The sequence below is a fragment of the Impatiens glandulifera genome, chromosome 3, assembly GCF_907164915.1.
Source record: "Impatiens glandulifera chromosome 3, dImpGla2.1, whole genome shotgun sequence".
Classification (NCBI taxonomy): Eukaryota; Viridiplantae; Streptophyta; class Magnoliopsida; order Ericales; family Balsaminaceae; genus Impatiens; species Impatiens glandulifera.
In genome coordinates, this window is record NC_061864.1 from 23,492,613 (window position 1) to 23,564,701 (window position 72,089).

The 72,089-nt window shown below is 29.0% G+C and overlaps 5 protein-coding genes across 5 annotated transcripts; 4 read left to right on the top strand and 1 right to left on the bottom strand.

The window, feature by feature from the left end:
• Positions 1 to 5,298: 5,298 nt before the first annotated feature.
• Positions 5,299 to 8,709, top strand: LOC124930968 (vacuolar protein-sorting-associated protein 37 homolog 1-like). The gene is made up of 7 exons (XM_047471346.1): positions 5,299 to 5,446; positions 5,865 to 6,086; positions 6,860 to 6,947; positions 7,708 to 7,747; positions 7,839 to 7,885; positions 8,144 to 8,264; positions 8,354 to 8,709. Exons 1-7 carry the CDS (start codon positions 5,430 to 5,432, stop codon positions 8,521 to 8,523), a joined length of 705 nt encoding a protein of 234 aa, XP_047327302.1. The 5' UTR covers positions 5,299 to 5,429; the 3' UTR covers positions 8,524 to 8,709.
• A 3,769-nt stretch (positions 8,710 to 12,478) lies between these two features.
• On the top strand, positions 12,479 to 15,843 carry LOC124930024 (probable glycosyltransferase At5g03795). The gene is made up of 4 exons (XM_047470395.1): positions 12,479 to 12,757; positions 14,343 to 14,557; positions 14,670 to 15,009; positions 15,170 to 15,843. The coding sequence occupies exons 1-4, from the start codon at positions 12,479 to 12,481 to the stop codon at positions 15,836 to 15,838; spliced, it is 1,503 nt and encodes a 500-aa protein (XP_047326351.1). The 3' UTR covers positions 15,839 to 15,843.
• A 5,574-nt stretch (positions 15,844 to 21,417) lies between these two features.
• On the bottom strand, positions 21,418 to 23,142 carry LOC124933035 (putative homeobox-leucine zipper protein ATHB-51). Its single transcript, XM_047473757.1, has 3 exons — positions 23,025 to 23,142; positions 22,409 to 22,785; positions 21,418 to 21,839 (listed from the first exon to the last, which is right to left on the bottom strand). The coding sequence occupies exons 1-3, from the start codon at positions 23,128 to 23,130 to the stop codon at positions 21,573 to 21,575; spliced, it is 750 nt and encodes a 249-aa protein (XP_047329713.1). The 5' UTR covers positions 23,131 to 23,142; the 3' UTR covers positions 21,418 to 21,572.
• A 45,261-nt stretch (positions 23,143 to 68,403) lies between these two features.
• Positions 68,404 to 69,393, top strand: LOC124930026 (iridoid oxidase-like). Its single transcript, XM_047470396.1, has one exon. The coding sequence runs from the start codon at positions 68,404 to 68,406 to the stop codon at positions 69,391 to 69,393; it is 990 nt and encodes a 329-aa protein (XP_047326352.1).
• A 62-nt stretch (positions 69,394 to 69,455) lies between these two features.
• On the top strand, positions 69,456 to 70,067 carry LOC124932913 (iridoid oxidase-like). The gene has a single exon (XM_047473622.1). It carries the CDS (start codon positions 69,459 to 69,461, stop codon positions 70,065 to 70,067), a length of 609 nt encoding a protein of 202 aa, XP_047329578.1. The 5' UTR covers positions 69,456 to 69,458.
• Positions 70,068 to 72,089: the final 2,022 nt, after the last annotated feature.

A 72,089-nucleotide genomic window follows, 5' to 3' on the forward strand; every position in this document is an offset into this window, starting at 1 on the left:
GGTTTACTAATAGAATATAATAATATAGATTGTCGGCCAAAGTTGTCAAAATCGCGAGTCAACTCGTAAACTCGTTCGAGTTTGCGAGTCGACGGAGCGAAAATGATTCAAGAGTCAAAGAAACTCGTTTCGAAACAAAATCGTAGTGAAATCGCGATTTAACTCGTTGAAATCGATAAACGCGAATAAAATAAGTGTTATTAGACGATTTTACCTTATAGATTCTTCCTAAATTTTTTCTCAATAAATCTATGAATGAGAGTAGATAGAGAGTGGGAAGAAAAAAATATTGTTTTAAATTTTAATATTTAATATTAATTAAATAAAAAATATTTATAAAAATCCGTATTCTAGAGTTAGAGTGTAATATTGATCAATTCTCCCCATCGAACACTACTTTGCAATAGTTCTCAATTAAGCATGATCAAGTCTTCAAATTAGTCTAGATACCCAATTTATAAATTTATAAATAATTATTTTATTGTTTTTAAATAAATAAAACAAAAATAATTAAAACCAAAGTCAAAGCCTAATTAAACAATTAATGGGATTAATTATTGTGATAATTTAATCCTAAATTAGTTAAGAATAATGACAAAGGAAATAAATAAAATAATTTGGGATAAATGTTTTACTCATTTTATCTCAAATTAATTTTAGTAAAATAAAGGAGATTAAAATAAATGTTGTATCCATTTTATCACAAATAAATTATTTATTTAACCTAAAATTATACAAAAATAAATAAAATAAATTGGCAAAATATATGTCATATTTATTTTAAATATTTTTTATATTTTATAAATATTTAAAAGGAAAGTCAAAAGGGTGGAAATAAAATCAATTTCAATAAAACCCTTAAGATTAAATAAAAAAAAATATATCAATAATCGGGTGTAGCCGAAATCCAGAAAGAAACACTGCTTTAGAAGCCACAATCTCCGAATAGGCGTTTAATCATCATCCAACGCATAGGAGTTGCCCGTGTCGCCCACTACAACGGAAGAAGATGCATACGTGAAGCAACGAATCACCAAATAATTCGTCTCTTCCAACGTGAACGGAACGCATACACGTTGATGTAACGCTTAGGGACCACACATGCATACAACAGTAATGTCATTTTGGCACTCCATCGACGCTCAAACGCGGAAGCCCACAACGACGTTGTTTCACCGTACGTCTTTGTCTTCCTCGCGACGCCGGACGAATAAGCATCCGCTGTCATCTTCGATTTATCAAAGATGGAATTTCGCGTTTCTTAACCTTTTGACTCTATTCAAAAGGTGAAATGATCACCTTATTTTTTTTTATCATTTCCCCTACATCTAGGCGCATCACCACGGCCTCTAGCAATGACTAACCGGAAAATAACCAAAACGATTATGGTTGTTTGACTCCAATGAAACCCACTTGCTTCTCAAACCGACTTTGAGAGGCTATAAATAGACTCATTGGATTGATCCGAAGCCATGAGATCAACTCTCAAGCCTCCAATTGAAAATTTTCAGAAATCCGCAATTAAAGCTTCAAGCTTTCTGGAATTTTGGAAATTTTGTGTAAGGCCCAAAGCTCGGATTCAGGCATCTCCAAAACTTCCCTAAGGTGTAAGGAGTATTCTTTAATCTTTGGTAAGCTTCCAATCATCCTTTAATTCAACCTTCCAATTTGAATTTTTTTTATATTTCAGTTTTCATAAGTTTGTATATTGTTTGATAGTTAAATTTGTGATTGAAAAACGATCCTAGAATCATTTACAAGCTTTATGTTGAAGTTAAAACCGATCAATCAATCTTAATCAAAAAATCCCAAATTTAAATTTTAAAAATGGGTTTTTTTTGGTGAGAAACCCATAAAGTTTCCCAACATGTTTCTAATGATGTTAGGAACCTACTTGAATCATGTTTAATTCATCCCGATCATAATTGATCAAAATCAAAATTTTCATAAAAAATAAAAATTTCAAGTTCTTGATTAGTCAAAACGAATAGGCAGTGTTCATATTTTAGTTACAATCAATCATATGAAATATAATAAAGTTATTGGTAAGCTCCTTACACTTTAGTAAAGCCAAAAAAACAAAAACCTGATTTTACATTAAGTTGTTTTGGTTGAATGGATCATCATTCCGATTGAATGACACGTCGGGATGATGCTCATAATGATCCTGGTAGCTTTGTGAATCTATTCAGGCCCCTGAATCAAAGAATTCAAGTCTCAATCAAAACTGCAAAACCTGTAGTTGATGTTCTTGAGAAATGAGAGGTTCGACCAATGAATTTCAATCAAGACAAAGAAGTCCGACCAAGGAATTTCGACCAGGACTAAAAGGTCGGACTGAGGAATTTTGACCAGGACCAAAAGGTCCGACCAAGAATTTTGACATCCGACCAAAGATTTTAACCTAGGACCGAGGAATCTTGCACCCGACCAAGAATTCACAAACCTAGGATCGATGAAGTTAGTCCCAGGCTAATCTAGGACCGGTGACTTCAACACCCCGGCCAAGGATCTCTAAACTGCGACAAGGGACTTCCAACCCCAATACTGAGGGTTTTAGCCCCGATCAATAAAAAGCGCACCTAGGACCGAGGACATAAGGTCTGTTTTGTTGCACTTTTAATTTCCAAAATTATTGTTGTAATTTTGAGACTCCGAACCATTTTCTAGAAATCCAGAAAATTAGAAAATTATTTCAAAATATTTTTAGAATATTTTCTTAAAAAAAATTATTTTGATAAACTCGTTTGGGATTCATTTTAAAAACCCCAATGCATTTAAAACTGATATTCTTCAAGTACATTCCTCTCTAGTCATCGTCAACAACACAGTACCAACATTTAAATATTGTTGTTACAATTTTAAATACATAAAAACATGTGCATGTCTATGATCGGAAGAATAATTGGTTAAAATAAAACATTATAAAACCAATTTCAAAATCAAAGATTTTATAAAGTAGATAACATTTTTAAAACGGATACAGAGGATGAAGCACGAAGCTTTTTCCCAAGTATCACCTAACTACGGACCAAACGAAACTCACTTGTGAAAAAAACGTTGGTGAATCTGTTTCAAATAAATAATCTCTTAAATTAATTATTTTTAATTAATTTAAATACAAATTTCTAAAAATTAAATTTTAATTTGATTATTTCAAATCTAAAATATTATTTTAACTTGAACTCAAATTAATTATTTTTATAATTATTTTCAAACGGTCAAGATTTGTTTTAATCTTTTAAAATAATATTTTATTTTAAAAAGATTCATAACACGCAAATTGAGGCTAAAATTTCTTGAACCTAGAGTTTTTTTTCGAGACAAGATTTTTCCGGGGGTTACAATTATATATTATCTGGCTCGAAAAAACTCAACAAGCCTCGAGCAAGCATTATATGAGCTCGAGTTCGGCTCGAATATTAAACGAGCCTCGAGCTCAGCTTGAACTCAGTCAAAGTCAAGTTCAAATCAAGTTTTGACCGAGTGGCTCGCGAACGGCTCACGAACGATTTGACTCATTTGTCGCCTGACGTATATCTATAGTGTTGAGCCTATGCAATTTGATGATTGAATATAGTTGGGCATATGCAATTTTAATATTTTACTTATTATTCTTAAATAATATAGATTAATAATATTTTGATATTAAAATTTAAAAAAAATAACTTAGATTCGTTGATTAAATATATTTTTTTATAAACTTAATTGGTTAGTTATATTTTTTCAAAGTTTAGTAATATAAGGGAAAAATTCAAATTTGGCAAGTGTTCTAAGTTTGTAGTTATGCTTAGTTGCTTAGCATGATTTAGAATATCTTTGTTTGATTACTTTCTTCATTAAAGATTCCTATTTATATGATAAAAATATAATATTAAAATATTGACAATTCCAAAGTAACATCAATTCTCTTATATTAGTTTCATAATTTTTCTAATGCTATATTTGTCATATAATGCAATATTACAATTTTCATAGAATTTAACATTATCAAATTATTTCTATATTAAAATAACTAGGATTATTTCTATGTGATGTAACGGATAAAATATAAACAAAATATATTCAATAAAAATAATTATAATAATATGTATTCAATGTTTAAAATTCTTAATAAATCATGAATAATATATTAAAATAAAAATAAAACACTCTCATTTCACATTTTATTCATTTCGGTAAAACAACTTATCTTCACACATATCTCATCACATATTTTTTTTCTCAATAAACCTCTCATCTCGTGACCTTACACTCTCACTTTAGTTAATCAAATATTTGATTCATAGCATTGTGACCTCACACTTTGGTTAATCAAATATTTGATTCATATTTTGTAACCACCTTCAATTGTTGTCGGCCTAATATTCATCGACAAACTACATTTCAATCACACTTGATTAAAGGTTGTACTTGTTTTGTTAGGTTGCAAGTTCGAAACATACCTATATTATTTTTAATTTTATTTTTAACCGTTTTAATTGTATGGGTGGGTTAACTTACGATCTGACTCAAGTATCCATTTACTCTCACATATACATTCAAACTAGCCACAACTCTCGACCCGACAATCCGAAATTAAGTATTATTATATATATATATATATTAATCTTTTCAACTCATTGATCTACCAAAAAAAAAATGAAAATGAAATCATGACTATATTATAAATCTACCAAGAGAATCTAGGAAGCTATATAGTATCTCAAAAGTAAAATAAAATGTAAAAATATTCTTAAATAGAAAATTAATAAATTTGGCAAGATATTCAAAGTGTTATATATAACATTACTTACCTGTGGAGAAAAATCTCGATCACTCAATAGAACTGAAAAAAAATATATAACACGAGAGAAATAAATTTGGCAAGATATTCAAAGTGCTATACATAACATTATTTACATGTGGAGAAAAGTCTCGATCACTCCATATAACTGAAAAAATATATAACACAATAGAGTTAAATTCACTTCATGTACTGTTTTTAATGTTATGATCTAATTCTTTCATTTAGTTGAAATTATTTTGGGACATTTGTAGTGAAAGAATGTAAGACAATTAAATTGAATTAAAGTGATATGATACAATTTGACTTTTCTATTTTCTTATGACATGGTGTCTATTTATTTGTATACCTGGTATAGTTTGATATATTAAGAGTTTATTTTTTTTTTGGTAAAAATATTTTTTTTATAAAATATAAAAATATTATTAATTATTTATTTTTATTAATGTATGGCAATATAAAATTAAAATAATGGAAAATGAACACCTGGAATTTAGTTTGTGTGTATTTTCTTTGTGTTTTGTTTCACAAAACCAAATGGTTGAAGGAAGGAAATAGAATATTGAAGAAAGTCGATTCAGAGATTTCTCCGATTTTTCACTTGACCGCCGGCCATCCATCATTTGGCTCAATTGTTATAATTATGTTTAAGTCCTTCTGGTAATCCTTCTTCTTCCCTTACTCAATCGATCGATGCTGAATTCCCTCTTTTAGGTTTTCTTTTTTCGCCAGAATTTATAAGATCGAAATCATTGACTTTCTTATGATCCTTCTACGGAAGTTTTCAACTTTGATTCTGCTTATTTAGTTAAGATCGTATTTTTATGAATCTGTTAGTTTTTGTTATTGATTTTGGACTGAATTCATGTGCAGATATTATAGTTAAGTGTATGCTTTTTAAGTTTTGATGATGAATAGACCTGTAAGGCTGTAATAAATGTTTATCCTTTATCAGTTTCTTTACTGGCATGGATTATTTGGTGTTGTTCACAACTTGTAGCCACCATAAACAATAAATCAAATTTCTTGTGATGGTGTGTTTGTTGGACATAAGAGAACTGTTTTTTTCTATTGGCAGGGGTTCTCAAGAGCAGCAGGATCAACCTCGCCCACAGGAGATCCCAACAAGCTCATGGTATCCACCATCTGTCTTCAGCTCTCCAAATTCATCTCGTCCAGTGACACCTACTGGAAGTTCCACCAGTGGATTCAGCATACATAGGCCTGCAGACCAGTCACAGTCGTCTTCTGTTTCACCTTCTGAGGCTGCAGGGATTGTTTCTCAATTAAAAGATAAAAGGTAAGCTTCAGTGACTCTCTATTCATAATTTGTAACTCAAAATATTTCTGGGTTGATGTTTTGATGACTATCATGAAATGTTAGCAGTATACTGTTTTGATTTTTTATTGCAATTAAGCGAATTTGCAGATCTTTTGCTTGTAGACATGAAGTAATATGATCCTCTTTGTATCTTATTCACAATTGAATACAAACACCTTTACATACTTTTCCATCCATGGGTTAGTTTTACAGTTTCTGGGTTGGTTACTTTTATGTTGTCCTTCACCAGCCCTGAACCTCCAGCTAGAAATCAGCTCCGCATAGCCTTTTATTTTGTAGACAAAGGTTTTTTTTTCCTTGGAAGAGGCTAGCATAGCATCCCGCCGCCATGACTCCCACTTCAATCAAGGTGTTTTCAGTTGGAATTGAACTTGAGACCCTCGATCTCTTAAGCTCAAGACTGATCTTCTATGAGTGGGTTCGATCCACAAAGCCTTAAGCCCTCTTTTTTCATGAATTGAGATAAAATTGTAGTCAGTTATTGACTTCTCAGGTTCTCAGAAATCTTCTGGGGGTTTTCAATTTAATTTTCTTTGGGGAAATTAAATATTATAAATGGTTCTCGAGTGTCAAACATACAAATTCAGAAGCCAAGTTATCAGTGCTGCTGACTTGGCTTCTGATTTGTATAGTTAACATCATGTTGTGTGCTTTCATCCCTTTTTATCTTGATTGTATTCTTTCCTTCTAAGGTTACATTATAAACCGATTGCTTTTATAATTTCTTTCAGCTTGGATGAATTGCGGAAGCTTTTGTCCGACAAAGATGCATACTATCAGTTCTTACTTTCACTTGAACAAGTCAAAACTCAAAATAGTGTAAGTAACTACATTTTTTAACACCAATATTTTTTTATTCTTTCAACTATATTTTCTTTGGCTTAATCTGGTGATGAATTATTAAACAACAAATGAAACCACCCCTTCCTATGGCAAGGTCTATGTAGCTCATGGTTTACCTGATGAACTCACAATTAAGAACGACTGTTACTTTTTTAAAACAAGACACCATTTTTAGCTTAGAGATTGTTTGTCAGCTTTTAATTGTATTAGGATTCTGAGTTTGGTATTAATATCCTTATTGATATGTTGGTCAAATTCAAGCATATTTACTGTCATTCTCTCTTGTTTCAGTTGTCAAGTCTTAAAAATGAGACTAGTTTAAAGTTAATATAGTATTCAGATGAGCCTATATGTTATCACATTTTATCATCTGGATAAATCTAGAATAATCTAGAAAATAATCTGGACAATGATCAGATAAATAATCTGGATCATTATACAAAAAATAATCTATATACCTAATAAATCCAAAATTCACACTAAAATCTGGATCATGTCCATAAAATAATTTGAATCTTAGAAAGCAATTCTATACCAAACAAAATATTCACTTTCAATTTTAATTTTGGCAATTTTTCAATGAGATTTTGACAAAATACCAGTTTTCAAATAGGTCAATATGTTTAATAACTTAGTTGCAGGTACGTAGGCTCTGAGTCTTGTGTGATTTGCTGTTAACTTGAGAATTTTCTCTCCAATAATGAGATTTCCTTTCTGGATTTTACATGATTGTCAGGTAAAAGATGAACTTCGAAAAGAGACCTTGCAGCTGGCTAGTGAGTTCTTCACCTTGTGCAATTTCCCTTTTTCTTTTCTTTCCAGCTAATTACTCGTTTTCAACCATAACCACACTTTACTTTTAACTAGGGGAAAATCTGGAGAAAGAACCACGGATAATGGAACTAAGGAATCAGGTGAGTAGTGTAATTGACATATTTTTCTTCTAATCTTAGATTTTAACCATCATTGAGCTGGAACAATCGCGATTTCATTTAAGTACAAGATTTGTTCTGATCATGATCATCATTATAGTGTGATTTATTTTACTTCATTTTGTATAAACACCAGTTTCTATTTCATGATAATTTTCTAGATCAATGTGTTTTTTTTTAACATAACAAATGTATATTTTTCCTTATCATGATATATGCTTTTTTTCTTACTTTATGCAGTGCAGGATTATTCGAACCACCGAATTGGCTACCGCTTTGGAGAAGCTAAGTGAGTTAGAGATGCAAAAACACAAGGTGCTAAACTTTTATTCGCCCGCCTCTCTGCTACATAGGCTTGAAGGTATCTTAATAATAATATATAGCATAATTTGTTCCAAGTTTGTTTTTCATTGTTTTGAAGTTGGACTAATATTAATTTGATCTTGTCAGATGCAATGAAGAAAAATGAGGAGGAATCAGAGAGATTGCATCAGCAGCTGTTGGATAAAGAGATTGAGATTGGAGCTTTTGTTCAGAAACACAAGAAGCTCCGAAACACATACCACAGGATCGCTCTTATTCATCTTGCCGCAAAGACAACTTTATCTCTTGGTCCTTGATCGAGGTATGTTGGAATCGTGACCGCTGGAAATATTGTAAATATGTTTAGTATTCGATTGCCAAACTTTTGTACTTTTGTTGCGTTTATGCGCAAACAAGCTCCCTATCTTTTGTACAATTATATTACCATTGTTTGGCCAACATTCTATATATATAGAATTTTATTAAGCTACTGTTATTTTGTTGCAATCTCTGAAAAATCAACAAAGTTTGTATAAGATTTTTCCATATGGTTTGAAATTTTTCTGACAGATTTGTTATATAATATTAATGTGTATTATGATTTTGGTTTAAGCCTTTTCAGTGTATTATATTTTTTACCTTTATTTTTTAGGGTGCCCCCGGAGATTATGCTGTGGCGGACCTTTATATGCATTAAAGAACCTTTGTTGGGTAGTTATATGTGAACTTGACATCTGGAGTCTAATTATATAATTTATAGTTCTAGATATTGGGTATTAAAGAGATTGATTATTTATTAGTAAATTTAATTTTAAAAAATTGTAAGAAAAGTAACCCTTTACTGGCTTTGTACGTTATGGGTTAAATGAATTAATCAGCTTGTTCATTAATCTATTGTTCATTTTTGTATATACAAGTTTATTTATTTAAACAAAAGACCTACTCAATTGACAAAACCAAATGAGAAACAAAATTTTAAATTGCAACAGACTCAAGCGTTGGCCGAACTGTTAATCCGACTCACTGATCACTGTTAATTTTTTTTTAAATGCAGGGCCGGCTGGGGTAAGTCCGGCAAGCCCTCGGGCTAGGACAGCCCATTCACTAAGGTAGCCCATTTATTAAAAATAGTAAGATTTTGATGAAATATATTGTAAAATTTGAACAAAAGATATTGTAGTCTAGTGGTTCTAGATAAAAAGTTAGAATTTTTAATTGGGTATGAGTTCAAACTTCACAAAAAAAACTATTTTTTTATTAAAATTTTTTAACTCGACTTAAGGTAACAAAAATATCGATTTTTTTTCTAACGGGGACTGGGGCATCCCCGAACTCGGGGCCGGCTCTGTTTAAATGTATAGTTATATTATAATAAATAAATAGTACATAAACATAATTAAGTAACAATTAAATAATAATAGTGAAGTCTTTCTTCTTCCTCTTTAAATGGTTTTTACCTTATATCAATTTATAGGCACTTTTTTTTAATGTTTTATTGCTATTTTATTTTTAAAACAAATTTTAAGTATATTGAAATAAGTATTTATCTTTATTTTATATACTAATGTGTTTTAATTATTAACACTTTTTATCTAGTTTGAAGTATTTTAAACCTGACTATATATATATATATATATATATATATATATATATATATATATATATATATATATATATATATATATATATATATATATATATATATATATATATATATATATATATATATATATATATATATATATATATATATATATATATATATATAATAAGAATTAATTCATATGTAAAGAGTACTCTTCATTTACTTATAAAGACTTATATTTAATTATGAATAATTAATTTCTAACATTATAATAATATAACATCTTCCTTCTTGAATTTTTCTTTTTATCTTTATTGTAATTTGTTCTTATTCTAGATTCAATCTTCAGCACTAAGATTTAACCTCTTATAAAATGTATTTTTGGGACGAATTAAATTGGTTGAAGCGGTCAAATGAAAAATAAATTGGAAACAATTTAAAGTTTTCTAAACCGACATTCACCATTTGAATTTAGTGTACAAATTGACTGAACCAAACTGATTATACTCTTAAATAATCCTATTGCTAAATAAATTACTATAGAGATTTTAAGTAAAATAATGTTATTATTTTCAAACAAAATATAATTATATTATTAAACAAAAAGTAAAAATTAAAATATTTTAAAAAAATTAGAAAACAAAATAATTATTGATATTTAAATTTAAAAAATAAATAAATAATATATTTAACTAACTTTGTTAACTTTTAAAGTTAATAATATATATCATATTATAAGAATCAAAATACACTATCTAGTATCTACTAATAAATAATTTGAAAATTCATACCAAATTTAATGAAAAAAATATTAATTACCCCTTAAACACATACAATTCTAAGTCACAAATGTTTGATGTAATATATTAATTTTTATATAGATATATGATCAAGAGATAATAATAATAATAATAATGAAATGGTTTGAATTCTATTTTAATTTGAACATGACATAAGATGTGACTCAATTCGGATATCTATCTATATTAAATTAATTAATTACCAGAGCTTATTTTGTGGTAGCATAACATGTGTTTTCACGTAAATACCGCACGTATAAGTTCATTTGCATCATCCTTCATGAAATTATAACATCTAAAAGAAATATTAATAAATAAAAATTAAATTTACATGATTTGTTTTTGAAAGGGTGTTATTTATATGATCTTAATTACAAAATTGCAATATTTTAATGTGAAACAGCGTCCATTTACTCCAGTATATACATATTAATTATACAATTAGATAGTATCAGAATCTATTAGGTGTCAACAAAATAACTTAAAAAATAAATAAATCATAATTAGCCACAAAAGGAGGTCATATTTAGTAAGTATTAAAATGTAGTCTAGACTATTGATTAGGCTTCCTTTTTATAGGCAATTTAAAATCCATGAACTGATCTGAACCAAACAACTTTATTTCCTTTTTATTTTTATTTTTATTTTTTTTATTAATGTAGATATTGGCATCATATTTGCTATCCAACATTTACATTTAATTTCATATTTTAAATATATATATATATATATATATTATAATAGTTTTGTTAATACACATTACTATTTATATCTATGTATGACTCAATGTACAATTCTAATCAATTATTTTTTGATGACTTTTTAAATATGTTGTAAAATATTGTAATTTCTTGTTAGTAATATATTTTGTTTAGGGTTCTGAAGTCTTTTGTTTTAAATTTGTTTAAATATTTAAATATTTATATCTATAAATAATCTTGATTAAATATTGTTATTATAAGTTAATAAAAAGAATTTTATTTGCTTTTCTTTGGAGATTTTTTTTTTTTGAATTTATAGTGTGTTAATAAAGTGGAGATTTTCTAAACCCATTATTCAAAATTGTATATAAAAAAAATGAGAGTGAGCTCTTAGAGCTTGTTTAATTTTTTTTAAATAATCAATCATTAAATTTATCAATTAAAATATTCTTATTATATTTTTATAAAATTTAAATTTTAAATATAAAAAATAATAATTCAATCAATTAGAATCTAAACAAACTAACTTTTTATTAAATAACCATAAAAAACAACTAATAACTATCTCAAATACCCCCAATATTAAAAAGGCCCTATCTTGTTTGACATTAATTATATTTTTTAAACTTTAAATATAAGAATATATTACCAATTAAAAACCAAGTAAACGAATCTTGTTTCTTTTTCAAATAACCCAAAATCAGACGAGCTCTTGTTTATTTTGATTTTTTTATTATTATAGAACTTTATACAATATTTTTCTACCTTATTCCATTTTGATGAAGCATCTCTCTCCAGTAGACCATAGAGAAAATGGTATTTATAATTAAATTAATTAATAAAAAAAAAAGTATAATTAAATTTATTGCAGTACCAAACCAAAACCAGACGCATTCCCCCATAAAAGTAAATCTCTCTTTCATAATGTTCCTTCCCCTTGATATTACGCCATGTAAAAAAAAGTCAATAGTCTTAGAAAATGGCGCCCATTCTTATGTGATTGTTCATCATGGCTCATCATCTTCCCAAACTCAGGATCTTGCCCATCTATTCAAATATGAAAACTCTTCGAAAACTGTGAAAACAGAACCTTAACGGCATGACAATCCCCCATTATTCTTCCTTATAATCTTCTTCTTCTTCTTCTTCTTAATCAATCAGATCTCTCCTCCATAGATAATCATCAATGGGGGATATTGATAGTAATCACAGGAAAATATTTCAATCATCAAAGCTTCTTCTGATATGGGTCATGGCACCTCTGATTGCATTATCTGTTTTTGTTGCATTTACGGGTACTGGTCCATCAATGGATTATTCTAACTGGGTTTGGAGGATGACTTCATCTTCTGCAAAAATGGGGAAAGAAAATGATCAATCAACATTGATATTGACAAATGATGGTGATGATGGGGGTGCAAGTTTCAACTCTTCTAATTCTTCTTCAATCAATGAAGAATCAATTGTAAGAACACAAAATTTTCATCTCTTTTTCTTCATATTTGATAACTTAATTGGTATTTGTTGTAATCAATTTATCACTTTTTTGTATTAACATATTCAAACTGAGTTATCTAATCTCATTGTGGATAGAAAGAAGATCAAATATATCAATATGATAGTTTTCAAATGAAAATAATCTTGGTTTAAAGTTCAATTAAAGTAAGATCTCTTTTAAGTTGGATTGATGTTAATTAGTTTCCAAATTAAAAAAAAATCAAATTATGAAATACTTAATACATAAACTGAAGATGATCATGATTGTGGGGATTGGGGAATTGTGTTAGTTTCTTAAATTTAAAAAAAAAACTTAATACATGCATGTATAATTTTAAGTGTTTAATTATTCTTTGACCATAATTAAGTTTAAGGAGCTAATTAATGTCTTATTATTGTATACTTGTGTATGTATTTTGATGGTGAAAATATTTTTTATAATTAAAAAATAATGTTTAAACTTTTAGAAAGTACTTGTCAAAAATATTATCTACAATTTTAATTTCTATTAAAAACTTCTTCAAATTGAAATTAAAAGACATAACTGTATATTAATATTAATTCTATCACAAAAGATCATGTACATGTTGTTTTTTTATTGTATTTATTATTAACTAGCTTATTAGTTATCTAAATTATTATTATGAAATTAATAAGTATATATGGATTATTAGTATGAAACTAATAATTTGATAATACTAGTTATCTTTTTTGAATACTTTCAAACTTGATTTACATTTTAAAAATAATATACCATAAGAATTCAAAAGTCAAAGAACTTAAAATTTGTTTTTGCTATAAATCAATGCATATCTACAAATAGTATGAAGTACATAATTTGTCTCTTTTCAAGGGAAACGGTGGGTTGTTAGATGGTATAAATAAAACACAATTAAATTTTAGGTACAAATCTTATCTCAACATTAATAATTACCATCTAAATATTTAATATTTTGGAGAATAGATATTTTTTTTTATGGACAATAGACTTTTATTTGAAAATTTCTTGTACTCATCTTGATTTGTATGATCATCATATATAATATTTGAGATGAGGGGTAACATTTTTTCGGTGAAACATCTAATAATGTAAAAATCATGATAAATATTATCGATATAGTTCAGTTTTAATACATGTAATAGTAAGTCATCCAAATCTCTAACTCATCTAATAGACTTTTCAAATTAGATGAACATGAAAAGTTGAGTATTAATATTTATGTTTAATTCAACACCGACTAATTTTAGTGAACTTTAAAGAACAAAACAAAGAAATTTGGAATGAAACTCACATATATGTCACCCTTATATATACTTTAATAATATAACAAATTTAACACTTAAATGATCCCTCTCATTCCATCTTATTGAATTATCATGATCTATTTGAATTTGTACACCTTGAATATCTTGTTATCATTTCCTCCTTCTAATAAACAACATTTTAAACTAACATTATTAATGAAATCATTCCCATTTGGTTCAACATTTCCCATACCAAAAAGTATTTTGTGGCAAACTCTTATTTGTTTATTTATTTTTATGCCTCGCAGAAGAAGGAGAATGAAGAAAATGCAAACTTATTTAACACTTATCCCATGACAAAGCCTCCAATAACACGAAAGAATTATAGCAATTTGGAGCGACTTGAAGCCAGATTGGGCCAAGTTCGTGCCACCATAAGAAAAGCGAAAGGCGATGACCGATTAACCGACTCAGATTTCGTCCTTGATGGACCAATGTATTGGAACCCAACTGCCTTTCACAGGTCTTGTATTGCTATTTTGTATTTAACAAACTTTATGGTCTTATTTATTCCTTTAATCAAATTTCAAGGACTTTTTTGACCTTATATTTTTCTAACATTTTTTCTTGTGCAGGAGCTATGTGGAAATGGAGAAGCAATTGAAGATTTTCATATATGAAGAAGGAGAACCACCAATGTTTCATAATGGGCCATGTTCATTCACTTATGCAATAGAGGGCCTATTTCTTAATGGAATGGAAGTAAGCCCATTTAGAACTAGAAACCCAGAAGAGGCCCATATTTTTCTTCTTCCTATTAGCATTACTATGATCACCCAAAATGTGTTTGTTTCTGGTCAATGGATCCAAATGAAAAGAACTGCCAAGGATTATGTTGATGTTATTTCCCATAAATACCCTTATTGGAATCGTAGCCTTGGCGCGGACCACCTCATTGTCGCGTGCCATGATTGGGCAAGTCTTTTATTCGTTAAAATTTAAAGTCTCAAGTTCAATTCTTACTTAAAACGTATATAAATATACGTTAGTTATTTTACAACATTTTGGTGTAGTTGTTACCATCACACTTGTATAATATTGTTTCTTAAGATTACTTTTTTTGTAACCTTTGCAGGGGCCGGTGATTTCTTCATATGTTCCAAATCTCTACAATAGCTCAATTAGGGCATTATGCAATGCAAATACATCGGAAGGGTTCGATCCATCGAGGGATGTCTCCCTTCCCGAGATTCTACTTCCGCATGGCACAACGGAAGGAATGATGGGCGGGCCTCCCCCATCCGAGCGATCGATTCTTGTATTTTTTGCTGGTGGGGGAGATCACGGGCCAATTAGGCCTGTTTTGATAAAACATTGGGAAAACAAAGATCCACTTGTCCAAATCCATAGATACCTTCCAAAAAACATATCATATTATGGTATGATGAGGAAGAGCAAGTATTGCATTTGCCCTAGTGGATACGAGGTTGCGAGCCCGAGAATGGTTGAAGCGATCTACATGGGTTGTGTTCCCGTACTCATTAAGGACAATTACACGGTACCTTTTAGCGACGTTCTCAATTGGAAGACATTTTCGGTTATAATTCCAAGCGAGAATATATTGGATTTGAAGAAGATTTTGATGAGTATTCCTCGAGACCAGTACGAGATCATGCAAAAGCGTGGATTGCAATTGAGGAGACATTTTGAGGTGAACACTCCTCCAAAGCGATACGATGTGTTTCATATGATCCTTCATTCTATTTGGCTTCGGAGACTCAATTTTCAAATTCGGGTCACTTGAAGAAGCAATTCAAGTTGATTGAGTTGAGATTTTTTCCATGATCTTGTTATTTTTATGTGTAGTTTTCGTTGATAGATATTGATCTCCATTGATATTCAGTATAATCTGGATATCCATTAGAAATCGGCTGCTTTATACTATCCAAACCAAAGATATATATGTCACAAATGAAATCCTTTGATGAATATGTTGCAAATTTAATTAAATTAATTTTATTGAGATTTCAATGATAAATCCTTTGCTTAATCAATTAGTAGAATACATCACTAAGATCAGATGAATAAATTCGTCTTTAAATTTTGTTTTGAATTCAGTTTAGAAAAGTACATGAATGACACCAAATCACGCAAAAGAAGCAAATTTGAAAGTGTGTCGCTAAATGGAATTGGAAAAGTTACTTTCTTGTACATATTTTTTCTTATAAATAAATTTTCACTTTTTTTACAAAATGAAATGTTTTTATTAATTAAAAAAGTAAATGTGAACAAAAATAAATAAAAATTATTATTAATTATATATTTTAAATAAAGCAATTTTCTATAGAATACTTTTGTCAGTACTTTTTAATTATTTGAGAAAAATGATTTATAATCCTCTCATTAAAAGTATTTCAAATTATTATTAATGTTTTCTTTGGGCAAAATAAATATTTGTTTAGAAATATTTGTGATTTTCAAACGGAATAAACAATTATATTTTGAAATATTAAGAAAAATACGTAAAGTGAATATAATTATCTCGCATTATATTATTAGTTTTTGTGATTTCAACATTATCAATATTGAGGCTTTGACATGTTTTTCAGTTCCGTTGAGTGATCGGAACTCTTCTCTACTTGCGAGTGATATCATGCCCATCAATTCAAATATATATCTTGTCAAATTTGTTCATTATTGTTAACCAAGTAAAATTTGTGTTTGAAACCAAAGTTCTCCTTATGAGGATAAATTGTATATCCATTGTAGATCTATATTTTGATTCAGTCGTGGATACTCAAGTTAGATTTTTGGATCATGTGCCATCCTTATTGGAAAGTTCACAAAAAAAAATACATAATTGTTGTCAACTTGTTCCATATATTGACTGTGAATGGCAACTTGAAAACTACATTTTATTTGTTCTTATTTTCAGGATTATTTGTTTCTTATTTTTTTGAGGATTATTTGTTTCTTATTTAATAGATAGTTGACTTATGTAGATACATTCTATTTGTTTCTTATTTAAATATATATAGATTTAGATTACATTTTATTTCTTCCAATTATGTGATATGCTTTAATGGTTTATATATTTTTTTAACAAGGCCAAACCAAGTAATGTCTATTTGTTTACAAATATAGTATACTTGTTTCAATTTTCAAATTATGTATGCATAAAAATAGAAAGATTCTTAAAGTACCAATTAGACGATTTTACAAAGAAACAGTGAAATTACCTTGATTTTGTAGTGTTATGAAATCAAAGTAAGACCTTTAGATATTTTGTGGTCTTGTGGATGAAATGTTTGTTTCAGAGATGTTAATGTTTTTACTTTTATTGTTATGTTATTTTTAAAATTTAGTATTATGTTTTGTAATAAATGTGAGTAACTTTTATGATAAATTTTGTACAACTTGAATTGAACTATTTTTTACATGTTTTACAATTTGTTTGCCATTAAGGATGGCAATTTGAAACCGCCCCGCGAAAACCGAACCGAATTGCTCCGTTTGGGACGGTTTTTCCTCGAAACCGAATGAGGATGGGGCGGGGATGGTATTTGTGTTCCCCGACCCGCCCCGCCCCGATTTCATCCCGTTTTCACCCCGATTCTGCCCCGAATACCATAAACATAATTAAATATATTAAATCACCAATATATTTATTTATTTACTATATTTTATAAGAGTATTGAAATTATTTCTTTATAATAATATAAATTTTTAATATATTACAATATATATTATATTAAAAAATTAGTTTATATAATTTTATTGTATAATATTTATTTATTTTTTAAATAAAAATTATTAACGGTGCACCGCGGGATTCCCCGAAACCGAAAAAAATCGAACGGGGCGGGAATGGTATTAAAAAAATCCCCGAAATTAAAACGGTGCGGGGATGGTAATTGCATTCCCCGCCCCGAACCGCCCCATTGCCATCCCTATTTGCCATCCCTGAAATATAAACAAAAAGATTGTTATTTCATTATAGTTATTATAAAAACTCAAGAATAATAAGAATAATAAGAAATCTTGATTTTGAAATAAATAAATTAGATTATATGATCCTAACAGTAGTGTACATACAGTAGACTCTCGATCAAATTATAACCTCGATAAATTAATAAATTCTTATCATCCATGATTCGAGCCGAATAACTAAAGTAATAATTTCGATAAATTTATTAAGTAATATATTTTTTTCCGCATATAGGTCCGAACCGATATATAAAGTAATAATATACTATTTTTTTAATAACTCAAAGTGCCTTAATGAAATATGAGTTTACCGTTATCTGCTTTGTAAATTAACATTTTTGAAGCAACGCGGTTTCGCTAACTTACCGATGATCCATAATGGCATTTTCTATAACCCATCTTCATTGCAACAAATGGCTACTATCATTATTTCTTTGTCATTTTTTCTTTCCTCAAGTTGTTTTGTAGCCAATAAATGATCAACTTGTAATCTATAAAAAACAATTCAGTTTCATCAATGTTGAAAACACCTTTCATGGAAAACAACCTTAGTTTCTCTCTTATTGTTGGCAAGTTGCTATCCACAACTCCCATATTGACAGACCCGCTTTCGCCAAAATGCCTAAATGACTTGATACCATGTCGTGATTTAAACCTCTCCACCCAACCAAGAGACTAATCAAACTCTAGACCATTATCACCATACAATATTTTCATAAAATCTTTTGACTTCTCTTAAATTAACTCTCCCGATATATTTACCCGCTCTTGATGTTGAAGAATCCATTCATACAAAGCCTTTTCTAGATTTGGAATCTTTACGAATTTGTGTCGCTTGACACAAGGTTTCGTCAAATCAGCTGAGAGATATTCCGATCACCGCTTAATTGTATTCGATATTGTCGCTTGACTAATCTGGATGTTAAATTTTTCAGAAACCCATTTTTGTAGCTATTTTTGAGACGAAGCTGGATTCTCGTTTTTATACTCGCACAATGCTTTACGCATTTCACATGTCATTGTTGTATGTTTCACCCTTTGAGATGGGAAGTCATTAGAGATTAATACAATAAGAAAGAAGAGAATAATATAAGATTGATTAGAGAAGAAAGAAGATAGAAGAGTAGTAGGAGATTGTGTACTGTATGTATGTACTTAAAATGAATATTTGAGATGAAAATCCTCTTATAACATAGGATATTACACTATTTATAATACATATTAAATGACTTTGAGAATATAAAAGGTTTCACAATTGATTATACTTTAACAACATATACAATAAATAAACCCCACTTTATAGAATTTGAATTTTAAAATTCAACAATATTCAATATTATTATACATGTAAAATAATAAATTATTACTTTATCAACAATATAATATTTTTTAGCCAAATGTTATTATTTTATAGGGAGCTATATATAGGGAGCTATATATATAGGGAGCATGATTGATTATAGAGAGCTATTGCAATACTACAATATATAAGTCATAATAAATCGTTCATTAACAAAGTGATATTGTTAGATGAGCCCTATCAAACACGGTTAGATAGGAGTAACTAAAATCTTAAATGAATGTTGACTATTAATTAATATATATACATATCGCGTTTAACCGATAGGTTTACTCTACAACACTATTATTATAAGATGTAAGATGTTTTTTTGAAAAATTGGTGGAGACGGACAATGAACTCATTGATTTTTTTAAGAATTTTCGAGCCCGTTAAGACTAAATTTTATGTTATGTTTGTACGCAAGTAAATATATTTTTCTCATGTTTTCATTGTTGTTCCCAAATTGTTAATCTCGTTGTATTTCAGGTGTGTTTTGTGAGAATGTGAATACTCGTGTTTTTATATTGTTTTTGTTATTGTTTTTAAATAATTATCATTTATATAATATTTCATGATTTTTTTTTTAAGAAATCTTAATTTTTAGTAAATTAAATTATTAAAAAAATTATATTTAAAAATATTTTAATATTTTAATTGATGAATTAAATAATTTGTTATATAGAATAATTATGCTTTTATCTAGGTTGTGAATAAAATCTTTGTTAGCTTTATTAATTTGTAGTAATAAAATTGATGAAGTGAAAGAAATTTTTTTTTGGAGTAAAATCCAAAAAAAAGACAATATCAAACAAGTTCTTAATGACAAAAGGAAAACAATAATTCTATGATCCTCACGTTTGTCGGTCAGAAGTCAGAACTGTATTGATAGATTTGGATTTACATTTGGGTATGGCATGTTTATACTTGACAAATATAGTGTTGATGTGCACTTGACATATGTCACATTTTATGTGTCATGTTAATTTATACTCTTTCACACCCATGACCTATCTATTGAGCATCAATCACAATGTTAGTGCAATATTTCTTTTATTATTATTTTCAAAATTAAGAATATTATTTTTTATTTTAAAAAAATTATATATAGATAAGCATCAAACTCACATCTATTATGAGACTCATAAATTAGATCACACCTCAAACAAAAGTTGAAAATATAATTATTCACAAATTCATAACATTAATAAAAAATTGAGTAGCTCAATAATTCAGTTCCATCAGTTGTTTCTAAGTATATATATTTATCTGAATCTTTAGATTTTATTTTAAATGATGAAACATATCTTTTTGATTCATATGTTAAATAAATAGTATTTTTTATCTACTTATCATAAGATATTTGATATAAGTTTTTAAATACTTAAACTATAACAAGCTATTATATATATTTGCCTATTATTACTTTTTATTTTCAAAATATTAGATATACTTTTAAACTATACCATTATTATATTTGTCTATTATGTTTAAAAGATAAAACTATTTCATTATTATATTTGCCTATTTGTAATCATATTTTAAAATATAAATTAGCTCAAACAAATTTAAAATGTTATTTTAATTTTTTTTAATTAATTAAAAATAAGAAGTTAAAAATAACAGTAATCTAGCTAGCTATATCATGATCATAAACAATACTAGAGAATCATTTTCATTTTTAACTCTCCAAAGAATTTCCTGCTTATGTTATATTATAGATTTACAAAATTCCAGTTTCATTCTATGTATTTATAAACAATAATATTTTCATAAAAAGAAAATAAAAAATTATAAGACGCATTCATCAAACACAACAGTAAACATTAACAAAAACACATAGAAAAATCTCCGAATATGACTAAATTCCGACTCCTTATCCATCAAAATTAGGTTATTTATAAACGTGGTTTAAGGGGATGGTGAGTGATGCTCAACACGCAAGTGTTTAGGCTTAAGAATGCTATATATGAATGTTACATTAACATGTAACAATATTACTACATTAATTAACTTGTGATTATTTATTAAATGCTAGAATATCCATGAAATAAATTCTAATAATCAGTCATACAATAATAATAACCTTACATATATAACCATGCATACAAAGTCTTTTCCGAGATAGAGCTTCAGAATTACCTAGTTTTAAACTAAACATTAATAATCCGACCTTAATTATTAAGATCATGATTCTTAAGCAGCTGGCGGCTCACCAGTAAGCAGCCGGTGGTGGTTGAACCATTGAATTGTAGTCACCGGCAGCATTGAGGACATAGTTAACATGATCATGATGATCAGTACTGTTCATCTGATTGTCGTGTTGTAGACCACCTCTTATCCTATGGGGGTTGCCCGAAGTCATCCGGTTTCTGACCGAAGTGCTCTCAACGGTATCCTCACCCGACATTTCTGTGTACCCGGCCGAGACTTGGTTCCTTTGCCCTTGATCATTCAACAATGCTTTCAAAGCCAAAACCTGTGCCATTTGATAAAGCTGATCAGAATTAGTTAAAAGTTGAAACCAACATATTAAGTAGTATATAAATTATTTAACATTTGGATTCTTAGGTTTGATCGTAACTTAGATTTTATGTGGGCTCTCACTATTTATAACTCGTTTTTTAGAGTTGTGTTTGTGCGAGATATGAACAATTGTAAATGTTTTTGTCATTAAGATTAAACTTTATAATACAATATTATGTGTTAGTGTTTAAATTTTGTGAATTTATGTGGATTAGTGTAAATTAAAATGATTAAATATATTAAATGAAAGGTTTACATGTCACTGTCTTAATGTGAATAGTCACTCGATCTAGACTTGACAATTCATTTCAGTAAAAAGTATGTTCTAGTTCTAAGATTTATAATGTAATTATAAATAATGACATTATTTTTTATGTGAGATTCTACATTTTTGTCAATATCTTAACATATCTATAAAACATTTGAGTCTTCAAATTAATTATGTGCTATTTAGAAAAAAATAATTTGTATTATTTTTGTTTGAAAATAACATGATCCTAGGTAGGGAAATAGTAGTGTGACCTCTTCTTGTAGCTTTTGTTTCTCCTTCGAAACAAGATCGAACTGTTGCTTAAGCGATTCATACAAGTTCTCGACCTGCTTAGCCTTCCACCTAGCACGACGGTTCTGAAACCAGATCGCCACTTGTCGCGGCTGCAGCCCTAGTTCTCTAGCCAACCTCATCTTTCGGTCAGGTTCAAGCTTTATCTCCTCCTGAAAGCTGCTCTCGAGTGAATCCAACTGCTCATTACTTAGCCTCTTCTTCTTCTCCTGCTGATAGTTTCCATAGTAACCGACGTTCTTCTGATCATTCATCCCTCCACCACCTGTCCCCGTCGCCATTCCATCACCCGTCGATGGCCCCGCCATCCCTTGGTGTTGCTTCATAATTTCCATAGCTGCAAATAAATTAACAAAAATAACTCTTATAGTATTGACTTGCAATGCATGGTTTTGTTTTGATGTTAAGAACAAATTAATTTGAAAGAGAACACAAGATAGAAATGTGAAGGTTAATTAGAATGAGACTAATGTTTTATGTTGTTGTTAATCATGATATATACAAAAGAGTTTATAATCAACTTGAACTTGAAATTAAGAGCAAAACAAACCGATTCACAAAGAATATTCGCGATACCTGGATATTGATCATGAAAGTTGTAATTGCAGAGAAGATTGAAAGAATTTTCATGAGGCCGAGCTAGAAGTTGAGGTGTTCTTATGTTGTTATTATTCCAGTCCATTCTCTCTTTGTTTCTTTGTCTATGGCGCCCGTGGAACAAGAAAGTGTCTTGAATATATGGAGGAAAGGAGGATTATTTGGACCACAAAGGGAACAATATTATGAGTGAATGTAAGAGCAGACACATACAAAAACATTGGGGTCTTTTTTAGTATCATGTTTTTGGCAAAAGTATTCTCAATAAAAAAATTTGTACCAAAAAATGTTTTTTTTTACAACTTTAGGTTTAATTACATTTTACATTTTAAAGAGAGAGAAGAGTTATAATAATAATAATAATGTGTAATGAATGGTATCAGATTTGTGTTTTGGGGGAGCAAAAAAGTAGAATTGAGGAAGGATGCTGTCTGTCAGGTTTCTTTCTTCTCTTTCCAATACAACTGATGAACAGTATGTGTGTGTGTGAGAGAGAGAAAGATGGCCGGGGAAGAGAGAAAGAAGGGTGGATTCAATTGCCCGGGAGCAACTGATCGACGAGAAAAGAACATGTGTCAGTTTCAGTTCACTGTTGATAGCAATATTGTAGTACAATTATTTTTTCTCACTTTTATGAGAACAGAGTGCGGAATGTTTATTTTCATATCAAGTTTTAATTAGTTTTATATACAAAAAAAAAAAAAAAAATTTAATCAAAATAATTGCTATATTAGTTCAGATTTGTCACACTCTTCCTTCATTTTACTGTGGATTATGTACATACATTTTTTTTCACTCAGTTTTAATATTAACATAGTATTAAAACTTCTATTTCATCACAATATTAACTCATCGGTCCCTATATGATGGGAAATCCACTTTATCGATTTTGTAAGTGAATAAAATGTATATGCATCTCTTATTTATGGAAAAGTAGATACTTATATTTGTAAACATGCAAATAAATAATGTTTGAAGCAATATTCTAGCTAATAACCAAAATAATTCTTCTATTTTTAGTGAGTAATTTTTATACCAAAATTCATTACTCATGTCACTATTAGTGAGACAAATTTGAATTTTTTTGAGCTATCATTAAAAGTATCATATTAAAGACTCTTATGGCTTACCTTCTCAAATTTCTATTTGAGTTACTACTTTGGCCTAAGGTGGGTCATTGTGGGATGTCTTCCCCTAAAAAAGTCTTATTTTCCATTGTAAATTCCTTCTTAGGCGACAACAACACCTGCAAAGTCGGGTTGTCGTTTGCACGGACAACTCCACGAGGGAAGAACTTCAACTCCTCGAGAATCTCGACAAAGAGCTTCTTAGTAGCAACGATGTAAAAACATGGACTTTGAGCAACAACAACATTTAAGCTTAGAATACCTTTGTTGCAATTATTGTGATAGCCATTTTAGACACCTACATTTTTCATTATCCCACTTTCAACGCTAAACTCACATAAATTATAGAGGAATGATAGGTAGCACGACTTTGGGAGAGCGACTCGTACAGTGAGAGTGACCTCGCTGTTATACAAAACAGACCTCGTTGCTTTTGTATAACAACGAGGTCTCTTTTGTATAACAACAATGTCACTTTCGTATAACAGCGAAGTCACTTTCGCTGTACGAGTCGCTCCCCAAAGTCGTGCTCCCAATCATTTTTCTAAATTATATATGGTGAAATATTAGCCAAACATATTTATGACAAGTGTTGTTCTAACATGTTTTGTACGGTTCATTTTGTCCACAATAGATACAATTTTCCTGTTTATAGTATATCAATAAAAATTTTATGTAATTTTTAGTATTAACGACGATCAATAATGATGATATTAAAATATCGCTGCTAATGAATCAGCATTAACGACAATATTAAGTTATCATTGTTAATTGTTATTTGTGTTATCGAATTAATTAAGGATGTTTTTTTTCCAAATAGTTAATTCTTAGGTATCCACAGTGTTGTTTTACAAAATGTGAGACCATTTTTGTTGAATCTTGTTCCCTTGAATATCAGATTTACTATGAAATAATACCTATAAAATAAATCAAGTTATCATATTAGAAAGCAATAATGTAAAATATGTAAAGCATAAAGAAATAGAAGCGAGTCAAAATATGTCAAGAGAATCACTAATATAAAAGGCTTAATCACTGAGGACGGTAACCGAGAGTGATTGAAATCTCTCGGAAATAAATATTTCACCGAGAGCATTGATTCGCTCTCACTGATATTTATTTAAATCACTGAGGACAGCACTTCGCTCTCGCTGATAACTTTTATTTCCGAGAGCATTTGATTTATGCTCTCGGTGATTTTTTCAATTAAAATTTATCTCCGAGGGATCCCGATAACACCCTCGTTGATATCTTTTATTTTTTCCCTAAACACCCGATTCTTTCTTTCTCCTTCCTTTCTGCTCCTCCGATTACACTGGCGCCACTCCAGATCCTCCGATTCCACCGACGCCACTCCAATTCCGACCTCTGCCCCGCTCAAGAACGATTTCACTCCGATTGGCGACTTGGCGAGAGTTTGGCGATTGTCGCAGATTGACGATTTTACTCCGCCGACTTCCTGGGACTCCCTACGAAAACAGGCAAGTGAAATTTTTATCAATAGTTTAGCTTAGGTTTATGTTCATATCACGCATTGGACAGAGTAATTGCCGTTTCAATTGGAAATGGATGAGATATTGATTGTATCTAGTTGAAGTTGTTATTTTATTGAGATTTAAGTTGATTAGATGATTGTATTTTTAAATAATTGAGATTTAGGTTTATTGGATAATTATATTTTTGGACTATTGAGATTTTGGTATATGAAATTCGGTATTTCTAACTTATGTAAGAAAATTTTTGGTTTAAAATAGGTAATATTCGGTTTATAATCGTTTTATTTTAAAAAAAAACTTATTATAGTCGAGAGCGATAGACTTATGCTCTCGGTAAATAATTAAAGTTAGCTCCGAGAGCATTATAAAGGCTCTCGTTAATATATTAATATCATCTCGAAGAGGAGCTCTAACACTCTTGGTAACAATTTAAAGTCATCGCCGAGAGCCCCTTATTGCTCTTGGTTATAATTTATCTCTGAGAACTTAATATGTCCTCACAAATATTTTTTTTTCCACCGACAACTTTATCACCGAGGCGCTGCGAAAGCATTAATCACTCTCGATGAATTCTTTCACCAAACCAAAGGCATATTACCTTTCTAACCTCCTTAAAAAATATTTTTTTTCAGTGAATTTAATTTCCCTTTCTTTCTAAGGAGCTTCATAGTTTACATCATTGGTCTTTTTTCTTTTTTGAATTTTTGCTTATATGTCACCATATTCTTGCATTATATCATTTTTAATAACTTTCACAACTCTTTTGATCGCAACTTCATTCCCACCAGAGTTTTGTAAGCATTATCTTTCTCAATAATAGTTTATCTTCTCTAATCATTTAATCAACCCACTCATTTTCCGTGTTTTCAAAAGCTTGTAGAGGAACATCGATCTCCTCCTCATCAGCATCCTCACTTGCTTGGTTCTGCCTCGACACAATTAAAACATCACCCTCCACGCTAGAGGCTAAGAAAACAGGTGAACTGGTGGAGTCCCTTTCCTTGTGGAGTAATTTTTTCCGGTCTTTTCAAAGCATAATTAATCCGTGTAGTTTTTATGTATTTCCATCTTAATTTACTCTTCTAATTATAGCCAGTGCAAAATTTTCGAGCCTATTTTATGTGTCCTATGGAAGGTGTTAAAGGTATGATATATTTAACTTTTGTGTAATGTATAGCAGCCAACATGATTTTGTTTTCAGGGTACATGAGCATATATATATATATATATATTAATACATTTATTTGTTTGTTAGTGAGAAAGAAAAAAAGAAAAGTACCTAATTTGCATCGTGTGGTCGAGTGAGGAAGGAAGGGTGTAGAACATGTAAAATAATAATAATGTGATGAAATGAATATATACTGAGATGGAAGTGACATTTTGTCTACCTTAAAACTTGAAGATTCCGCATGTCCACGTCTCGATTTCCTTTCTTAGCAGGTAGCTAAAGAAGAGAAGGGACTTGTCCTGAGTTGCATCGGGCATGCATGCATAAACGCACGCAGGAGATCAGGATCAGGAGACAATCAATTTCAAAGGGGACCATCTCATCATCCAGATTGTCACTCTCATCTCTGCCATGCCAACAATATTGACTACAAAGGAATCAAACTCTAATTGGTCAAAATCAAAACTATGTATCATATTTTTGAATCTATATTATTCAATTCTACATTTAATTTTAACTATTTCTAAGTTTATCACTTCTCATTTAAGACATCATATGTTTCGGGTTCATAAGAGAACTAAAGTTACGGACTCAATTCCAACTTAAAATAAATTAAAGTGGGTGTCATGGATATAAGAGGCAGGGCCAAACCAACTTGAGCTCGACTCGAAAAACTTGAATAAAATTAAATTTTCAAATATTTGTGTAAAAAAAATATTTATTTTAAATTTGAGGTTTTAATATTAAAATAAATATATTATTTATTATCAGGCTCGAAAAAATTCGATAAGTTTTCGAGCTCGTCTCGAATTTTAAACGAGCAGGCTCGAGCTCGACTCAAACTTACATTGGTCAAAATCAAACTCAAATCGAATTTTAATCGAGTGGCTCGCGAGTGGCTCAAGAGTAGCTTGACTTATTTGCAACACTAATACGAGGTCATTGCTAGTATCATATTAAAAAAAATCATGTCTTAGAATTTAATTTTCACACAAAAAAACTATAAAAATATAGGGAGAGACCATTTTTATGCTAGCTTCCTAAATTAGAATAAATAAAATAATAAATATTAGGCTGCACTTATTATTTTTAATTATATGGTATTAGAGCATTATGTTTATGGAAAAGTACCATGTTTTTGTTTACATTTATAACGCCCTAAAATCCTAATTTCATGCACCTAATTCAACGTAATTTATGTCATAAAGGCGGAAGCGCGAAGGTGTCTGTTAGACATGACCATTGAAAAGGGTGATATAAAAGTCGTACCTACGGTCTCGGTCCCTCTTTCCACACGCATCTCCTGCACCATGCTCTCCACTTTAAGTCTCCCTTCACTTTTCATCTTAAAACCGTTGGCTGAGTTCCTACACCACACAAGCATAGTGAGCCCAAAGACCCAACAAACATTTAAAAGAAGACATTAAAGACATTTAAACTACATTACATCCATGTGGGTTTTAAGGGTATATCATCAGTAATAATGTGCAGTTACATCTGATCCATATTTGGAACCCTAGACCTTGAGAGCCGATCCTCAAGAGAAGGCATCAAACTGTCAATTCCGTCATCCATGTTTTGGAATCAGACTACCAAAGCTCATGTCGATAGTCCTCCTTCCGTATTCATCCTCCAATTCCTTTGAATCCATAACCCTTATATAAAATCATCATTCTTTAGAAATCATGGACATGCAATGAAAACATGCTTTGAAAACCTTATGCATCGTTTATATAAAATACATGAATAAATAGCATTGTGTGGGTTTATAAAACAGTATAAAAAAGATACTTGCCTGATAATTCCTTATTTGCAGAATTATCGGTCGAACCACTCGGTCTTGAGTTCCATCATCAACGGTCCTAGATCTCTGTCAAGATCGTAGATTTCTCGGTTTGGAAAAGCTTATTTCTCAAACCAAGCGCGTGGTGCTTGTTTAAGCCCATAGAGAGATTTTCGGAGCTTACAAACTTTATCAGTATTGTGAGGGACACTAGGTGAAGGAACCATAAAAACCTCTTCTTGAAGATCTCCATTAAGAAAAGCATTCTTGACATCCATCTGAGTTATATTCCACCCACGAACGGAAGCGACGACAATAAGAGTGCGAACTGTTGTCATTTTCGCAACTAGGGCAAAAGTTTCCTCGTAATCCATGCCATATTCTTTTGAAAAACCCCTCGCAACGACTCGGGCTTTATATCTATCAATAGACCCATCAGACTTGGTTTTGATTTTGTATACCCATTGAGAACCAATAGGTCGTTTTCCTGATGGTAAAGCAACCTCAATCCCAAGGAAATAACGTAGCATCCCCAAATATTTTATCGCAAAACTATGAGTCAACTCGGATTTCAATAGCCCAATCCCGTCAATATCATCACCTGTAATAATCATATCATCAACGTATAAGGATAGAAGAATACGACCTCGATCTGTACACTTGATGAACAATGCCGAATCATGATGACTACGATAAAATCCTATTGAAGTGATCACAATAGAGAATTTTTTAAACCAAGCGCGTGGTGCTTGTTTAAGCCCATAGAAAGCTTTACGTAGCTTACAAACTTCACCAGGTTTGTGAGGGACACTAAGTGGAGGAACCATAAAACCTCTTCTTGAAGATCTCCATTGAGGACAAAATTATTGACATCCATCTAAGTTATATTCCACCCACGAACGGAAGCGACGACAATAAGAGTGCGAACTGTTGTCATTTTCGCAACTAGGGCAAAAGTTTCCTTGTAATGCATGCCATATTCTTGAGAAAAAATCATCGCAACGACTCGGGCTTTATATCTCTCAATAGACCCATCAGACTTGGTTTTGATTTTGTATACCCATCGAGAACCAATATGTCGTTTTCGTGATGGTAAAGAAACCAAATCCCAAGTATGTGTTTGATGTAGTGCTGCAAGTTCTTCGGCCATAGCCAATTGTCAAAGAGGATCAATAATAGTCACTCGATAGGACGATGGCTCATACAAACAATGAATAGATGCTAAAAAGGAAGCAAAATATGCAGAGTAACATGAATAAGAAAAATCAGGAAGTTTGGTTGACTTACGTATACGGGTTTCCTGATGGGGTGGAAGATCCACATAATCGGGAGGAGATTGAGAGACCGTGGAGGGAGGAAAATATGTGTCTGGAACTGTAGTACTAGAGTCTGTAGTAGGAGGTGTCACCTCTGTAGTACTAGAATCTGTAGTAGGAGGTGTCACATCATCATCAATCGTAAAAGGATCAATACTAACAAAGTCTAGGCGAGTCATATCATGAGAATTTATAGGAATGGAAAAAAATGGAATATGCTCAAGAAACGAAACATGACGGGAGACATATAATTTTTGACCAACGGGATCAAAACAACGATAACCTTTCTGTCCTATCCCATACCCCAAGAAAACACACATTACAGATCGTGAAGTCAATTTGCTACGCTCAACGTGTGAACGAAATACAAAACAAGCGGAACCAAAGACATGTAATGAGGAATAAGCAGGAGCATATCCTTGAAGCTTTTCAAACAGTGACAAACCTGAGTTGTGAGATGTTGGAATCATATTAATAAGATGTACAACAGTGAGGATGGCTTCACCCCAAAAGACACTAGGAACATTGATACACAATAAGAGAGAGCGAGCTGTTTCAACAATATGCCGATGTTTTCTTTCTGCAACGCCATTTTGTTGAGGGGTGTCTGAACAAGAACTCCGATGAAGAGTTCCATCAGAAGCAAGTGACCTAGAGAAATCATTAGTGTATTCCCCACCCAAATCACAACGAAAGCATTTAATGACAGACGAATACTGAGTTTTGACAAGAGCTCTAAAAGTTGAAATTTTTAACCTAAAAATTTAGAACGACGTTTCATAAGAAAAACCCAAGTATAACGAGTACAATCATCAATAAACGAAACATAATAGCGGGAACCCCTTTTGTAGGTAAAGGAGAAGGTCCCCTCACACATCAGAATGAATTAGATCAAATGGAGCAAACAATGAAGATAAACTTTTTTTAAAACACAAAGCCGAAAACTTAGCAAGTTTACAACCACTACAATCAGAAACATCATCAGTTTTCAAATCACCTAAAACTCCAATAGAAGCCAAAAATTTTAAACGGGATCCCGAAATATGTCATAAACGAGAATTTCATAAATAAAAGGTAGAAGAAGAGCGACTCAAATGAAAAGATGTAAAATCCACAGTAGAAGCATCACTAGTAGCTATTTTTGGTACTTCAAGTTCATCCAACACATATAATCCTCCTCTCCTATGTCATGTCCCAATCAGCTTCTGAGAATGTGGATCCTACACATAACAAGTGGAATTAGAAAAGAAGACGGAATATCCCAAGTCACACAACTGACTAACCGAGACAAGATTTAAGGTAAGACTTGGAATATAATAGACAACTGAAAAAGTTAAATTGTGTGTATAAATAGAACCGACTTCTACTAATGGCATATAGGTACCATCTACTGTTTCAACCGAGATAGACGAGTTTGGTGACAAAGAATCAAAAGAAGACAATTCAGGAGACATATGATGAGAGGCCCTAAAGTCTAGAACCCAAATAGAAGAATATATACCTGAGGGAGCAAAGGTATTGGATGAAGACAAACCGACATGAGAAGACACTAACATGGCATTAGGTTGCGAAGCGAGAAACCTTTGGAACTGCTCAATCATCGATGGATCTATAGGAGGTAGAGTCAATACACTACTAGCTTGGAATGCTTGAAGAGAATCGTCTTTACGAACAACCATAACGAACAAGCAAACGAGATCCAAGCGACAAAGGAACCAAACAAACAAAATCCCCAATTCACAAGCCAACAAACAAACCCTAGGAGCTGCAATCAATCAGTGCGAAATAAAACAAGATACATACCATAAAAGATTAATTCTTCGGTGTAAAAGCATAAGAATTGTTGCAAAACCCTCGATCCCAACAAATCAAGCCCTATAAATGAATGGTGGCTCTTATACCATGTTAGAGAATAGAGAAAAGAGAAAGTAGGGTTTTATTATTGATGAATAATATGAAAATAGAAAACAATGAAAGACTTATATATAAACCAACAAAGAGACTAAATAATAAAATATATAAAAGTAAAGGCCCAAAATGTTAATAATTATATCGTTCTAGTTCTACGGAAGAAAAACATGCCAAACATGTGTTCTTTTTCTTATTGGTTGTTTTGTTGTTGTTTTTTTTGTCGGCGTTGGTTCTTTTGTTGATGTTATATTTTTTATATTATCATTGATGAGTATTGATATTGATCTCCTATTGTGATTCTAGCTAATTGCTTCCTTTTTTTCTTTATTTATGTTTTCTTGTACAAATTCATTATTTTGTTGCATAGCAAGTTAAAAAGAGACGATAAAATAAGTATTAAGTTAGAATGGTTATTAGGTTTGGGCCATTATTCCAAACACTCAGTCCAATTGTCTACACTTAATTAATTGTTTAAAGAGTGTTTACATGGTCGTCTTTGCAAAATTTAGGAGACATTCCATATACACTAACATGCATGAATTGTAAAGAGACAACCTGCAATGACAATGCCTACATGAATGGTGTAAAATCAAACTTTGATAGATACCACTTTTGAGTCATCTTGTCCAGCGCCATTCACCATTCTTTGTTAATGACATTCCTTAATAAAAATATTTTCCATTGATTTAGTCACCAGTGGTAAATCAACTTTATGCTTGTCACTAGTGTCATGAATGTGTAACTTCCATCTCCGTTGACCTAATGACCATTTCATTTGCCTTATGGAGATCAATATCTATATAATGGGACAGTATATCCTCCTCTGCTAAAGTATCCATTTATTTTTGTTTGAAAGGGTTAAAATCACATGAACACAAGTCTTTGAAAGAAAGTTTGGAGGGAAAATCTTTGAAAAATTAAACACGTCAATGGATTCAATTTGTTCTTCCATTGTAATACTTTCCGAAAAGAAAATAGTCTTCACCGTCATAGGCAAATGATTTCCTTATCCAAACATTACAAATAAAGGAGATATATTTAAAAAGAATATATTAAAAAAAACAATAATCAAAGACAACTAAGAGTGAAAAATCTGAACCAAAGTCATAAAGCCAACACTATATAAAAAATAATTGGATATGCGTTCGAGTTGTTTAAGGTCTTACCCTTTACTCAAGAATGATGAATATGAAGTGATAGTAATTGTCTATTATAACAATGAAGAGTTAATGAAAGATCTTAAATCGAAGACATATACTATCAAGTAATTCTACATATAAAATCAATGAAGTCTGGAAGAAGAATATTGGGAAAAAGGCTGAAGATCATGAATGCAAAAGAAAATTTTACTTGGGCAATGTATAGACAAAAGTGGAGGTACTAAATTCTTCTTTTGAATTAAAATTTTTTACTGTAGTAGAAGAAAATTGTGTTAAAGAATGTGAAAATGTAGTGGTGGGAAACTACACATGAAAGATTAGAGTTTCATTTCTAGTCACCAACGAGGTACTTATGAAACAATGGGTGAAAAAAGGACTAGAGAAAATTTCAACAAATGTACATGATCTCTAATTTCTAAAATTCAAAAAATAGGTATACATATATTGGATCCAACTGCATGAAGTTGGAAAGATGGTCTGAAGATTGAACCTATTAAGCAAACCTAATCTAACAGTTCAAATATGGTTCAAACTTTGGAATATCCTTGAACACATGTATATTATAGAAGCTCTTAGTCATTTTGTAGGTTCATTGGGTAAACTATTATATATGGACCCAATTACTGTAGGAGGATAACATCTTTCATTTGCTAGAATTAGCATTGAGATGTATCCTCGAAGCACATTGCCAAATAAAATTAATGACAATGGTTAACATGAAAGGGAAATCTATTGTCATGGGAATCACTTATTAGTGGATGCCACATATGTTCACTCTGCAATACTTTCCAACATAGAAGCACGAAATGTGTTTAAGCTAAGAAAAAAAAGCAGAGAATACTGAAAGGCCGGGAGAAAAAAGAAGGAAAAATAAAATAGAAGAGTCTAACATCAAAGAACAAAATTTGAAGGAAGAGCAGGAAATTGAAGCTAAGGAGGATTCTAAAAATGAAGAACGTAATGTAATTGAAGTAAATAGGGTAAAAGAGACTTTGATTAAGAATAGGATAATTTTTTATAATGAAATAGAGGTTGCGGAAGAGAAATGAAGTTGATTCTCAAACAAGTCAAGCTGTATTAGAAGAAACTAGAGAGAAAGATACTCAGAGTATTCAAACTGAAGCAGATGATACCAATGCTAATGTAGAGGATATAAAAGCTGATGTTGAAGGAAACAAATTCAAAAATCTTAAAATTCAAGTAAAGGACAACAAAGATAAGACTTTGAAGTCCTGAAAAAGAACTCTTTTTATCAGATTAGCACAGTTCGTACAAAGAAAGATTACATAATGGAATAAACAAGTATTATCATCTTTTTCAATTCAATCTCCTTGCATCGCAAGAGGAAAGGGTGGGAGAAAATGACTTAAGACGCAGGGCCGGCCCTGGGGTAAGCCCGACAAGCCCTCGGGCTAGGGCAGCTCACTCCCCAGGGCAGTCCATTTGTTAAATATATCAAAATATTTAGATGTATTTATTGCAATTTTAAACATAAATGGTAGTAGCTTGGTGGTTCAAGCTATACATTTAAAGTTTCGATGTGGTTATAGGTTCAAGTCTTACAAAAACAAATTTTTTTATCGATTTTTAAAACTAGACTAAGGACAACAAAAAATCTATCGAACTTTTCATACCGAGGCTAGGGCAGCCAAAACCTCGGGGCCGGCTCTGTTATGACACAACAATTTTATATGGAAATAAACACCATGATTGGAATAATTATGATCGATTTTGATTGTATTATTTTCGTTTGTAATCTCCGTTGTTTATTTTTGTGAATGCTAGTAATAAGTTTTTTAGGGTATTTTGATTGTTATTCTTTAATCATAATTAGGATTTGTCTAGATTTGATTTTTGACACTCCCATTTTTTAAATTTTTAATAAAATAGTATTAACTATTTTAAAAATAAAATAAAATTAATAACACAATTCAGATTTATTGGACTTTGCATCCTATCTCATGTGACTAGATGCATGAATGAAGAATATATGGATCCTCAAAGGAACATAAACAATAATTTATCGGTCTTATCGGCGACATATATATTTAAGTATCATGAGGAAGCACCTCTTGTAGGTCACATAAATACTAAGACTCTGTTTATAAGGGCCATCATTCCTCGATAATGATTTGCTTTCCCCATAGACAACTTATTCTCAATCTTATTAATGATCAGATTCCACTATCCTTACATCTGGCTTTAAATAAAATATTTTAAAATGCGGCTTACTGAAAATCACACGTCCCATGAGCCAACTGCAAAAATCATTATAATCATAATTGTGACATTAGTTGCTAAAAGTTAAATAAAATGAATTTGGTAGCCATCATCCAAAACACAAAAAGCAACAAAGTAAACCAAAGAAAAAAGTTGCAAGAGCTGAAATTATTATTGATCATAGCTCTTTTATTGTGATCTATTTTTTCTCTCTTTCTTTCAGAGAGTATCGTATTTCAATTGTTACGATTTTTTTTTTGAATTTCTCTTTTGTTTATTATCTTCCAATGAAATAATTTTAAGAAAATGTCTTCAAAGTAAGATGAAATTGAAAACCTTAAAAATAGTTGACAGATATATAATGAAATAAAGAGAAATGAAGCCCGAAAAAGAGATGGATGAAAAGAAACTAGGTTAGCAAGATTGGAGGACTAGATATAGCTAGGGGCACATAACCGATCAAGACATGTCTTTGAAGGACAAGTAGTGCAAATAAGGTAATTTAGAGCTCTCATTACCTTTCACTATTCACTATATTTTGTCAGTCAAAATTATTGGTTTCCAATGGAACAATATGTGGACAAAACCATTTCTCCACCTAGCTTGTTTGAAATATATATATATATATATATATATATATATATATATATATATATATATATATATATATATATATTTGATAAAAACTGGTTTAAAAAAAACAGTTTGATATTATTTAGAGAAAAAAAAAATTAGTTTTTAAGTATATATTACATAAATATTTTTTTTTTTAATAAAGGAGAACTAGCATTACACTTCACAACCACCTCGCTTAAACTCAAAACGCTTCTAGATAACTCTTATTTAATACATTACATAAATACTTTTATTTTGTTTAATAATAAAATTATAAAAATATTTAAATAAGGGTTATTTGATATTTTGTTTAATTAATATAATGATTTTATTGATGAAAATAAGAGAGGTGATAGTGAGTTTTTTTTTGGTAAAATCCTTACATTGTCTAGGGTTTTCATTAAATGTGTTGTTACACTATGCATCCCTCTCAGATCACTGTATTACCTCATGTAGTCTTCTTTCCCTCTAAATATTCAAACATATATGAGACAAAATTTTCACATTTTGTCAACAGTAATAAAATACTTTTGTTACATAGGTAACAAATTTGACTGATTTAACAAGTAAATAATATGCTATTCTTTCCAATATGAATTAAAGTACAACCTGATCGATGACATGAATTTATAATCTCTAGTGAGTGTTAAAACATATATAACATTTAATACTATTATTATTATTTTATTAATTAAATAAATATTACATATTTTACCGCAAAATATTTTTAACATAGAAGCAATTTTTTTTTTGAGAACGCTGGGTTCCGCTACTCCTATGGAGTGCGACTAATCCCCGCGGGTTAAGTACATAGCCCGCAAACATACTTAACAAATTAACCAGGCGCAGAACTTACTGCCTGACGGGCTCGAACCTAGGACCTCATGGAGGCCTGAGGGATATCCACCTCTTGTTGCCACTAGGCTAGAAGAGGGGATGACATAGAAGCAAATTTAACCTCATCTTACTAATATAAAGTAGTTCTAAAATACTAAATAATCTTAGTATATACTTATTATTAAGGATCTGGTATTTTCGAAATTATCGACACAATAATTATATAAGATTTTCAAAATTTTAGTATATACCGAAATAATATTTATAAATTAAAATATATAATACTTATATTTAAGTAATAATGGCTAGTGAAATTAAAAATAATTAAGTTTTAATTTTAATTTTAAAAAATAGATTAATGTAGTCATTGTAACTTTTCAATGAGATTAAACCGTTATCAACGAATCAACCAATCTTAGTAAAACAATTTCCGAACAGATTTAAGGCTCAACTTTTAATGTATATATTATATCTATCTAATCTTAAAAAATTTATTTCATTCTCTAAACATTTGATGTTAATTCAAATTATAAAAACTTAATTTTTAAAATTAAATTAAATGTAATATTATTCAATATATACAATTATTATGTATTTTATTTTACGAAACATGAAATTAATTTGATTTTACTAAAAAAAATATATATTTTTTTAAATATACTTAATGATGTATAATATGTTGTCAAAGTTATCTCTAAAAATATTTGATTCTTAAAAATATATTAATTTTATGATAGAAGTAGGGGTGTTCATCGGTTCGGTTTCGGGTTATTCGAGTTCCTCAATTCGGTTTCTTCGAATTTTTTGTTTCTTTTCGTCAATTCGAAAATCGAACCGAATTCGAATAAATTCTAATTAAACCGAACCGAATTCAAATTTTATATTCGGTTTGAACTTCGAATAATTCGAATTCAAACCGAATTCAATATTTTTTTATTTTAAACTCAAAATAAAATGTACCAACCAAGAACTGAACCCGAGGTCTATACCATGGAAAAGTACTATTCTACCACTAGACCACTAGTGTTTTTGTTTTCTTTTTTTCTTTTATTATAAATCTTAATTCAAAATATTGTAGTTTGATTATTTTGAACTTATTCTTAAGTTAAGTTTGGAAGAATAAATAATAAAAAATGAATTTGGTTTTCGGTTTGGTTTTCGAGTTGGAACCCAAACTCGAAAACCAATTCGAAAACCGTATTTGAATTTGAATTGGTTTGAAATTCGATTCGAAAACCGAAAATGAAATTCGAATTCGGTTTTTCGAATTCGATGAATTCAAATTCGGTCGGATATTCGGTTCAGACCAAATATTGAACACCCCTAGATAGAAGTCTTCAAATTTTAGTTTTGAGTGACGTTTTTTTAATAACCATATTGAATTACTTTTTCCTTTTTTAAAGTAAATATGTTTTTTTCTTCGATATGTACGTTATAATATCGATATCGTAAAAAAAAACAACTTTGGTGTATCGTCAATATAAGGTATTATCGGTACTGCACATTGTATTAATAAAAATTTAAGGAATGGAGACAAGAAAGCATCCTTCCAATTATGTCATGTAAAGAGCATGATATGATTCATCAAGGGAGGGAAAAAATTTAAGAAACAGTAATGTCTTATCAATACATAAATGCATCATTCTCCATTAATTTCAATTGCTCAAAGTCTTTGGAATTAATTTGTTTTTATTTGAGTGGCTTGCTTTAGTGTCAATACATTAAAAGACAGTTTGTACCCAACAAGTAAACAGTAGCCATAAAAGGACTACATAAATTGCCCATTTGAAAAGGTTTTGTTAATTTGGATATAGATTAGAATTAGTCAATTTTTAAAAGCCATAAAAGGACTACATAAATTGCCCATTTGAAAAGGTTTTGTTAATTTGGATATAGATTAGAATTAGTCAATTTTTAAAATCGGTTAGGTTTATCATTAATATGTGAGTCAAAATAAAATTGTTATTTATTTAATATGTATCTAGAATTAGACCCTTATCTAAAGAACTGTTTTCCAAAATAACCTTGTTTGACGTTCACTTTATCAAACTAACATAGTTTGTTCATTCATTCCCAAACTAACCTAGTTTACTATTCAAACTCGTTTTTTTTTTTACATTTAAAATATATATTAAAATATAAATAATTTAATTTATAAAAATAATAATTTAAATTATATATTAAAATATAAATAATTTAGTTTTATATATAATGAATTTTAAATGTAAAAAGAATAAATAAATAAATAAAACTGAATTTGAATAGTAAACTAAGTTAGTTTAGGAATGAATGAACAAACTATGTTAGTTTAAGAAAATGAACGCCAAAAGAAGGTTATTTTGAAAACTATCCCTTATCTAAACCTATAAAGTGTAAACAAATAGACACCTCTTAGACCAAACGTTTCTCCTTTTATTTTTGTTTAAAAAAAATGAATAATAGACCTAACAATAAGCTAAGGAAGAAAATGTATTTACTTTATAAAATATTCAATATTATAAAGTCATTTTTTCTATTTTTCCCACCTCCTTTTCTCTTTCCTTCATTCCTTCATTGTTCATTTTTTTTTCTATTTTCCCACCTCTTTTTCTCTTTCCAACCAATATTTAATATATATATATTTTTTAATATTTAGGAATTTAACCCAACTCTCGTTAATGACTTTTTAAACTTAAACGTTTTTAATAAAAATTTAATTCATGATATTTATTCTATTAGACACAACTCATATCACATAAGAAATGTATGTATTACAAAATAATTCAAAATGATAGTCATCCATTAACCATCAATCAAATTATCACATAAGGGTTGGTTCGGTTTAGGTTATTTAAATAATATAATTAAAAAAACATCATCTTAATCTCTCATCTTTTACGTTACTTAATTCATAAATTAAAATACTAAAATTTCTTTTATTTAAATTATTATTTTTTATTTTATTATATATTATTACTTTTTAAGTTTTTTTATTAAAAAAATTTTTCACCTCATTAAAATCATTACTAATTATTACTTTTTAAATAATCAATTTTTTTTGAAAAACCTCAATTCAATCCAGACCTAAGTTCTTATCAAAGGAACAAAACCAAACAAACCGGCTTATCAAAAGCCAACTAATTTGGATTTTTGACGCTACAACGTGGTGATGGGCTATCAATTTTCATTGAAGTTAAACTTAAACTAAATAATTTTAACCAAGTATGTTTGTTTAAAAATTAGGTTGAGTACTAAAAAAACCAATTTTAGTTTAGGCCTTGTTTGGTAAGGATTATTTTTATAACCCATTTGGTTAATTAAATAAGTCATTGTCATGTCACCTATTCATTCATTAATAAAATAATCAATTTATCAATCAAAATATTAAAATACTCTTTATTTATTTTTTTAAATATTTTTTTCCATTAAATATTAATATTATTTTATTTTTAAGTATTTTTACCGATAACAAAACTTTTCATAACCCATACCAAATAATAATATTATTTAAATAACTCAACCCAAAATGGTTATTTAAATAACTCAAATCCGAAGAAGACCTAAGTTAATTTTAAACGAAATGATTTTGAACATTTAACTAAATACAATGGCTTTTCTTTTATCTCTTTACAATTTTTTTCTCTCAAAGACATAGATGGTCTGTCTATGTGTTTATATAATCAAATATATGATATTTTTTCTTCCTCATAATTTTAGCAATTAGCATAAATGATAGATATATAGGAATATATATAAAAGAAAAAGAAAAGGTGGGGCTAGCTAGAAACATATAACATTTCTATATAAACAGGCTAAAAATGTTTCTCGTGATTAATTAAAAGAGATATTTAAAAATTAAAAGTAGCAGCTGCGTCATCCTTGAAATAATGGATGGCCCATGACATGAAATCATGTGAACACTTTGATGAATGTACTATTATGTTCTTAAATATGGTAAGAAAGAGAGTGGTCCAAGCATTGGTTGCCATGTCCATAATTTGAACCTGCTATAACCACCCCTATTTGGTAAAAAGTGCCCCATGAAAACGAAACATCGATCATCCATGTGGGGGAATACCAGAAGATGAGCAGGACAAAGACCATAATACTATTGCATAATACAGCCGGCGCCGAACTAGCATAAAGCTACATGTCTCTCCCATGCAACCTTCAATTAATCCAAACAAGGATTTAATGAAAAGCCATGTGACAATATCTTAGACAGGGATTCTCCAATGATGATATTTCCCCGAAAATTGTTCTCTAATACTAACTACTTTTTCCTCCTCGGGTTGTGTCTTGTCGAATATTTTTCTTGAACTCTACTTATTTTGGTACTCTAGGTTCGAGTAGCTAGAGAACAATTGTCACATTCATTTTTTATTTGGAAATTTAATTTGAAGAATATAATCACATTTGAGATTCTTGAGTCCCCATTTTGATTTTTATAAAAATAAATATTATGAGATGTAACATATACTATGCATGCGACCAAAACAAAGCTTGAAGCGTGTAGTTATGGGGACTCCCTTGCCGTTGAGAAGAGAAAAATCAGGGAACAAGACCATATTAAATGGAATTGGAAACAAATGATTAAGTTGTGTCTCTCTAAAATTGTTAGAACGGATGCGAAAAATGACAAAAACAATAAAAAAAAAATGACACAGATTTTACTTGGTTTACCAATATAAAATTTGACTAAGTCCACTAAAAAAAGAATATTATTAAAGATATAAGAAAATATATACATCATGATACACGAATTTATATATAACACTCAATCTCCCTAAAACCTTAACATATACATAATTGAGACTAGAGTCGATGATCTCAAGACAAAGATTTCAACTTTTTAAAGTGCATGATTGCACATTTAAATAAACTCAATAGTTACAAAATCCTAACAAATATAGAATCCAAATATTATATATATATATATATATATATATATATATATATATATATATATATATATATATATATATATATATAATATAGAATCCAAATATATAATCTGGGCCGACCCATTAAGAAGACTCAAATATTTAAGCCTACTCATCAAATCTCCACTTTGACATGAATTCTCCCAAATGTCAGATGCACAAGGAAACAGATCAATTACCTAAATTCATTAGTCAATGCCAAATGACTAAGATTACCCACATATTCTATATTCTCTCTCTTCAAGTGTTTCCCTTATCGAAACTTAACATTTTCTAACATTAAGCAAGTCTAAAGATTGTTAGAACTTTCAATGAGAAATCATCTTAATGAACATATCAATAGAATTTTTAGTAGTTCCTAGTCTCTTCACGTTTATTCTCTTCTCACTTCTCAGGAAATGATACCTTATGTCAGTATGCTTAGTCATTTTGCTAAGAATATAACACTTAGATGGTCTCATACGATAGTTGTCTAATCATGATGTAGAAACATATCACTAACCAGCTCTTTTAATCATATCCCCTCTTCGACAACTTATGTCAATGGTATGTACTAAACTTCTATTTTAAACAAAATCACAGTAGGTTGCAGAGTCACCTTCCAACTAACAATCGAACCTCCAAGAGTAATCTCCTACTATCAACATCTTTAGCATAACCAGAATCTAAATAACTAATAGTAATCAAATATTATGCATCACCTCCATGTATGAGATCAACATCAAATGTTTCCGTAAATACCTAAATATCCTCTTCATAGTTTTTCAATATTTTTTCCCTAACTATACCATAAATCTGCTCACAACACTCATTACTTGTGTTAGATCTAGTCTTGTGTAGACCATATCATACATCAAACTCAATATTCTGCTAGCATAAGGAACTCAAGGCATATACTCCTTCTGAACATTTGCATTTCTCTTTGTTGTTACCAACATGTTTTATACATATATGACTAGGTAGATGGACGAATCTACTTTCAAGTTGTTGTTGTACACACAACAATCATATACACTCCTGTTCTAGTTAAGAGAATCATACAATGATAAAATTGCTCAAATATCTTATCTTCCTTAGAGATTTCTTAAGTCCATATAAAAATTTCTTCAACTTTCAAATATTTTTTTCCTTTCTTAGAACCTGAAAACCATCTAGGTGAGTCATGTATATTTCTTCCTCTATCTCTCCATGTAGAAAATTGTTTTCACATCAAGTTGTTCGAGCTCTAAATCTCAATCTTTCATTATTGTTAGCAACACCTTGATGGAAGTATGTTTGATCACTGATGATAATATCTAATTATAGTGTACTCCCTCTTTTTGATTGAAACCGTTGCAACAATTCGAGCATAAAACCTTACTCTTTCAACAACTGACATCCCTTCATTTTCTTGAAAACTTTTGTGAATGATTTAGTTTATCTTCTATTCTTATAAGATACTGTGCAACTTCAAAACCAAATGCAGTTATAGGTGAATGGTTTTGACATATCCACATCCCCTTATCAACCTATAGTGCATAACCAACTATAGCCTTATAATTGTATCTCTAAGGTGGACTAACTTCATTCCTCCTTGACTAACATTCAACTACAATTTAATTATAACTTATAACGATTCAAAATATAATGGTTCAGACTTTGGAAAATAACCATTAACGTGGTGTTCTTCCTCTTCTAATAGAGAAATCATTAACTCTACCTATTTATCAACACTATTACTTTTTTACAATAGACCCCATAGTAGAGTTAAGTGTAGAACCCTTTTCTAAGATGATATTTCTACTCAAAATAATTCTTCTCTCGGATGAAGATCATATTCTGTATCCCTTGACAACATCTCCATAGCCCTCAAATACTCAATTCTTATCTTTTGGATCTAGTTACCCTCATATATATGATAAAAAAACTGTGCATCTAGAAAACTTTTAGACCTGAGTAATCTTCAAACTTGCTAGACCACACCTCAATAGGTTTTTTTGTAGTTAATCCTGATATGACAGGCCCACGATTTAACAAATAAGATCTTGAAGTCATTATCGTTACCCAAAACCTTATATTGAGCTTTATAATATAAAACATGACATGACTCTCTTTAGTAATGTCCGATTCATCTTCTCAGCGCCGCAATTCTATTGTGGCGTGATGAGAAATCCTTGCATCATCCCAAAAATTATTAAACTTAGACAAACCAAATATTTTTGTAGTAATTACTAATAAATATAATCAATCTAATATATTGGAGATATAATATAAATATAATATATAAGTAAGATATTATCATAATATGATATATTGTGATAATATCGATATTATATTGTTATATACTATTAGTTTCCTTAAGTTTAATTTAATGTCTATATAAGAGACATACCCTATGCAATTCAGAAATTATTCAAGACAATCTCCTTCTATATTCTTACATGTTATCAAAGCAAAACATTTGTCCTTGAGCACAAAATATAGTGTTCCATTGCCTCCATTAATGGTTACTTTATCCATTGATGGATGGCTCAAATAAATATTTACTACCTCTCTCCATTTCTTCTTCTTCATTCTCTTCTTTTCTATTCTCCTTTGAGTAGTGTAATACCTCATCTTTTTCGCCGTTAAGTTCACCATTTCCTATGTATTCTTCAAACCCTAACCCCTTTTGTTTTGGAGCAAGTGGTGCCCTCCCTTCGGATTTGGAACAACTGGTGGCTCGACTTTAGCCGCTTTCACACCTTCCTTTGGAATAATTAGTGTCTCAGCTATAGCCGCTTCCACACCTTCCTTTGGATTTGGCACAATTGGAGTCTCTACTCCTTTCATATCTGGATTAACCTAACACAGCGACTTCCACAACCTCCCACTCCTTCATTAGGATTTAGATCAATCGTCACTAGTTTTTGCCATCTCCTCCTTTTGCAATGGAAACTAGTGCATTGTCGTCTCCTTTTGGGTTCATCTACTTTCGGATCATTTGCGACCTCAATAGCGCTTGGATCTTCATCTGCTACTACTCTGATTGGGACACCTTCTTTGGTTTCAGCTTATACAACATCGATGTTTAGGGTTTCTTCAGGTTCTTTTTGAATAGTTTCGATCCAATCTCAGCATACATTGCTCACCTACTTTGATGACGATGATGTAATAAATATAATTAATCTAATATATTGGAGATATAATATAAAGATATATATATATATATATTATTACAATATAATAAATTGTGATAATATCGATATTATATTATTATATAATATTAATTAGTTTCCTTATAAGTTTAATTTAATGTCTATATAAGAGACATGCTTTATATATATATAATATTATCACAATATGATAAATTGTGATAATATCGATATTATATTATTATATAATATTAATTAGTTTCCTTATAAGTTTAATTTAATGTTTATATAAGAGACATGCTTTATATAATTCAGAAATCATTCAACACAATTTTCTTCTATATTTTTACAATTACAGATATTATTAATCTTAGGACCCTTTAAACTATATTACTTTTTCTACTCCTCTTTCCCTTGCTCATTACCTATACTGGTAAACAACCCCAAGGCTTGATTGTCTATAACTATACCAACCATTTTATGGCGCAAATCTTGAATCAAGTGCAGGTCTGACATCTTCTAGTCTTACTTTATTTTTATGCAATCATAGGATGAACAAACATTGTTTCAAAAGCAACTTGTTGGTGACCAACTTTGTCATGTAGAGGCTCTCTAACTTCAAATGTAACCCAACGATAGTCTCCTCATTTGAGACCTTGGTAATGACTTTATATGCAAGGCACAACATAATTGTTGAATGTATTTTCTCCTCCAGAATGACTATCTCACTGATTATTTATGCTCTTGTTGACAACTTGAGTGGCCACATAAGCCTTATCATTTTAGTAGAGTTCACATATTGATTCACCATAAATTGAAACTGTTTCTCTTTGTAAACTTGTTGATCTTAATGTTGAGGATTGTCATCTCTCTCAAAATAAAACACATAATTGAATGACCTGAATCTCTAATATCAGTTTGTTAGAACATAATGCGAAAGATGTCATAAACAATAAAAAAAGACATAGATTTTACGTGGTTCATCAAGATAAAACTTAGTAACGTCCATATAAAAGAGAAAATATTATTAAGGAAATTAGAAAAAAGATTACATCATGATAGTCTAGGATTATGACATGAGTTTATATAACACTTGGTTTCCTCCAAAACTCTAATGGGTATAGAATTGAGACTAGAAACGATGCTCTTAAGACAAAACTTCAAATAATCCCCAACAGTTACATTATCATAACAAATATAAAATCTTAATATATGTTAGGATCTAGGTCGCGGCTGGGGAACCGGGGTTGGCCGGTTATCGCGTCTCACTCAAAGGGTGGTGATTAATCCAGTTAGAGATTAATACCGAGGTTTCAATACTACACAAACTGTCACAAACCCTTGAACCAGGTTCAAGCGCGGAAGTGGTTTGTTTCAGGTTGAAGTAGTACACTCACGAGATAGGCAGAACCGGATTTGGATAAGACAGGTTTGGATGTTGCTGGGTCGGCTTTGGAGCTTAGTAATTCGGTTTAGGTAATGTAGAGTCGGTCGAAGCAGTTAGTGCAGATCGGTAATAAAGTAAAGTAAGCAAAAAACAAGTAACAAGACAGATTTTATGGATGTTCGGAGATAAAGCTCCTACGTCACCCTTTCTTCTCGAAACCGCGAGAAGGATATTCACTAAGGAATACAAACATAATCCGATCGAGACTTATTTCCTGCTCGATACCACCCGTACAATTTTAACCGAAATTGTAAATACACACTTGATCTCTTGATCTTAGAGAGATGAAACACAGTTTTTAACTTAGGTTATATAAGATTCTCAGAACTTGTGACCCGCATTTATTCCTCTTCATCTCCTCCTTTTATAGGTGAAATGTGCTAACGGTCACATTTCATTTCCTTGAATTTGATTGGTTGAGCAGAGGTTCAGTGATTCAGACCTGGCGGTCAACTTTTCAGACATGGCGGTCTAGTCTTCTAGTGTGTAGGTCAAACTGGCTAGGTTTGTCTTTTACTCAATGTGGTAACTGTCGGTTAGACAGTTGTCTGTACTTGGAAGATTGCCTTTCTGATTTATCCTGAAGTGGAAAGATCTTGTAGGACGGTCTTCTGCAGCCTGCAGACTTTTCTCAGACTTGTATGAATATGGCAATGTTCAGTCTATTCCTTTGGTATCATTCTCAACAGATACTCGAAGTATCTTTTTATGACGGTCGGTTATGTGTGTTAACCGGATGACTTCCGGTTATTCCCTGGCTTCTAAATGACCGACTGTCTAGTGATTCTGGTCTTCTGTTTTAACCGATCTTGTCTTTCTTGTTCGGTCAGGTTTTTGGTCGGTTTGATAACTTGACCGGTTGAGTTTCTTGACCGGTGGAATTACTTGGCCTATTGAGTTGCTTGACCAGTTTCGTTGCTTGACCGTTCCTGCATAGGAAGTTTGTTTGTGTTAAGTTCTATTAACCGGTCTAATTTTATCTAACAATATATATATATAATCATATTAGATATATAGTTTGAATCGGGCCATTAAGAAGACCCAAATATTCAAGTTTACTCAACAATAATAATAAAAAATTTAGATGACTTTTAATATTTCTCTATAACTATTATGAAGCTCTAGGAACATTTTGTACTTAGATAAGGAGATCTTGCCTCTTGGAAGAACAGTTGCTCAAAGCAAAAGGATCATCAGTCCATTTACATCTTTTTTATGAAGTTTATTCACATATATTTTCTTGGCACAAATTTTAGAGGTATTTTTTAGTTCATTATGAAATGGATCTAGTGACATATTTTTATAGTGACACACAATATGACAACTCATGGAAGGGTCCAAGAATAAACAATTTGATCACTACTATATGTATTCCTCTAATAGGGGAAATAAAATATGTTGGATAATACCTTATGATCAAATAAGTTTCCAACTATTGAATTATAGTAGGAGATACATCTAGTCCTAGTTGAGTGAAAGGTCTTGTATTAAGAACTAGACGAAGATTCACAAGAGACCATCAAGTAGGAACAAGATATTGTTCTACAAGAAACTATTGAGTCATCTACACAATGTGAGGACGAGGAACCCAATGTGTTTTTCATACTCCAGAGTTAGTAATCGACTGTTCTTGGGAGAGAGACAAGGTGAATAACGTAATGACTTTATATGACTGTCAATCCCTTACAATCATCCATCAAGCCCCTGAATTATGATGATGTATGAATGAAGAGTTTGCTGGGAAAGGGAAGAGAGCTTATCTTTGTGTGTGATAGTCTTAAAGAAGGTGACCTGGTTCTCAAACGAACTTTGGAACTATTAAAATTAAGGGGAAAGTTTCGTCCTAATGGGAAGGACTCTTTATAATCAAAAAGATACACTTCAGAGGAAAAAAATTCATTGTCCTGAGCAATCTCGACGCGCTTAAGTGATATTTTGTATAATATCAAGCTATGCGGGAAAGAGGCGAGCTCAACCTTAAAATGAGCTTATTTCGACAAAATGTGATCCAAGTTTTGTAAACTTCCCTCACCAATCAAAGGACCATAGTCTGAACTACAAAAGACCCCAATTCTTCTCAATAAAAGAAAAGAGGAAAAAAGAGAGAAAAATCATAGGCAATCTACATGGTGTATACCTGGCTAAGAGAGCATATTTAAAGTTAAGCCCTGAATACGTTTGAAATCCAAAATATCATGATTCATTAAAGGGATCAAGGTTTATTCCAATCCCCAAAAAGAGAGAGGGAAACAGGGAGTAGGAAGACGTCCCTTTTTCCTGACACATTAACTACCAGTTCACAAATAAAATTTGAAACCATCGACTTTCGAATTTCACCAAATTGTAAAGTTCACTTTAAAAAAAATAGGGGAGAAAGGATTATTTGAAAATAGTTTCCTTAAAGAAAAAGAAGCTAAGGTCGATACTACAAAAGCTAAATAAGCAGTCGAGTCTTTAAAAAATAGAAAAATCTATTTGTTGATGATACATGAGATCATTTGTGTATGATCAAACTAAAATTCTATCTGTTGATAAGTACATTAGATCGTTTGTTCATGATCCAACCAAATCTCTATCTATTGTTAGGTACATGAGTTCATTAATGTATGATCTAACTAAAACTCTATCTGTTGATAGGTACATGAGATCGTTTGTGTATTATCTTACAAAACCTTATTTGTTGATAGGTACATGAGAACATTTGTGTATGATCCAACCAAAACCCTATATATTGATAGGTACATGAGATTGTTTTTGTATGATCCAACCAAAAGCCTATTTGTTGATAAGTACATGAGATTGTTTGTATATGATTAAAAAAACCCTATTTGTTGATAGTTACATGAGATTATTTTTGTATGATCCAAACTAAAACTCTATATTGTTGATAGGTATATATGAGATCCTTTGTGCATGATCTAATCCAAAACACTACCGGTTGATATGCACATGAGATCATATATGTATGACCCAACTATTAAACATATTTGTTGATAGTACCTAAATCATATTTACATGATCACTCTAAAACATTACTTGCTAGTAATTTCTGTGAATAATTTATTAACATTCACATTAGATTAAACCTATTTGTTGATAGTACCTCAATCATTTTTACATGATCTCTCTAAAACGTTACGTGTTAGTAACTCACGGGAATAGTTTATTAACATTCATGTCAAGATTAAACCTATCTGTTGAAAGTACATTGATAATTGTTACACGATCTTTCTAAAACGTTACTTATTAATAACTTCCGTGAATAGTTTATTAACATCCACATCAAGATTAAACCTATATGTTGATATTACCTCGTTCATTTTTACATGATTACTATAAAATTTTATTTGTTAGTAACTCCCGTGAATAATTTATTAACATTCACATCAAGATTAAACCTATATATTGATAATACCTCAATTATTTTTATATGATCACTCTAAAACGTTACTTATTAATAACTCTCATGAATAGTTTATTAACATTCACGTCAAGATAAAATATATCTGTTGATAATACCTCAATCATTTTTACATGATCACTCTAAAACGTTATTTGTTAGTAACTCTCCTGACTAGTTTATTAACATTCATGTAAAGATTAAACATATATGTTGATAATATCTCGATTATTTTTACATGATTTCTTTAAAATGATACATAATAGTAACTCGTGTGAATAATTTATTAACATTCACGTCAAGATTATACATATATGTTGATTGTATCTTAATCATTTTTACATGATCCCTCTAAAATATTACTTGTTAGTAACTCCGTGAATAGTTTATTAACATTCACGTCAAGATTAAACATATATGTTGATAGTACCTCAATCATTTTTACATAATCACTTTAAAATGTTACTTGTTAATAACTCCCATGAATAGTTTATTAACATTTACGTCAAGATTAAGCCTATCTGATGATAGTACCTCGATCATTTTTACATAGTCACTAAAAATGTTAATGTTAGACATTGGTCTAATTAATCCCAATAATTGTGGTCCATGTGTAAACACGAAAGAATGATTTAATTAAATAGACTAAATTCTTATTGGGCCAATTAACTTAATTAGCCCACTTTGATAAAAAAAAATGTTTTTATGTCATGAGGATGTGTCCTCTCTCCCCAATAACACACATGAAAATTATCTTTTCTCATCAAGAAGAAAGTGGAAGGAAGAGGAAAGAGAGAAACAATATTCTCGCTTGATCGACGATCATTTATTCCGCAACTTTCATTATGGATCAAATTACGCTCTCTATTGTTTAATTTATGTTTGCGAAGATACATTTTTCAAAGATATTGACTAATAATGATACATGTGACATTAGAGTTTTTGAGTTGAGACAAACCGATAGAGATATACAATGTACATGGCTACTCAAGTTAAATTGCAGTATTATTTTTTATAACAATCGCAATAACATTTGATAAATAAGTTTATTACAAAGATAGTTGTGTATCTATTTCATCCACCAAATTTTAGGCGCGCCCAAAAATCCCACATAATAAATATTTTTCTAAGCATCTTAATACAAAAATTTTCAAAATTTTTAGTAAAAGACCCCTGAGACCACCTGCTCCTACCCAAGTTGCTCATATCTAGTTCCAATATTTCCTATTTAAAAATACATTTACTTAAGAAAAAATATTAGTTTCTTTAGTTATTTCAAATTTAAAGAACAATTTTTAAAACTTATTTAGCATGAACATATGTAAAAATATGTATTGTTTATTTCTAATTACGTCATTGCACAATATTATTTTTGAAAATGAGTTATTACCATTTTATTAAAAATCTTAAAAGTGGGAGTGAGTCTTAAGAATCAAAGCTAGACCGACTTAACTATGATGAAAACAACATACAACTTTTTTGCACTGAAAGTTCGGGCTAATCCAACCTAAAAATAGGTCATTCAATTTCATATAAAGTGGAGTTCGGAGTGAAAAGATTTAGAAATCCAAGGCCAATCAAAGACAAATCGATTCAAAGAAGGCGAAAGAGCACTCCATCTGATGTTTAATAGAGCAAGAATGACCTCCGTGAATACTCAACGCAAGAAAAGGAAAGTAAGTAATTGATAAAGTAAAGAATTTCATGGGACCATATACAAGCATTCAATCCTGCCCTAATGGCATCCATTTGAATCATCGCCTCTCAGTCTCATCTACCCAAAACAGATGCGCTGACAAACAACCAAACAAAAACATTGTTGATACTCGTTATGTAATTGTTATTTGAGATATTTGTTTTAAAAAAATAATTCTTTTCATTTTTAAAATTATAAATTTAAATTGTTTACAATCTTATTTTATATCAAAGTTGTAAAGAAAGTTACAAAAGCGGATTTTTTTAATACAAAATTAAAACAAGTTGATTTATAATTACTTATTTTCGTATTTGTGTACAAATTTGTAACTCATTTTATATATATAAAAAAAACAAATTTCTAGTACTACTATACTACTATATTAATAAAATTTTCGAAACAAGTTATGAATAAAATGAATTTATTAAACAAAACATAACCATAAATAATTAGTATAACAATATTATAGTAGAAGAATGTGAAATAAGTGAAAAATTGCGTTCAACTATTTGTTATTCAAAAGTTGAATGTTATTTAAAAATAGTTCAAAATTGATTTTAAAATAATCCAACTTGATTTTTACTTTAAATGTATTTTAAAATTGAGAAAAAGTGGCAAAATAAAACTAATTTAAGAAAATTAAAGGATTAGTTATTGGACAAGTTAACTTACAACATAATGATTTAGTGAGCTGCGAATTATTGTTAATGCAAAACTAGAATTCTTATTTAGCACAACTATTAATAAAACATCAAAATTAATTAAAAATGAATGTAACTTATTAAAATTTTATTTTATTTCAAAGTTGTAAAAAAAAAGAAATAGACCTCAATATTTCTTAATGCATAATAAGTTTTATAGTTTGTCTAGTTAAAATTAATATTATAAAATAAGTTGGAAAATTACGTTCAATTATTTATAATGAAAAATAAATTGCATAATTAATTATTTTAGAGGTAGTTCAAAATTGATTTTAAAATAGTTTAACTTAATTTTTAATTTAAATATATTTTAAAATTGCAACGTTTGCTAAAAACCATTAATGTACTGCTATATTTAACAAAAATTATTAATAAAACTTCAAATGTTTAGTTTTATTTTAATTCATAGTTGCGAAAAAACTTAAAAATACATCTTGTTTGTCTAGCTAACATTATGAATGTGAAATAAGTTGTAAAATTGAGTTTAAATATTTGTAATGTAAAATAAATTATAAAGTTATTTTAAAGATAGTTCAAATTTGATTTAAAAGTATTTTAACTTACTTTTACATTAAATATATTTTAGAATTGCGAAAAAGTTTGTAAATAACTACTAATTTATTGTTAATGCAAAAAATATTGATTAAAAATGAATGCAACTGTTCAATTTTATTTTATTTCAATGTTGAAAAAAAAAACTTAGAAAATAGAGTTGAATATTTCTAAGTTATATTTAAGTTATATAATTTGTCTAACTAGTTAAAACTAATTATACATTTCCATATTGTTTGTCGACTAATAATTTTGCAACTCATTTATTTCAAATTCACTCTGCTAAATGACCCTTCATTTTGTAAATACCAATATTTGTAATATTGCTATAACATATAAAATATTATTATCTACAATTGACCATAAATTGTTTGATGTTTTTATTTTTATTGTAAAACTTAATAAATAAGTTAAATTAAATTATGTTGTCTTATATTTGCAACTTAATTTTACAACATATATTTAAAGATTTGTTGCAAAACAAGTTACATATTAGCGTTAATAATATTTATTTTAAAATTAGTTGTATTCTAAAATAAGATTATGATTTTCTAACCTTTAGGGTCACCCATCATTTATATTTAGTTGTTATAAAAGTTGGTTAGATAGTTGGAATATTTATATATACAGTATTTAAAATATTTACAATATTTTTTTATTATCTATTCATATGGGTGTTGTTTTAAAATTTGTAATTATTATTTTTCTATAAAATGAAAATATTAATCATTCTTGATTATTTTAGTAATATTCTCTATGTGAAGTGTTTGAATTTTTTATTTTTTTTTAAATTAAAAAGACTAGCATGACATTTATAGTGATGACTTCCATTTAAATTCAAATTATTTTCAATAGAAATTGAACCCGTAATATTTTATTTTTTTAAATCCACTCTTATCACTAAAACCTTTGTGAGAAATCTTTTATTTATTTATTTATATTTGTTTTATCAATAATTAAATTGCAAAATAATGTCAAAATGTTCCACTATTTAGTATTTGTTATTTAGTATTTGTGTTTAATTTAAATTACATCTTTTCAAATTTTCTTATTAGTTATATTTTATTTGCAAATAAATAGAAATAATTAATTTTAAAGTGTTGTTTACTTATTATTATTTTTTAGTTAATTCTATATTTATATATATAAATTTTAAAAATAATTAATGTATAAAATACTTAATTATATATATAAATAATAATAATAATAATAATATATAACTAAAATTTTCAAATTAAACTTCTACATTCTCATAAACTCTCAATTTTATGAATTTATGAGTTATTAACGAATTTAATTAAATTTTAGTTTGAACGAGCCCAATATATTTTGTGAAGCCCAACTCCTTTTTTCTTCTTATTTTTTACACTTCTTCTCTTTTATTTGTTTTTTTTTTCAGATTTTCTTATTTATAAATAGTTTTTAGCATTTTATGAACTTAATCTAAAATATCAGCTTTTTTTTCTTTTTCTTTTAAGTTTTTTCATTTATGAACGGAAGATGTTGATCTTCTCGTGTAACACATTGTAATTTGACTTTTGCAACAATTGTATTTTGTAGCTAAAATGATGGGTTCTAGACTACTTTATATTCTTTTAGACCAACTCCATCCAAACCAAACGTGAAACACGCCTATGCAAACTCCTTTTTTTTTTTTTTCTCAAAATAGTCATGAAGTTTATAAATAATTTATTTTTTATATTATTTATTTTTTTATATTTAATTTAGTTCTTTAACTGTTAATTTAAATAAATTTTATATTTAATTTTTTTATATAATTTTTTTATATATATAATTTTTTTTGTTTTTATCCTATATATTTTTATTAATATTTTTAAATATGATAAATTTACAATCATGAACAATATTAATAAAAACTAAAAAATTACAAAAACAATTAGGAAAAATAAAAAACAACCGTTGTAAGCTATAAAATTGAAAAAAAAGACATTTAAATTACTAGATCAGTACTCAAAAATAAAAATTACATTTCCACCATAATTAAAAATAAAACATAAATAATAAAAATTTACTACAATCAATAAAATAAAATTAATAATCTGGTAAATTATAACTAGTTTCTCAAATATTGTTGAGATATAGGGAAAATGTACCGGTTATCATCCTTTTCTTTAATGGGTGTGGGTTTAGAAAAATATTAGGTGTGTTTGATAACCCTGGAATTGACATTGGAATTTGAATTGGAGGGTCCAATTCTAATTCTTATGTTTGTTAGACACTTTAATATTAAGAATTGGAATTGGAATTAGAATTCCAATGGAATTTAATATAATGTAATTTGATAGTTCTCAATTCCAATATTTTTAGGTCGGAATTTAATTCCAAATTAACACGTTTTTCATTTTTTTGACATGTTTAACACGTTTTTCACACGTTTAATATATTTTCATATTTTGGCACGTTTAACACGTTTTTGACAAATCTAACACGTTTTTTACGTCATTGACACGTTTAACACATTTTTGACACATTTAACACGATTTTCACGTTTTTAAAACGTTTAATACGTTTTGACATGTTTAACACGTTTTTGGCACGTTTAACATGTTTTAACCCATTTAACACGTTTTTCACTTTCTTGACACGTTTAACACGTATTTGACACATTTAACACGTTTAACATGTTCTTGACACGTTTAACACGTCCTTGACACGTTTAACACGTCCTTGACACGTTTAACACGTCCTTGACACGTTTAACACGTCCTTGACACGTTTAACACGTCCTTGTCGCGTTTAACACGTCCTTGACGCGTTTAACACGTCCTTGACGCGTTTAACACGTCCTTGACGCGTTTAACACGTCCTTGACGCGTTTAACACGTCCTTGACGCGTTTAACACGTCCTTGACGCGTTTAACACGTCCTTGACGCGTTTAACACGTCCTTGACACGTTTAACACATCCTTGACACATTTAACACGTCCTTGACACGTTTAACACATTTAACAAGATTTTCACGTTTTTAACACGTTTAACACGTTTTTTGCACGCTTAACACGTTTTGGCAAATCAAACACGTTTTTGATACGTTTAACACGTTTTTATACATTTAACACGTTTTTCACGTTCTTGACACGTTTAACACGTTTTTAACACATTTAACACGTTTTTAACACGTTTAACACGTTTTGGACACATTTAACACGTTTTTCACGTACTTGACACGTTTAACACGTTTTTGACACATTTAACACATTTTCACGTCCTTGACACGTTTAACACGTTTTGACACATTTAACACGTTTTTCACGTCCTTGACACGTTTAACACGTCCTTGACACATTTAACACGTTTTTGACATGTTTAACACGTTTTTGGCACGTTTAACACATTTTTGACACGTTTAACACGTTTTGACACATTTAACACATTTTTCACGTTCTTGACACGTTTAACACGTTTTGACACATTTAACACGTTTTCACGTCCTTGACATGTTTAACACATCCTTGACACGTTTAACACGTTTTTGCACGTTTAACAAGTTTTTCACTTATTTGGCACGTTTAACACATTTTTTATACGTTTAACACATTTTTACATTTTTGACATGTTTAACATGTTTTAAACCTATCAAAACGTGTGAAAAACATGTTAAACGTATTAAAATGTCAAAAACGTGTTAAATGTGCCAAAACGTGAAAAGCGTGTTAAAAATGTGAATAATGTGTGAAAACGTGTGAAAACGTTAAAAACGTGTGAAAAACGTGTTAAACTTGCCAAAACGTGAAAACATATTGAACGTGTCAAAAATGTGAAAAACGTTTTAGACATGCCAAAAATGTGTTTAACGTCCCAAAAACGTGAAAAACATGTTAAACGTGTGAAAACCGTGTTAAATGTGAAAAGGGTGTGAAAACATGTTCAACGTGTTAAAAGTGTGAAAAACATGTGAAAAACGTGTTAAATGTGGCAAAATGTGAAAAAACGTGTCAAAATGTGTAAAACGTGTTAGACATGCCAAAAACGTGTTGAACGTGTGAAAAACGTGAAAAACATGTTAAACGTGTGAAAAACGTATTAAACATGTTCAAAACGTGCCAAAACGTGAAAAACGTGTTAAACTTGTTGAATTGTGTGAAAACGTGAAAAATGTGTGAAAAACGTGAAAATCATGTTGAACTTGTTAAAACGTGTAAAAACATGAAAACGTGTTAAACTTGTTAAAACGTGTGAAAAACGTATGAAAACGTGTTAAAACGTGTGAAAGACGTGAAAAACGTCAAAAATGTGTTAAAACGTGTGAAAAACGTGTGAAAACATGAAAAACGTGTGAAAAACGTAAAAAATGTGTGATAATGTGTGAAAAACGTGTTAAATGTGCCAAAATGTAAAAAAATGTGTTAAACGTGTCAAAAATGTGTAAAACGTGTTAGATATGCCAAAAACGTGTTAAACGTGTCAAGAATGTGTAAAACGTGTTAGATATGCCAAAAACGTGTTAAACGTGAAAAATATGTTAAACGTGTGAAAAACGAATTAAACATGTTTAAAATGTGCCAAAAACGTGAAAAAACGTGTTAAACTTGTTAAAAAGTGTGAAAAACATGTTAAACGTATTAAAAATGTCAAAAACGTGTTAAGCATACCAAAAACGTGAAAAACATGTTAAACGTGTGAAAATGTGTTTTAAGTGTGAAAATGTGTTAAAAATGTCAAAAACGTGTAAAAATGTGTTAAACATGTCAAAAACGTGTTAAACATGTCAAAAACGTATTAAACGTGCCAAAAACATGAAAACATATTTAAAAAGTTTATATTTTGAACCAATATTTTATTTTACAAACATAAGAATTGAAATTGAATTACAATTTTATAATTTTTCCAAACATATGAATTGAATTGTAATTCAATGCAATTATCATGGAATTGGAATTAGAATTCCAATGTCAATTCCAATTCCAATTCGAATTCCCCCTCATCAAACATACCCTTATAGTTTAATTTATAAATTGATAAATATATAGGTAGTTATTAAAAAAGTTAAAAAGTTGATATAAAAAAAATATTTTTAGAATTTTCTATTTCTTTTGAGTTTGAAAATGAGTTTTTGGGTTAAAGATGAATTATGTTTGTTTGATGGGATACTTAGTGTATTTTGAGTTTGAGAATATATATATGAGTTGGAAACGGTCTTAGATACAAGTGTAATTGATAAATATTGTATTTTGTTTTAATGGTGTATTTTTTTTTATCTGTTTAGATTACACTTTTATGAATAATTTTTTTTTTTTTTTTTTTTTTTAAAAGAAGGAAGTTATTATATTCCTTTGTTTAATTTTCTCTTCGTTCAAATATGAACGTAGTTTCAGAAATAATTTTTTCTCTCAAAGCTCATTTTCTCTTGTTTGATTTTCCAAATTATGATAATTGTGTTTTATTTGCACATTTGGCACTCTTTCATTTGTATGGGTAACATTTATTTATTTATTTATTTATTTATTCTAATGACATACTTTTATTCAATGATTTGTTATTTAAAACTAGTGAAAAATTCAACTGATTTTGGATCGTTGAGTATTTATTGTCTAAAAAGTCATATTTATTACTAGAGCTATTTTATCTTTATTATCATATTATCAACTGATCATTTAATGATGGGAATTGTAATGGGAACGGGTTAGTATTATATTATTATAAGAAGATAGATACAAATAAAATCAAATAATTTAAAATCACTCACTACAAATTAGTTTCAAATCACTACAAATTAGTTTCAAATCACGAATCAGATATAGAAAAAACAAAAATAAATAATTTCAAATTACATATTACAAATTAATTTTAAATCACGAGTTAAATACATAAATAAATTAAACATTATGGAGACTTCGTCTCATAATAGTGTTTTTATTTTTGGTAGAATACAAACAAGTGTCTAATCTGAATAAAGTGTTATGCGTTGATAAGATATAAATAATTTTCATGTAAGATATTGCTACAAGTTGTTTGCTATAACGATTCCATATAATTTTTGTTGGAAATAAAAACTTTGAGAGTCAAAGAATCCATTCAATATCTTGTTTTTTGGATGGAGCGTTATTTATGGTAGAATTCTGACGGATGATATGAATGAAAAAAGTTGTAATATGATTAGTCGTATGTGTCACAAAGAGGTTGAATCAACAACTCACTTATTTTTTCATTGTCAATAAGTGACTAGTATTTGATGTATTTTGTGTAATATTACTAGAATTCATTAATTGGTGATGTCCGAGTTTTTGATGATTAGTGAAAAGTTTAGATTAATGTGACTGATATGATAGACCTATATATTTGGGTTATCATTCCAAATATTATTTAGTGGACTATCTGGTTTGGAGAGAAATCGTTGAACTTTTAATGATCGTAATCGTCTGATTTGTATCATTCATAAAACTATTATTATGATTTTTCTGAGATTTGTTCAGAAAAATCAATAGAGTCTATCGACGAGTTAATCTTTTCTTCTCGAAGATTTATGAGCTCGATAAATTATTGAGTACCGTTTTTTATTTTTTATTTTACATGTCATGTTTTGTGGTTATGCTTAAACAATTTTTCTCATTTTTAATATATATGAATATTTAAAAAAAAAATAGTTTGATGTCACCTATACATGTGTCACAAAGAGGTTGAATCAACAACTTACTTATTTTTTCATTGTCAATAAGTGACTAGTATTTGATGTATTTTGTGTAATATTACTAGAATTCATTAATTGGTGATGTCCGAGTTTTTGATGATTAGTGAAAAGTTTAGATTAATGTGACTGATATGATAGACCTATATATTTGGGTTATCATTCCAAATATTATTTAGTGGACTATCTGGTTTGGAGAGAAATCGTTGAACTTTTAATGATCGTAATCGTCTGATTTGTATCATTCATAAAACTATTATTATGATTTTTCTGAGATTTGTTCAGAAAAATCAATAGAGTCTATCGACGAGTTAATCTTTTCTTCTCGAAGATTTATGAGCTCGACAAATTATTGAGTACCGTTTTTTATTTTTTATTTTACATGTCATGTTTTGTGGTTATGCTTAAACAATTTTTCTCATTTTTAATATATATGAATATTTTAAAAAAAAATAGTTTGATGTCACCTATACACTAATCCTAATGAGTAATGATAGGTAACGCAAATCTGGGGCCGCGAATGTCCGCGAAAATAGAATATTCCTTTAAACAGCGAATATTCTTTCTCCTTTTACTAATTATTTTTTTTCTATTCTACTGATTAATTTATCCTATTATCACAATTAATTATTTCACTAATTTTTTTTATATTTATTATCTCTCATTTAACTGGTAAATAACACTTTACTTGTATTTATTAATTAATTTTTTTTTTCACTAAACTCTAAATTCTAAACTCTAAACCCTAAATTTTAAACCCTAAATCCTAAATCATAAATTCTAAACTCTAAATCCTAAATCATAAACCCTAATTAATATTATTGTTTAGTTGAACTATGAATTTATCTCTTTTATTTTTTTTATATTTTTATGCCTTTTTAATTTCTTTATTTATCAAATATATTTTATTTATTCTTTATGCTCTCTTTTTTCTTTTTCTCATTATTTTTTTAATCACTTATTAATATTTTTTTTTTAGTTTTATTATTTATAAATGTTTATCTAATATTTCTATTCTCACGTTAATTATTTTCTCTCCATAATTGGTGGTGACTAATTATTAATAAATTAACTTAATAGAGATATTAATTAGGGTTTAGGATTTAGAGTTTACAGTTTAGGGTTTACAATTTAGGGTTTACAGTTTAGGGTTTAAATAAATTAATTAGTGAGATAAATTAATTGATTATTGAGAGAGAGAAAAAGATAAATTAATAGAGAGAGAAATTAATTAATATAAAGAGAGAATATTCCGTTTTTAAATGGATTATTCTATTTTCGCGGACATTCGCGGCCCCACGTTCCCTATCATTACTCATACACTAATATATATATATATATATATAATAATGTATAATTGAAAATGAATGCATTATTTAATATATATATATATATATAATGAATATTTGGATCGGATTGTGGGTTGACCCGTTCATAAACATAAAACTGTAAAATATAAAATTTAAAATATTATATATATTTCAAACTTTCAACCTAACCAAACAAATACAACTATTAAATATATAAAAAATAAACAGTAAAAAAAAAGAGTTTAGTCAAATAAGAAAGAAATTGACCCATTTCCTTATTTTTATTTTAATAATAAATATAAATAAATTAATTAATAATTAAAATTTATTTAAAATAATAATAAAAATCAACATTAATATTATAATAATAATTAATTCATATATATATAATAAACCTTAGTAAAAATATTAATAAATTTTAAAAATTAAATTTAAATATACTAAAATAATAAGTATTTATTAAATATTTTAAAAATACAAATAGTTCTATATATATATATATATATATATATATATATATATATATATATATAAACGTATTTTTTTTTGTAAATCATATAAATATAAATATACAATCTTAATTGATCTAGTGGTTGAAGTGTTAATGATACATAATGAAGACCATGGTTCAAATCCTGTTATGTACAATTTTAAACTATTAAAAAATATTGATGATTATTATGTGACATAAAAATGTTAGTTTATCGAAGTGAGGGGATGGTTAGATGCGAATGATATTGGTTAAAGTTTGATGACATTCATAAAATTAGAGGTCGATTAGGATACATGATTATGTAGGGAGATGATTTATTGTTTGTTGATATGATCAAAGTGAATGTGTAAGGTCACAAGATTAAATATCAATTGGTTAGTCGAAGTGAGTATACTACACGATGCGAGGTTAACTAAGTCAATTGAGGTATATAAAAAATATGAAATGAGATTGTTGGTTAGTCGAAGTAAGTATGTCACACGATGATGTCCGATTATGGTGGATAAATGTGAAATGAGATGGGTTGATTAGTAGTTGATCCGCCCATAAACTTAAAACGGTTAAAAATAAAATTAAAAATATTATATATATGTTTTGAACTTGCAACATAACCAAATAAGTACAACTTTTAACCAACTATTTAATTCATTCGTGTATATATATATATATAATATATATATATATATAATATATGTATATAAATATGAAATGAGATTGTTGGTTAGTCGAAGTGAGTATGTCACATGATGATGTCCGATTATGGTGGATAAATGTGAAATAAGATGGGCTGGTTTGTAGTTGATCCGTCCATAAACTTAAAACGATTAAAGATAAAATTAAAAATATTATATATATATTTTGAACTTGCAACCTAACCAAATAAATACAACTTTTAACCAACTCTTTAATTCATATATATATATATATATATATATATATATATATATATATATATATATATATATATATATATATATATATATATATATATATATAAAAAAGAGTTTAGTTAATTAAGAAAGAAATTGATACATTTTTTTATTTTTATTTTAATAATAAATTTAAATAAATAAAATTAATAATACAAAATTTATTTAAAAAAATAATAATATTCAATATTAATATAATAATAATAATAATTAATTCATATATATATATATATAATAAAACTTGATGAAAAAATTAATAAAATTTAAAAATAAATATTTAATTTAAATATACTAAAATAATTATTTTATTAAATATTTTAAAAATAAAAATATTATATATATATATATATATATATATATATATATATATATATATAAAACCTTATTTTTTTAATTGTCAGCCATATAAATTATAAATATAAATTAACAATTTTAATTGGTCTAGTGGTTGAAGTGTTAATGATACATAATGAAGACCATGGTTTAAATCTTGTTATGTACAATTTAAAATATTAAAAAACATTAATGATTATTATGTGAAATAAAATTGTTAGTTTATCGAAGTGAGGAACTGGTTAAATACGAATGGTATTGGCTAAAGTTTGCGATAAAATTGGTGGATAAGTAATTGACATTCACAAAATTAGAAGTCGATTGAGATAGATGATTATGGAAGGAGATGGTTTATTGTTTGTTGATATGATCGAAGTGAAAATGTTAATGTCACAAGATTAGAGGTCAATGGGTTAGTCAAAATGAGTATGCCACACGATGAAAGGTCGATTAGGGATTTGTGTGCCAAAGTGAAGGTAAAAGAGATTGGAAATGTACCAAAGTAAAAAATTTAAGGTCATGATAAATGATGTCCAATTAGATAGATAAATGTGAAATAGGATGGGCTAGTTAGTGGTTGACCCATCCAAAAACTTAAAATAATTAATTATAAAATTTAAAATGTTATATGTATATTTCGAATTTGCAACATAATCAAACAAGTACAACCTTTTAACAAATTCTTTAAATTCTTTCATAAAATTTAGTTAATTATGAAAGAAATTAACACATTTTTTATTTTTTATTTTAATAATAAATATAAGTAAATAAAATTAATATTTCAAAATTTATTTAAAACAATAATAAATTTCAACAATAATTAGTTCATATATATATATATAATAATAATAATAATAATAATAAACCTTAGTGAAAAACTTAATAATATTTTTTAAAAAAATATTTAATTTAAATATATTAAAATAGTAAGTATTTATTAAATATTAAAAAAATACAAATATTATATATATAAACGTATTTTTTAATTGTTAGTCATATAAATCAACAATCTTAATTGGTGAAATGGTTGAAGTGTGTTAATGATACATAATGAAGATTATGGTTCAAATCTTCTTATGTATAATTTTAAACTATTAAAAAATATTGATGATTATTATGTGAAATAAAAATGTTAGTTTATCGAAGTGAGGAGATGGTTTGATGCGAATGATATTGGTTAAAGTTTGCAATGAAATTGGTGGATGAGTAAATGAGATTCACAAAATTAGAGGTCGATTGAGATGGATGATTATAGAATGAGATAGTTTATTTTTTGTTGAATTGATCAAAGTGAAAGTGTAAGGTCACAAGATTAGAGGTGATGAGAGGTTGATTAAGTCAATTGAGGTAGATAAAAATATGGAATAAGATGGTTGGTTAGTCGAAGTGAATATGCTATATGATGAAAGGTCGATTGGGGATTTGTGTTTCAAATTGAGAGTAAGAGAGATTAGTAAATGTACCAAAGTGAAAGTTTAAGGTTAGTGTATGAGATGTCCAATTATGGTGAATAAATGTGAAATGAAATGGGATGGTTAGTCGAAGTGAGAATAAGTAAATCGGGTAGGCTATTGTAAAATATGTGAGGAGATGAATTGTTTTACCGAAATGATAGTAAAGTCTCGAGATGAGAGGTCGATTGAGATTAGTGGAATAAGAATGTGGAATGAAATGGTTTTAGTTAATCGAAGTAAGTAAGGTCTATCTGGATCGCCGGGTCAAGAGTTGTGCTTAATTTAGATATATATGTGAGAGTAATGGATATTTGGATCGGATTGTGGGTTAGCTTATCCATAAACTTAAAATAGTTAAAAATAAAATTTAAAATGTTATAGGTATGTTTTAAACTTGTAACCTAATAAAATAAGTACAACAATTTATCTCACTAGGCTAATAAGACTTAATATTTTAAATGTAACACTAAATTTGATAAACGTGATACATTATTAACAATATAAATTTAATTTTTTAACTACTAATCTATATATTTAATAATGCTTAATTTCAAAGTCACTGAATTATCAGGTCGATAGTGGTTTATTTAAATATATATGTGAGAGTAAATGAATATTTGGATCGGATTGTGGGTTGACCCTCCCACTAAATTAAAACAGATAAAAATAAAATTAAACATATTATATATATATTTTAAACATGCAACCAAACAAAACAAATACAATCATTTAACAAATCCTTTAATATATATATATATATATATATATATATATATATATATATATATATATATATATATATATATATATATATATATATATTTAAAAAGATAGTTTAGTTAATTATAAAAAATGATATATTTCTTATTTTTATTTTAATAACAAATTAAAATAAATAAAATTAATAATTCAAAATTTATTTAAAAAAATTATAAAAAATCAACATTAATATAATAATAATAATACATTCATATATATAATAAACCTTAGTGAAAAAATTAATAAATTTTAAAAATAAATATTTAATTTAAATATATTAAAATAATAAGTATTTATTAAATATTTTAAAAATACAAATATTATATATATTTTTTAATTGTTAATCATATAAATTATATATGCATACACAAAATTATAAATATAAATCAACAATTTTAAGTGATCTTATAGTTAAAGTGTTAATGATACATAATGAAGACTATGGTTAGAATAATAAACGTTAATAGTGAAAAAGATAGTTTAGGTAATTATGAAAGAAATTGACACATTTGTTTATTTTTATTTTTATTTTTATTTTAATAATAAATATAAATAAATAAAATTCAAAATTTATTTAAAACAATAATAAAATTCAACATTAATATAATATAATATATATATATATATATATATATATATATATATATATATATATATATATATATATATATAAACCTTAGTGAAAATTAATAAATTTTAAAAATAAATATTTAATTAAAATATATTCAAATGATAAATATTTATTAAATATTTTTAAAATACAAATATTATCTATATATATATATAATTATTTTTTAATTGTTAGTCATATAAATTATATATGCATACACAAAATTATAAATATAAATCAACAATCTTAATCTTATGTGGTTTAGTGGTTAAGTGTTAATGCTACATAATTGGAAGGAAATGGTTTATTGTTTTTTGATTGGATCAAAATGGAAGTGTAAGGTCACAAGATTAGAGATCAAATGAGGTAGATAAAAATATGGAATGAAATGGTTGGTTAGTCGAAGTGAGTATGTCACATGAAGAGAAGTCGACTATGTAAATTTAAGTGGATAAAAATATGGAATGAGATAGTTGGTTAGTCAAAGTGAGTATGCCACACGATGAGAGGTCGATTGGGGATTGATGTGTCAAAGTGAGGGTAAAAGAGATTGGTAATGTACCTAAGTGAAAGTTTAAGATCACGGTATGAGATGTCCGATCAGGGTGGATAAATGTGAAATGAGATGGGTTGGTGAGTCGAAGTGATGATAAGTAAGTCGTGTTGTTTATTGTAAAATATGTGAGGAGATAGATTGTTTGACCGAAATGAAAGTAAAGTCTCAAGCTAGAGATCGATTAAGATTAGTGGGATAAAAATGTGGAATGAGATGGTTTTGGTTAATCAAAGTAAGTAAGGTCACGATATGAGAAGCCGATTGGGGGATTGATGGTTCAAAGTAAGGGTACAACAGATTGGTAATGTTGGAGATGGTTGATTTGACTGACATAAAATTGTGTAAATATGATAGGTTGATTATGGTGTGGATAAATGTGTAATGAGATGGTTAGTTATCCGAAGTGAGGATAAAAAAGTCGGGTTGTATATTGTAAAATATGTGAGGAGATGAGTCATGAGATAAGAGGTTAGTTGGGAATTGGTGACCAAAGTGAAGAGTAAAAGAGACTGGTGATGCTGAAGATGGTTGATTTAACCGAAGTGAAAGTGTAAGGTTACATATGAGAGGTCGATTCTTGGGATGGATAAATGTGGAATGAGATGGATTATTAACCGAATTGATGATAAAGAACTTCGGGTTCTATATTATAAAATATGTTACAAGATGAGTTGTTTGAAGAAGTGATAGCAAGGTCTCGAGATGAGAGGTCGATTGTGAATTGATGGATAAATATGAAATGAGATGGTTAATTAGTCAAAGTGAAAGTAAGGTAAAGAAATGGGAGGTCAATTGAGATGGATAAATGTGGAATGAAATGTATGGTTAGTCGAAGTAAGGATAAAAATGTCAGGTTGTGAATTATAAAATATGTGAAAAGATGAGTTGTTTGATAAAATGAATGTAAGTTTTTCGAGAGAATAGAGGTCAATTTTGATTGGTAGATAAATACGGAATGAGATGATTTTTGATTAGTCGAAGTGAAAGTAATGTAAAGAGATAGAGGTTGATTGGAAAAAAAATTGTTATTGGTGGTTAAAATATGCAGAAGATTAGTTGTTTGACCGAAGTGAAAATTAAGATTACGAAATAAGAAGTTCGATTTGAATTGGTAGATAAATGTGAAATGAGATGGTTGGTGAGTTTGAGTGCTTTAATTAAGGTCACAAGATGAGAGGTCGATTAAGCATTGATGGGGTAAATGAGGGTAAAAAATAGATTAGTAATGTTTAAGATTTTTGATTTGACTAAAATGAAAGTGTAAGGTCACGATATGAGAGGTTCATTAAAAAAAACATATGTGATGAGATATGTGAGAAGATGAGTTATTTCATCGAACTGAATAAAATGTGTAATGAAAGTGTTTTATTTTTTATTTTAATATATTATTCGTGATTTATTATGAATTTTAAACATTGATATACATATTATTATAATTTTTTTAATTAATTTTTTGTGTGTATATTTTTATCTTTGTGGATCATACGAGAATTTTCCTAGTTTAGTTAATATAATTTTAAAATAATATAGGATTTATTTAAATAATTCAGGTTGATCACTTATCATTTTCAATTCTTTCAATTTATCCAATTTATTTGTTAAATGCTCAAATATTTTTTATTTTATTTATTATCAAAAATATATTTATATATTAATACTTAATTTTTAAAGTGTCTATATTGTTGGGTCGAGAGTTGTGGTTAATTTGAATATGTATGTAAGAGTAATGGATAATTGGATCGGGTCATAGGTTGACCCGCCCACTCAAAAGCTTGAACAATTAAATAAAAATGTAATATACACAAGTTTTGAATTTACAACCTCACAATATAAGTTTAACATTTTAACCAATTAGGCTAATATCACTTTATATTTTAAAAAAAACTTCAAAATTAATAACATTAACATTTTAAATAATTAAATTAATAATATTTTTAATTCGTTTATATAATTTATTATATATATATATATATAACACTCCATATATATAATTGTTAGTTATATCAATTATATATTCATACATAAATTTATAAAAAGAAATCAACAATTTTAAGTGGTGTAATTGTTAAATGTTCATTCTACACAATAAAGATCGAGGGCACCCAGTGCAAATTTGTAATAATTATAAAGAGGGATTAAGAAATATGTTTGTTGGTTGATGGAAGTGAGTTGTTAAGTGGGTGAGAATAATATTGTTGTTTGTTAGAAATGAGTTGATAAAACTCAGTAAAGAGAAGATAGTTGGGTAATATAGAATATGTTGCCTAACGAGAGTGACTTGGTAAGAGAGTGACTTGGTAAGTGAGTTAAAATAAAATTGTTGGTCGACCAAAAGCTCGATAAAGAAGAGATGGTTGACTAATAAGGAATATGTTGTTGATTGATGAAAATAAGTCGGTAAATAAATGAGGATAAAATTGTTATTTTGTTTTTAACCGTAAAAATTACAAAAATCTTACTAGTTATTATATTAACTTATTATGCAATGAGAACACATTTATAATTCAAACTAACTCATATCATTCGGTACGCAACTCTAGGAATAAGTAAATAAATAAATACGCACAATCATGGGCACGCAAACTAATTTTGACAATATAGGCTTAAAGCTGAAATAATTTGTAAACAGATAAAGTATTGACAATATATTATATATGTTTTTTATTAATCAAATGTTAGTTCTACCAAAAAATTATAATAATTTTTTCTATGTGATCATTTAAAATTTGTATTGGCTATATATAATATACATGCAATTGGGAACATGCATTGCTTAGAGAAATTAAGAGCATAAGTTCTGAAAAATGGATTGGACTTGGAGTTGTTCTATTTCTGGGCTGAGTCTTATACTATCAGGGCCTCTTCTGATCATCATTCTCTTTCTCTACCATTCCCGGAGGAGGCAGGCGGAGGCGCATGATTCTGGTAAACTCCGGCCACCAGGTCCATTGGGGTGGCCGGTGGTAGGCAATATTTTTGACCTCGGAGAACTGCCACATCAGACCTTGTGTAAGCTCCGGGATAAGTTCGGGCCAGTGATTTGGCTACAGTTAGGATCAGTCGGAACTGTTGCTGTCAACTCGGCCGATGCCGCGGCCAAGCTATTCAAGAACCACGACCTAGCCTTCTCCGACCGTAAATGCCCGGATGCACTAACTGCCCACGGTTACAATCATGGGTCAATGGCCATTGGAAACTACGGGTCCTACTGGCGCGTAGTCAAGAGGATTGGAGTCACGGAATTCAACACGGCGAAGAGAGTGAACGAGAGTGTCCATGTCCGAAGAAAGTGTGTGGATAACATGATCCTCTGGATCGAAGAAGCGGCCATGGAATCTTATTCAAGTGGGCGGAAGGGGGAGATAGAGATTGCCCATTTTCTATTCCTAATGGCTTTCAATGTGGTGGGGAATATGATATTCTCGGAGGATATGCTAGAATCCAAGAATATTAAAGGGAAAGAGTTCTTTGATTCCATGAGTAAGTTCATGGTGTGGACTGCAAAGCCTAACTTATCAGATTATTTCCCGATGTTGAAGAGATTAGATCTCTTGGGAATAAAGAAGGGGATGATGAAGGATATGGGAACATGTTTGAAGATGGTGGAGAATTTTGTGAAGGAGAGGGTGGTTCAAGAGGAGAGATTCAAGAGTAGAGAAGATTATAACCGAAAGAAGGATTTCCTTGATGTTCTAATGGAGTTCCAAGGTGACAATAGAGAAGGGCTTAGCAGGGTTTCCGAGGAAAACCTCAATATCCTTATTATGGTATATCTTGTTTTGTATACCATTTAAAATTGTGTTTGGTGTTCCAATCTTATTGAAAACAAGTGGATTGAACTAACAAAGTTTTATAGGAAATGTTTTTTGCAGGATCCGAGACCACAAGTAACTCGATCGAGTGGCTAATGTCAGAGCTACTAAACCACCCCAATTGCATGATGAAGTTGAAAGATGAGCTCGATAGAATAGTGGGAAGGGGAAGAAAAATAGAAGAAAGCGATATCGATGAACTCTCATATTTGCAAGCGTGTGTGAAAGAAGCCTTAAGATTGCACCCTCCACTACCCATGCTCCTCCCAAGGAATTCAATGGAAGACACGAATTACAATGGCTACTTCATACCCAAAGGCACACAAGTCTTAGTAAATGCCTATGCAATAGGGAGAGATCCTGAAGTATGGGATAACCCCTTGGATTTTAAACCCGAGAGGTTCCTCGACAAGAACATAGAGCTAGTTGGTCAACATTTTGGGTTGATTCCTTTCGGGGCGGGCAGAAGGATATGTATGGGTTATGCTTTGGGACAAAGAGTGCTTCATCTTGTCACCGCGACTCTTATCCACACGTTCGACTGGAAAGTAGGAGATTCGACAACTCCTGGGATGATTGACATGAACGAAAAGATGGGGATAACAGTAAGAAAATTGATTCCCTTAAAAATCATACCTACGAAACGAGAACTCTAAACTTATCATTGTATTCTTGTTTCCACGAATAAATATTTGTTTAAATATTAAAGCACTTAGACATGTCATTTTATGCTATTTCAATATCATTCTCAAATCTAATACATAGTTGATGAAACAAAGCGTCTAGTATACATCTTCTCCATAATAGCTTAAAATAAATCATGTTATACCATTGGTTTTTTTTTTTTTTTTGTTTTTATACAAACGAGAGAATGATGATTTTTTTTATTCAAATAAACAATTCATTTTTAACACTTGGAATGAAACTTTTTCTATAACTTGCTATATTGAATTGACACTATTTTTTTTCAATTTTTGTCGAATTCTGTAATCAATGATTATTCTTGAAGTATTATTTCCTCCTTCATTGCATTGTAATTCATTTTGATACTATTTTATTCTCTATTTAGTTTTGGATAATAACACATTATTAATTTCCTTTATAATTCTTCATTGCTTCAATTTGTTGATGGGGATGTAAAGAGAAAATCACTGTATCTCAGATGGGGACCATTACTATTACAAAATTAGCAATATATCAGTTATTTTGGTTTGAATAATTCTAATTTATTCCTTTCATAAAATTAAAAATTATTATTTAAGGTATCTTCACTTTATATTCATGACAAATACACGCGTAAACCCATAAACTTGATTTCACATTAGATTATTTGGCTTATATTAAAGATGACATTGACACAATTAATTATTATACTAGTCAAACATAAATTCTAACAAACTCACATTGGGTCATGTTTGTACAAAAATAAACGTGTCAACAATAATACGTCCAAAGTTTTGTGTCATCTCAATTGCATATTGTATAAATAAACTTATCAATTAATTATATCATAATAAGACCAAAGAACTCGTCGTTGTATTTAATCACAACTAGACCCAACAATGATCATATTAATCATTATAATTACTTAACAAATCATATCACGAATGTGATGTGTCAATTTTCAATTGGTGTGAGATCAAACTTTTCACATTATTGTACATAATGTCTTTAAACATTATAATAACTGAAAAGCAAAAGTGTATACACATACTTTAAAGTCATAGAATAACAATTTAATCTAAACTCCCACTTAAATTAAAATAACAATTTAATCTAAACTCCCACTTAAATTAAAATACTCAAATAATAAAATACTCATGTGAGTAGTTTGCTCATGAAAGATTTTGGATACCAAGCCTTTTGTAAGAGAATCCGCTAACATTAAGTTTGTTCATATATGTTATATATTTAATTGTTTATTTCTTTACTATTTCTTTAACAATAAGAAATTTAATGTCAATAAATTTTGACTTTGTGGTAGTCCTATTTTTATTTTAATACAATACAATTGATTTCTTGTCACCGTACAATTTTAGTGATCTTTCAATTCCTTCCATAATACGTAATTCCTTAACAAAATTTCATAGCCATAGACCATGATTTGATTCCAACTTTTATGATAGAGGAAGTTACAACTTTTATGATAGAGGAAGTTACAAGTTTTTGTTTAGCACTCTTCCAAGATATATCTCCTCCAACTAACTGATAAACATAGTCGAAAGTTAATTTTCTACTATATTAACATCCTGCAAATTCAGAGTCAGAATACTCAATGATCTCAAACTGATTTGACATTTGATATATGAGCATGTAATCTATTGTTTTCTTTAAATATCTCATAACCATTTTGGTTGCTTTCCAATGATCTATTCCTACGTTACTAAGATATCTTTCTAGAACTCCAAATATATACGTAATATTAGAACGCATGCATACTTGAGCATACATCAAACTCCCAATAACCGAAGCATAGAAAATTGATTAATGTCTTCAATCTCAATATTTCTTTTTGGGTATTTATTGAGACTAACTTTGTCTCATTTAGCGACAGGGGTATCTAAAGGTTTATTATCCAACATTCCATACATTTAAAGCACTATATCAATATAGTTTCTTTCAGATAACCCATATCGAGAACGATCTCGAAATATTTGGATTCCTAATACAAATGAATT

Coding starts and splice junctions, on each gene's coding strand:
- LOC124930968 (XM_047471346.1), top strand. Junction 6,948..7,707: donor AAGTCAAAACTCAAAATAGT/GTAAGTAACTAC, acceptor CATGATTGTCAG/GTAAAAGATGAACTTCGAAA. Junction 7,886..8,143: donor TAATGGAACTAAGGAATCAG/GTGAGTAGTGTA, acceptor TACTTTATGCAG/TGCAGGATTATTCGAACCAC.
- LOC124930024 (XM_047470395.1), top strand. CDS start 12,479: ATGGGGGATATTGATAGTAATCACAGGAAAATATTTCAATCATCAAAG. Junction 14,558..14,669: donor AACCCAACTGCCTTTCACAG/GTCTTGTATTGC, acceptor TTTCTTGTGCAG/GAGCTATGTGGAAATGGAGA. Junction 15,010..15,169: donor TTGTCGCGTGCCATGATTGG/GCAAGTCTTTTA, acceptor TAACCTTTGCAG/GGGCCGGTGATTTCTTCATA.
- LOC124933035 (XM_047473757.1), bottom strand. CDS start 23,130: ATGGACTGGAATAATAACAACATAAGAACACCTCAACTTCTAGCTCGG. Junction 22,786..23,024: donor CTTTCATGATCAATATCCAG/GTATCGCGAATA, acceptor ATTTATTTGCAG/CTATGGAAATTATGAAGCAA. Junction 21,840..22,408: donor AACAAAAGCTACAAGAAGAG/GTCACACTACTA, acceptor CAAATGGCACAG/GTTTTGGCTTTGAAAGCATT.
- LOC124930026 (XM_047470396.1), top strand. CDS start 68,404: ATGGATTGGACTTGGAGTTGTTCTATTTCTGGGCTGAGTCTTATACTA.
- LOC124932913 (XM_047473622.1), top strand. CDS start 69,459: ATGTTTTTTGCAGGATCCGAGACCACAAGTAACTCGATCGAGTGGCTA.